The sequence below is a fragment of the Lytechinus variegatus genome, chromosome 1, assembly GCF_018143015.1.
Source record: "Lytechinus variegatus isolate NC3 chromosome 1, Lvar_3.0, whole genome shotgun sequence".
Classification (NCBI taxonomy): Eukaryota; Metazoa; Echinodermata; class Echinoidea; order Temnopleuroida; family Toxopneustidae; genus Lytechinus; species Lytechinus variegatus.
In genome coordinates this window covers 44,943,409-45,015,497 of record NC_054740.1, presented here as the reverse complement: position 1 = coordinate 45,015,497, position 72,089 = coordinate 44,943,409, and the positions used below count along the sequence as shown (strand labels likewise).

Sequence of the window (72,089 nt, the reverse complement as noted above, 5' to 3'; positions counted from 1 at the left end):
TGTGACACCACCATAACTTCGATGTAAATCTCATGTGCATGCATATTGTGTATGTAGTTAATTGTCGCCCATTTACCGGACATTTACCGGACTTTGAATCTTTACCCCAAGATAAATATTTCTTCCAACTCTTATGAGCGCGAACTAAAAACAGGGGAAGAAGTTTGATCCATAACGACTGAGTTTTCATGCATTTCTGGCTATCATATACAGTTACCAGGGCAATGCACACTATGACAAATGCGCACAAAAATGGTTCTTGCACATCTTTACCTCAAGGCAAATGTGTGAGCCAAATTTCATGAGAATTGGATCAAAACTGATCAAGTAGTTCAAATTGCAGGGCTTTAACCTAAATTTTGCCATATGATATTTTGTTACCATGGCAACACAATTTCTGAAACACACACAAAAATTTTCTTGTGCATCTATACTTTGATGCCAATGTGTGTGCCAAATCTCATGAGAATTGATTGAAAACTGATGAAGCAGTTTGAATTGTAAGTTTTTTTTCCCAATCACCATATGATATGTTGTTACCATGGCAACTATATTTCTGAAAGTCACACAAAAATGTGTCTTAGACATCTTCACCTCAATACCAATGTGTGTTCCATATTTCATGAGAATCGGATGAAAACAGAGGAAGTAGTTCTATCTACAAGATTTTTACCTTATTTTTGCAATGATACACTGTTACCATGGCAACGCAATATCCAACACATGCAAAAAAATGTCTTATACATCTTTAACCCAAGACCAAAATATGTACATACACACCAACATTCAACCCTCTCCACCGCTACCCTTCGGCTTGTTTAGCATCTGCATTCAGATATTTGGTGCATTGAGATGTGAGGACAAACAGAAAATCTGTTAAAAAGGGGTCTGACTTCAAGAACTAAACCTATGCAAAATAATACGCTGCTGTTGAGTTTTGCACTAGCGCTAGTCTATATATCAGACCAATCTAAACTCATAAATTCTGACATTTTCACCCATTTTTTCACTGTTCCTGTATATACATAAACAAAGATCTGGAGAAAAAAAAATAATGCTTTTGTCCACCGTGTCCACATAATTTCGCTAACAGACCAGACTAGCATGCATGGTGTCGCATGAAAGGAATTTGCACACGAAACGCAAATTTTATGCACAGCTCGTAACACAAAGCTTAGATATAATTGAAGAACATTTTTTCTACGATTGATTCCATTGAATACAATGTCAATCAATCGTAAATATCGACTGAAAAGTCGCAAATAAACCATCGATTCTACCATGTTTCAGTTTTTATAAAAATTCTATTCCAGAGAAATTCTCATAGTTAAGGGATTTTATATATGAAAAAATGCAAACCCCCTTTCCTTGAAATGTATAATTAGATGACAATAATGACAATATATGAAGCAGTCACATCTTTGACAATATTTTTGTTAGATTCAGGGATAGGAGGTCTTGTCCTGTTTTGTTTTTGTCTGTGTGTGTGCCTTTTTGTTTTTGTCTTTGTTTTGTTTCTTAGTATTCCTGTCTTGTCCAAATGATTGTCTGTTCACACACTCCTGAACTCAGGGGGGGGGGGGGATACAGCAGGGGCATGATATAATATTTTTGGTTAATTGACCCCACTAGTACTTTTGTTTTCATTGTACAAACCTTTTTAATTCACGATTTGAATTTCATTGATCAAATTGTAAGCAATAAAAGATTTAATTTCTTTAAACAGGGAAATACAAAATACAAAACTTGGTAATTCCGGCCCTGTTGCTGATCACTGTGTTTGGCAGTCATGTGAAGGATTAGCCAGCCTGTAAATGCTAGTGTTGAATCTCTAAACCCTCTTCCCACCGGTCTCAACACTCGAGGCACCTCAGCAACATCTCCCACATAGGAAGAGGTGAAAACCTAACCTAAACCTAACTTACCCAAAGGTTAAAATATTACCTGCCCAGGGTGTATTGCTCAAAATGCTCACTCCAACACAACTCAATTTCTAACCAATAATCTCACTCCCTGTTCCTATCGCCAAGCAACATAAAATAACTTGATTGCGTTCCTCTTTTGTGGGGGGGGGGTGGGCATAGAATTACTGTGAATTATTACCTAACGATGCATCGACCTCCTTTTGTGTCAGCTCTGTGCAGTGTAGCAGAAAGGAGGAGAATTGAGCTAAAAAGAATAGTGTGCAAGCTCCTAACAATGCTGGAGCCATTTTTTGCGTGCAAGCTCCTATACACTACAGCACCTGAGGAATGTAAGCAGCTGGTTAAGCATCATATGCAACAAAGGAGTAAGAGTAGGACAAAATAAATGTCTTCACTAGTCCTGAAAAAAAAATCATGTCCGAGGTGACAATATGCCAGATGAGTGCCCGCACATGCCCAGTAGAGCAAATTTGAGTCATTATTTCAGGACATATTGCATATTTTATTTTCGCATGCTTCCGAATTATGTACTACTATAGACGGGTCAATATACGACCAAAAATAGCCTGACCCGGAACAAATTGCAACAAGTGATTTTTCAACGGTATTTTGTACTATTTGACCTCAGGAATAACTAATACTAATACTAAAAATCGACCAAACTCCGCATCCGGGAAAGCGGCTATTTTCAAGATGGCGTCCAAGATGGCCGACATTCACTGAAAATGGATACAACTGACACATTATCCTCCCTAGAATCCTGTTTCGGTTCATATTCAATGGTCTGGGAGTAAAAAAAAAATGATTTAGGCTAGAATAAATCATAAGCCCTCCAGTGTACCAGGCAAATCCAAGATGGCGCCCAAAATGGCTGTCGTAGGCTGAAAATCCACAATTCATCAAAATTGTTTTTTAATCAATGGTTGTAAGGGTGAAATAGTACAATGAAACAAGTTACAAGGACAGCCAGTGGTCTGGTGTGTCCGAAAATCCACGATGGCTTCCAAAAATGGAGTTTAAAATGGCTGTTGATAACTAGCTCATTTCATATCCGCCTTGGGACTTACATGTAATGATTTTGGTGTCTTGACCATGATTTCAATGGTCAAATAAGACAATGGGACAAGTTACACGGACAGTCAGTGGTCTAGTATGTACAAAAATCCAAGATGGCTTCCAAAAATGGAGTCAAAAGTTGCTGTTGCTACTTAAAACACCGACATAGTTCGCTCAATGTCGGAAAATATGATTTTTGTGTCTATACCATGGTTAAATGGGTCAAATAATACATTGGGACAAGTTACAAGGAAAGTCAGTGGTCTGGTATGTACAAAAATACCTGATGGATTCCAAAAATTGATTCTGAAAGGGCTGCTAATACTTAAAACCATTGGAACAAGATAGCTTGTGTGAAAACAGAAAAATCAAAGAATAAGAACAAAGAAAGTTTGAGAAAAATCGGACAAATAATGAGAAAGTTATGAGCATTTGAATATTGCGATCACTAATGCTATGGAGAAAGCAAATTGGCAATGCGACAGAGATGTGTGATGTCACTTGTGAACAACTCTCCCATTACTTTAGTATATATTTCACTTGAATTGCCTCTTTTATCACATCTATCCATAGATCATAATGTTCTTTCTACATGAGGGCATGTAATACATATTTTTTAAGAATACATCATGGATAAAGAGTTTGTATCATCATAAGAAAAAGCAAAAAGAGACATTTAGAGGTTATTTTATAGTCCACCAAAGGGAAAGTTGTTCATCAGTGACATCACACATCCTTGTCGCACTGCCAATGGGAGGATCTTCATAGCATTAGTGATTGCAATATTCAAATGCTAATAACTTTCTCATTATTTGTCCGATTTTTCTCAAACTTTCTTTATACTTATTCTTTGATTTTTCTGTTTCTACACAAGCCTATTTATTCCAAAGGTTTCATTCCCCTTTAAAGCGGACAAAGCTCATTTTATTTTGGCCTGGGATATGTGATTTTGATGTCTAAACCACTTGTTTCAAGGGTCAAATAATATATTAGGATAAGTTACAAGGACAGTCAATGGTCTGGTATGTCCAAAAATCGAAGATGGCGTCCAAAAATTGATCTTAAAAAAAGGCTGCTGATGTGATTTCGGTGTCTAAACCACTTGTTTCAAGGATTAATTAATACATTTGGGCAAGTTAAAAGGACAGTCAGTGGCCTGGTCGGTCAAAAAAATCTAAGTTGGCTTCCTAAAATTGATTTAAATTGACTGCTGCTACTTAAAGTGGACAAAGCTTATTTCACAACGGCCTGGGAGATGTGATTTTGGTATCTTAACCACTGGTTTAAGGGCCAAAATGATACGTTAGGACAGGTTTTAAGGCCAGTCAGTGGTCTGGTATGACCAAAAATCCTATATGGCTTCCAAAACTTGATTCTAAAATGGCTGTTGATACTAAAAAGTGGCATATCTTATTTCAAGTCCACCTGTGAGATATGATTTCAGTGTCTAAACTATGGTTTCACGGGTCAAATTATACATTAGGACAAGTAAAATGGCACTCAGTGGTCTAGTATTTCCAAAATTACAAGATGGCTACCAAAAATGGAGTAAAAAAATGTCTGATGTTATTTATAAAAGGACATAGTTTGTTTAATATCTGTCTGGGGAATATGAGTTTGGTGTTAAAACCATGGTTTAAAAGGGTCAAGTAATACATAAGGGTAATTAAGTTACAAGACCAGTCAGTTGTCTGTATGTTAAAAAAAATCCAAGATTACTTCAGAAAAATGGGGTGTAAATTGACTGTTGCTACTTTAAAGTATGCATAGTTTATTATCAATACACCGTGGAGGTATGATTTTGCTGTCCATACTAGATTTTAAGGGGTCAAGTGATACACTGGGTTAAGTTGAAAGGACAGTCATGTGTCAGGTATGTCAAAATATCGAAGATGGCTTTAAAAATAGGGGTCTTAAATGACTGCTGTTATTTACAAATACACCTTGGGGATATTATTGGTGTCTACACTAGGGTTTAAAGGGTCAAACAAAACTTTGGGACTGGTTACCATGATATGCAAGCAGCTATCCATTTTACCTTAAAATCCAAGTTGGCTTCAAAAAAGGGTTCTGAAATGACTGCTGTTACAATATCTACTTGTTAGAAATAATATTGGTGCTTACACTTAAATGCATGGGTACAAGTTATCATATTGTTTCCTGAGTTGGCAACAGCACCCATTTTGTTAAAATTTTAGAAAACCATCATGGATTCCTTGACAAAATGGAATACTAACTGTCAGTATCAAACCTGGGTTTTTGCTTACCTAAAGATTTAGTCACCAATCACCCCAAATCACATAAACAACCTCACATACACCAAACATCTTTTTTAAAGTGAAGAGAGCTATGATGTAGCCAAAGTACACTTAAGTAATTGCACTGCACAATAATAATTCCGGTTTAAAGTTGTTTATTACACCTATATCATTTCGCTCCAAATGCGATTCATTTCAATGGAAATTTCAACAATGGATATAACATAATAATAAAGTTCACATGTAAATGATATTGATTTTTCAAAAGATAACAAAATAAATGTAGTTGGATTTCATCAATGCAGAATTTCAGATTTGGAATTGTTTAAAAAAGATCAGTAATGGATGGGAAAAAAATAATTTGTCCGGACAAAATTAAGGGTTTGACCATAACAGTGATGATGTTCATCATAATGTTAATGCTAAAATTGATAGGTATTAAAAAAATTACCCAGCTACGCTTTTAATATCTTGAGTGGCAAATCTATCCCTGACGCACGTTATGAATATTACTGACAATATCTCATGGGAGAATACATTGAAATTATTTCAAATGTTCGATAGACACTTAAATTCGTTCTTTTTATTTCAAAGTTTTTCACAAATGCATTGCTTTTAATGATTTTTTTTCTTTCAAGATTAAAAGGAAAGATTCCTCTTTGTGTAAATTTTGCAATAAATTCCCTGAAACATCGCTTCAAATATTTTGTGATTGTGAAAAGGCTTCACCCCTGTGGCAAGATTTGTTAAGTATCTTAATATAGAAGTTTAATTCCAAATTTACTTTACCTTATTTCAGAAAAAAATATATGGTGATCCGGATGATAAAGTTCATATCTTCCTTATTTTCATTATTGAAGCACTTCATTTTCATTTGTAAACTCAGGAAAGTTGATTCAAACTTTGGAGCATTTAGAACTTTAGTTAAGAAGCAGAAAGACACTGAATATTGTGTGGCCAAAAGAGACACAAACTCGCTGCTCATTTTAAGAAATGTAAGTGTAAATAATATTTTTTGTTATCTGTAGATGTATCATTGTAAGTATCCTGTTAACATGGTTAAGTGTGTATGAACATACGAATACTTATCATCGAAGTTGTGTTAAATATCACGTCTGCGTCATTGCATAAAACTTTCCGCTGGTTTCCTTTTTTTCTTTTTTTGTTATTTACATAGGCCTATTTTTTTCTAATGAAGTTATGATTACTTGTTAATAGTCTAATTATGTTAGATTTGTTATTTTTGTTTACACATGGATGTGTTAAAAACATATAAATACAGAAAAAGTTTTGCTTTTGAGGAACCTCTTGAATTTAATGTTTTATTTAATTTACAGTGTAAGTAGCACTTTTAATTTATCACAAGGAAAATGTTATTTTGTTGTTGTTGAATCGATGGCATGCATTGTGTATATGATTTGAAAGAAATCGTGTTTTATAGTGGTTAAGACTCTCGTCTTTCAATATGAGGGACGTGGGTTACTAACTACCAACCATGGCTTTTTCCCTAGAATTTACCCACATTGTGCTGCGCTCAACCCAGGTGAGATGAATCGGTACCCGGTAGGAAGGAATTCCTAAAAATGCCAGAGCGCCTGTAGGCAGCACGGCTCTCGCTGGGGGTAATGATAATGACAACATTGTTGTAATGCGCAGTTGAGTGTATACATTTAGAAATCGCGCTATATAAAGTGTACAATTATTATTTTCATTTATTAACCATAAAACATCTTTGCAATAATCGTAACTAAATAGGATAGGCTTTTACCTGTTTTGTAAAGGTCATGAAACACGATTTAATGATGGATCGAGCAAACAGGGTCAATCCTTGGCAACTGGAGCGAATAGATGAAAGCATTGGCGGCGGAAGCCCAAAATTTTAGGAGGGGACAACCAAAATTTTTTTGACATGCAAAAAAAAAAAAAAAAAGGTTCTCAACCCAAATATTTTAGGGGGGACGTAGGAAAATAAATTGACAAGCAAAAAAAAAAAAAAAAAAAAAAAAAAAAAAAAAAAAAAAACACGTCACGTCCCCCCTGTCCCCCCCGCTTCCGCCGCCTATGGATGAAAGAAGAGATAAATAATAAAAAAATATTCTATAACCTCTTATTCCCAAGTGCAAGATATTAATAGATATAACAGTCTCATGAATAAGATTGGATTCTATTCATTTCATTTTTATTGACAACTTTTTAATGAAATTGATATGCATATTTAATTACGTGACTATTTTGAAGTGATCTCTTTTCGATACCGTGTTGGGATCACACTGTCATGCTGTCATGACAGTTTCACTGAATTATATTTGCTCTTTGTATGTACTCAACGTATGATATATCTGGAATATAATATTTTGCTGCAGATTGCGCGATACTGTTGTAAATGTGGAGCGGGGGGGGGGGGGGGCTGACCATGTAGAAAACCACAATCAGATGGTCATTTTTTTATATTTTGAACACGTTTATTGAAGACAATGTGTGGGATAGGTGGCTGCAGGAAACCCCGGTATTCGACGCCTGTGCTCATAAATTAATAATATGATATTAATATCAACGATTATCGTTCCCTCATATCTGACCGTTCTTGCCGAGTCTATACATGATAATGATTGAAGTCTGTATACGTACACCATAAACTTCTTACTGGAGGTGTGTGGAGCCGTGATATGTGCAAACGCCGGGATATGTGCAAACAACGGTATATGTGCAAAATTTCGCCGGGATTTGTGCAAACAACGGAATTTGTGCAAACGCCACGCCGGGAAATGTGCAAATCTGTCAAAATTTATCAACGGCATCTGTGCAAACGTGACGACGGGATATGTGCAAATGAACAATTTTCACGGGAAAAGTGCAAACCTCCGGGATATGTGCAAATCACTGCATTTATCCATATAAAAGCTATTTCTAATGAAATGTTTCATAAAATTACTGTTAAAAAATAAGAAACATGCCTGCATAAGGGAGAAGCTATACAGTGACATCGGCAATGAAAAGCTATTCAGAGAGGCAGGGGGGGGGGGGAACTGTTGCATCCAAAGTCTTTTTTCCAGACCCGGTTGTTTAAAAATTATAATATATGTCCAAAGTCTTTTTTCTAGACCCGGTTGTTTAAAAAATTCTAATATAAGTCCAAAGTCTTTTTTCCAGACCCGATTGTTTAAAAAAGAATAATATAAGCCCAAAGTCTTTATTTGAGACCCGATTGTTTAAAAAATAATAATATAAGTCCAAAGTCTTTTCTCCAGACCCGGTTGTTTAGAAGATTATAATATAAATCCAAAGTCTTTATTCCAGACTCGGTTGTTTCAAATATTATAATATAGTCCAAAGTCTTTCCTCCAGACCCGGTTGTTTAAAAAATTATAAGGTAAATCCAAAGTCTTTATTCCTTACCCGGTTGTTTTAAAAAATTATAATATAAGTCCAAAGTCTTTTTTTTCCAGACCCCGTTATTTCAAATATTATGATATAAGTCCAAACTAAGATATGATAATAATGTTCCAGTGGAATAAACGTTGTTGTTGTTGTTGTTCGCTTGGGTTTTAAGGCGCGTGTCATTCAGATATGAGTATTTACGCCTATATCAATTTGTCGTTTTTGTGGTTATAAAATTTGACGCATAATGGATTAGCGCTGCTTTCAGTAAATTTGAATGAGATCGTGAAAGGCGGCTCATCACAAATCCTTGATTGTTTGAATAGTATTTTCTGGCCAACCCGGATCAGTAATTTGAACGGGCTTCTCAGCATGCGCGTGGTTGCTATTAAAAACAAGCACTGCCTAGGCCCCCCCAATACCCAATCAAGACAGTGTGATGCCTGTCAACAGACCTCTCCTTCCGAAGTTTGAAAAGAGAACAATAAAAGTGTGTAATATAAATGATGTATGGTATACCATAACCAATATAAGGACACAATTAATTAATGCAAACATAAGAATCAAGCTTAGTATTCTCTCCAGACCCAGTTAATTAAAACTGGTGGAATCAATGTCTTTGTTGTTGTTTTGAATTATACGGAATGTATTGTGAATATATTCGCCATGAGTAAATTGAGAATCAAGCATAGTCTTTTCTCCAGACCTGGTTATTTAAAAATAGAAACTGAAACCCTCTAGTAATGCCTTCATATAGCACAAAAGTCCAAAGTCTCGTTTCCAGACCCGGTAGTTTCAAGAAATTATAATATAAGTCCAAAAAAAAAATTCCAGACCCGGTTATTTCAAAAATTATAATATAAGTCCAAACTTAGATACCATAATGATATTCCAGTGGGGGAAAACAAACAAAATCGAGCTTAGCCTTTTCTCCAAACCCTGTTATTCAAAAATTGTAAATAACAAAACAACAACAACAACAAAAACTGTATAAAGACTCCATAATCTTATTAATGCTGGATAACATGGACATATAGCGTAGTCTTTCAGCCAGTCTCAGTCATTTGTTTTTCAAAATAACGCTAATAGTAAAATTAGAAATAACTCCAAATCTAAGACCAAGCAATCCTTGAACCTAAGAACCTGTTTTTAAAAAGAAGTTTAGAACGTTGTCTTTATTCCAGACCTAATCATTACAAAAATTACGAAAAAAAATCTTCTAACATATGACCCTATCATATTCTTTTGGAATAACACAAGTTTTAAAACGTTCTCTTTCCTCCAGACCAGGTTATATAAAAAATGAATTAAAAAAGAAAATCAAATCTAAAACCAATTTTCAAAAGTTACACCCACTAAAAAAATATGTCTTTACCCCACACCCAGTTTCTTTCTTTATATAATAATAGTTATATAATAATATTTCTCTTATAATAATACCCAGCTTTTAAATCTGGGTGCCCATGGTTTGATAGGAACACAAATACAAGGACACTAAGAAAAAGAAGAATATGCATCGAACCTAGAAGTAGAACTGATCGCTACAGGAACAGCCCAGTCCCCTTCTTTACGAGACTTTTAAACTCACATGGACTGTGAAGAACTATGTCTTTATACCTTTGTTGCTTTATTTGTAGCTTCTCTTAAACTGTAACTGACTTTTGAAATATTTTTCTAATTGTTAATTTCTGCAGTAATCATTCAACTTTCTCTTCCGAAAAATCACTGGCTAATGTTATAACCCACTTTACACCTACATTTTTGTTCAGATCATATTACTTCCACGTCCTCTTATTTTAATTTAAATTTCTTTTGAGATAATTCATTCATTACTCCGATTCCCTTAACTATTATTATTACCATCAACACAGTGTTTATTTAGAATCATTATCAAGCATGTCGAGAGCAATCCGAACCCAGATTACTGTATCATTTATAATATTTATACATGTTTTCCTCCTTCAGTTCCACCCAATTAATAGCTTTATTTTTTTTCTTTTCTACAAAGCAAGTAATTTCATATAATCCTCTCTTCAATCTACATGTATTGTTATTCATTCAAAATTGGTTAAATATATATTTATGTTAAAATGTGCATTATGTTAAAGGTATATACATCTAGTCTACTCCTAACCTTTCCCCATTCCTGTATTTGACATTACTTCTCCCTCTCTATGCTTTTCTTTTTGTATCCCCTTTCCAGTATTATACACTAGCATACTTTGTTATTTTTTTTACTGTTTCGCTTGTTTGTTTACTAAGATTTTACTATGTACAAATTCATGCAATTCAGCCTTTGGCTGCTAATTGAATTTTTATCACAATAAATACCATTTATCTATCTATCTATCTATAATACCCCTACAAAACATTGTAATTATGCATGGATATAGCAAACGTCCTTTCTCCAGACTTTGTTATTACTATTTTTTTAATAGTTTTTACCCATATTCTAAAACGAATACCCAATAATCTAACTACTGTGGAATAACATGGAGATCGATTGCAGACTTTTTTCCAGATACAATTATTTCATGAATAAAAAAACCAATAAAACCCAACCCCCAACAGCGAATCTCAGAACAAACAATCTTCCAAATTAAGTAGAAAAGCACACGTTTAGAGCGTTGTCTCTTTTACAGACCCAGTCATTAAGAAATTAATTTAAACAGTCTTAAAAACATTAGACTTTGTCATATTCTTATTCCTGTTGAATAACATGGATATTATGCTTAGACCTTCGTCTAGACCCAGTTATTTATAAGATAAAAAAATATTGAAAAAAACAAAGCTAAGACCAATTTTTTAAATTAAACCCAGTTAAAATGCTTGGGTTTAGAGAGTTGTCTTTACCCCACACCCAGTTCTCTTAAAAATACAAATTAAGCAAAAGATTAATCAGGAAAATTTAGACACCAGCCTCTCCCAAACTATAAAAAAAACCTGTGATAACGCATACCACAAAAACGACCAAATTATAAAAGGCGTAAATATTCAGATCTGAATGGTACGCGCCTTAAAAACCCAAAATAACAACAACGTTATTCTACATTAATGAGATTGTGGCGTCTTTGTTAATATTGTTTGTCTGTTTTTATTCTTTCTAATAATTTCCTATTTTGAAATAACATGGTCTAGAGCAAAGACTACACCATATTTAAAGACGTTTGTCCCCTGGAAAGATCAAACCTCAAGATGTTGATGGACCTGAATCCATCGACGGGACAGCCTAACCCCGTAACTCTGGTACGGGTGTGGGAGGGGGCTCCTCTTTCTTTGCCTGTCTCTCTTTCAGTCATTGAAAATCATTTCTTCCCTATCTTATCACTTCTTGATCACATAAATCCTTTCTCTCTGTCTCTCTCTTTACTTTACGGGTCAATATAACCCCAGAAAATATATCTTAGGCCTCTGAGATTATTGGTATTGAAACTAATAAAAAAAATGCTGAATATATTACAAATGGTGCTTGGTACACTGAAAATTTAAAGTACCGAAGAACTTGTTAAAACGTTATCCCCTATTGTTAGAATAATTTTCTTTTATATAATATCTCATAGATCGTCGATCAACAACCTTATCGTTTTGGGGAAGTAATCCTCACATTGTGTGCTGATATCTTATTCCTCAGCTTTTTGTTTTATATTTAAAGGTTTTGTTTTATTTTTTTCATAGAATAAAAAAAAATGAATATATAAGAAATAATAATGATAAAAAAGAAGTAATAAAAATAACACTAATTAAAATTGTTACCATAATTCTCATACAGTGGGTGGCAAAAATAGTCAATCATGACTTATTGCCAAATGAAAACATGGAATGGAATGGTTATCCCCTCTTGATCGAATGTTTTTCTTTTATATAATATATCATAGATCGTTGATCAACAACCTTATCGTTTTCGGGAAGTATTCCCCTATTGGTTACTGAATTCTTCTTTCTCAGTTTTTTTCATGTATTAAAAGTTCTGTTATTTGTGTGTTTTTTTTCATAAAAAAGAAGGAATATACAAGAAATTATTTTTTATGGTTTGCAGGGTCGTTCTTTTGTTGTTGTTATTGTTGTGTTTTTAATGATTTTTATAACTGGGTCTGACAAAAAGACTACGCTATATTTTCATATCTGAATGACATTCATATCTGAATGACACGCGCCTCAAAACCCAAGCTAACAACAACAACAACAATGTTATTTAGCATAAATAGCATCATGGGTCTTTGTTTTTTAGATTTATTGTAATTTTTGAAATAACCGTCTCTGGAAAAAAGACTGGACTTATATTATAATATTTGAATTAAGCGGGTATAGAAAAAAGATTTCGCATTTTTGTGCAATATAAATGCATTACTATAGAGTTTCAGCTTTTAGTTACCGGGTCTGGAGCAAAGACTATGCTTGATTCTCAATTTACTATTAGCGTCTGGAGAAAAGACAAAGCTCGATTTTCATTTTTATTCCACTGGAATATCATTATTGTATCTTAGTTTGGACTTAAGTTATAATTTTTTAAATATCCGGGTCTGGAAAAAAGACTTTGGAATTATATCATAATTCTTTAAACAACAAGGTATGGAAAAAAGACTTTGGATTTATATCATTATTTTTGAAACAACCGGGTCTGGAATAAAGACTTTGGATTTATATTATAATTTGTTAAATAACCGGGTCAGGAAAAGAGACTTTGCACTTGTGTGCTATATGAACGCATTACTATAGGATTTTAGTTGAGAACGGATTTGCCAAAAAGCCCTTCAAATTTATAACATTTGTGGGTAAAGTCATTATTACATTTGTGGGCGATCAAAAATTATTACATTTGTGGGTAAAGTGTTATTACATTTGTGGGTGCAACAGTCCCCCCTGCCTCTCTGAATAGCTTTTCATTGCCGATATCACTGTATAGCTTCTCCCTTGTGCAGGCATGTTTCTCATTTTTAACAGTAATTTTATGAAACATTTCATTAGAAATAGCCTTTATATGGATAAATGCAGTGATTTGCACATATCCCGGAGGTTTGCACTTTTCCCGTGAAAATTGTTCATTTGCACAAATCCCGTCGTCACGTTTGCACAGATGCCGTTGATAAATTTTGATAGATTTGCACATTTCCCGGCGTGGCGTTTGCACAAATTCCGTTGTTTGCACAAATCCCGGCGAAATTTTGCACATATACCGTTGTTTGCACATATCCCGGCGTTTGCACATATCACGGCTCCACAAGGTGCCTTTAGTCAATGTACAAGATTATACCAAAACTAAAATGAGAATAGGATTATTATCTTTATGTGGAGATTTGTGGCCCAGTGGATTAGTCTACGAACTTTGGAACAGAGGGTCGTGGGTTCGAATCCCAGCCATGGCGTAATTTCCTTCGGCTAAAAATTTATCCACATTGTGCTGCACTCGCCAGGTGAGGTGAATGGGTACCCGGTAGGAGTTTTCCGTGAACGCTTTGCCAGGAGTCCAGGCAGTTGATTAAAATGGCTTGTCATGTATATAAGAGTGTTAAATCATGGAATATTGTCATCATTTCAAATGCTGTATCTGAGCAATTTTATCAATTTTCAATGTATAATCTAAAGCCGTTGTTCTTTACCGTCCTTTTGCGACTCCCCTTGTCTACAATCATTGTTAGATGTTCAACCCACTTAACAAACGCTGATTGATTGATTGCATTTATTCTTTTTCTTTCATTCCAAAATTTAAGAAAAGTTAAAATGTATTGCCAAACACAAAAAAAAATATAAAGAAATGAAAAAAGGAACCCTCTGGAAATGGGTTCCCTGCAATAAATAGTTAAAGTATATTATGTACATGTATGATCGAAATTGAAATAATGCACTGAATCAGCTTTCTTATCCCTTGATCAGAAATTAATTTAGTATTTCTATGACAGCAATGTTTACTCTCTATTTCCTTATACAGAGAATAGAAAAACCTATCCCCGTTCAATCACAATATTTAAGAAAACCGTCAACAAGGTTATCGCTAAATCAACAGGATGATTGGAGTAGTAAAAAATTGTACACATTATATACAGTAATTTCAAAAATATAGAATCATGCAGTTTATATTTCCAAAGAATACCATACATGGAAGTGTTCAGTGATAACAAACTTTTGTTTCCTCATGAACTAGGTCCATATGTTATGTTGTCATTTCAAAAACTTAACCTTCGGTTAAGATTTGGTGTTGACGCCGCCGTTGAAAAAGCGGCGCCTACAATCTCACTCTGCTTCGCAGGTGATACATAAATGAAGAAAAACACAACTTTAAGAAATGAAAGCTGATTGAAAAGTACCCATGGGCCTTATGTGTCAATGGATTGACTTGTGCCGTATCACTCGGCTCGGGGTTCGACACACGAGCCGTGCTCAACACTGCAATTTTATGCTGCGTAAACGTGTCGAACACGGCTTTTTTGATCAGCCTAAATCGTAAATTTCAAACCGCGAGCCGAGTCAGACTTGCCTATTTTTCGTATTTAAACAGAAAGCCGTGTCTAACACGCATGGCCTAGAAAAATGAAAATGTACCGAATATTGTGTAGAAAGGGACCATGCATATTTGCTTATTAATTTTTTCCACAATATTGGCCAAAATGCGTGTTTATATAAAGGGGAAATTTCAACGTAACATTGAGTAAAACGTACAAAATATTAGATATCTTTTTTACCCAACAAACATACATGTTTCCACTTTACTCAATACTGGGTAAACTTTTTTGGAGTGTATCCGTATACATCTATTCTACTTTATTTTTCTGAAATTTTTTTTTACCCACCGCAGTTCTGCATGGAACAAAATATGTATATTCATAACATCGGTCTTTGGAATACGAGTACGCCTGCGCGTACATTACAAAATTAGTTCACTCAGTGGTGGTCCTACGTTAGTGTAAAGCGTTCACATTGCCATGAATGAATCAGCACCCTCAAATTACCGGTACCCTTACATTAGTTACATAGGCCTTACGGGCTTAGATCTATATCTAGATCCGATTCTTAAACACTGCCTTTAATGACAAGACAAAATGCTAGGCTATGGCTCTAGCCTAAGCTACCGCATTTACTCTATCTCATATCTGGACCTGCCTATGTCTGTGATGCCCGTGGCTGACTAATGTCACGGTTAACCTAAAGTTGGTTAATTCCGAACTTTATGCTTTCTTACGTTAGACCATGGCAATGAGCCATTGTCACCTTGGTCCAATAGTCTAGTCCGTATTTAGAACTAGTAACAAAATTACCGATTTGAAGCACGGGAAATTAAAAGCTTTAAGGCTATAAGACCTATGTAACTAATATAAGCGTACCGGTAATTTGAGGGTGCTGATTCGTTCGTGGCAACGTGAACGCTAACGACACTGCTGATCGAGGCACTGACAATTAATTTTGTAAAGTTGAAGTCCATGCGCATGCGTACTCTTATGCCGAAGACGCAAGTCATGAATATTCATTAATTTCGCGGCCGGGTAGAACTCACCTTTTCGTTTCAGTATAAACGCTATCACAGTTGCCCAGTTGCAGCGTTCGAACCTGCATGCTTGAGGATTCAACACTCGATTCTAGTCGTGTGTAAACACGGTATTTGCAAGCAAAGTTAAAGGTCAAGTCCACCTCAAAAAAATGTTGATTTGAATCAATAGAGAAAAATCAGACAAGCACAATGTTGAAGATTTCATAAAATCGGATGAAAAATAAGAAAGTTATGACATTTCAAAGTTTCGCTTATTTTCAACAAAATAGTTATATGAACGCAGTAGCGGACCGTGACCCGGAGGAGACAAAGCATTGGGGGGGGGGTACTGCAATGTCTTTGAACAATGCCGTGCCCCCCCCCCCACCCAATGCTTTGTCTCCTCCGGGTCACGGTCCGCCACTGTATGAACGAGCCAGTTACATCCAAATGAGAAAGACGATGATGTCATTCACTCACTATTTCTTTTGTTTTTTATTGTTTGAATTATACAATATTTCAATTTTTTAGAATTTCACAATTGGGACCACCTTGCCTGAAGCGCATGAATGGTATAATAATGGAATTCCATGTGTTCAGGGAGGAATGAAAATTTATTTTACATGACAATGACGATAAAATCAAAATATTTCATATTTCTTATAATAAAATACAAAAGAAATAGTGAGTGATGTCATCAGTTCCTCATTTGCATACCGACTGAGATGTGATTTTTTTTGTGAAATGAAGCGTAACTTTAAAATGCCATAACTTTCTTATTTTACATCCGATTTTGATGAAAATTTCGGTGTTATACTTGTTGAATTTTCCTTATTCAAATCGAGGTTTATTGGGGTGGACTTGTCCTTAAAATTAAATAAGAGGTTGGAATTAAATGGGGGTGTGTTACACCCACAAATGTAATAATCGCCCACAAATGTAATAACGCCCACAAATGTATTAACACTTTACCCACAAATGTAATAACGCCCACAAATGTAATAACACTTTACCTACAAATGTAATAATTTCACCCACAAATGTAATAATGCACTTTACCCACAAATGTAATAATTTTTGATCGCCCACAAATGTAATAATGACTTTACCCACAAATGTAATAAATTTGAAGGAATTTTTGGCAAATCCGTTCTAAGCTAAAATCGTATAGTAATGCGTTTATTTAGCACAAAAGTGCAAAGTCTCATTTCCTGACCCGGTTAATTAACAAATTATAATATAAGTCCAAAGTCTTTATTCCAAACCCGGTTTTTTCAAAAATTATAATATAAATCCAAAGTCTTTATTCCAGACCCGTTTGTTTCAAAAATAATAATATGAGCCCAAAGTCTTTATTCCAGACCTGGTTGTTTCGAAAATAATAATATGAGCCCAAAGTCTTTATTCCAGACCCGGTTGTTTCAAAAATTATAATATGAGCCCAAAGTCTTTATTCAAGACCCGGTTGTTTCAAAAATTATAATATAAATCCAAAGTCTTTTTCCAGACCCTGTTGTTTCAAAAATTATAATATAAATCAAAAGTCTTTATTCCAGACACGGTTGTTTAGAAAATAATAATATAAGTCCAAAGTCTTTATTCCAGACCCGGGTGTTTAAAAAATAATAATGCAAGTCCAAAGTCTTTTTCCAGACCCTGTTGTTTCAAAAATCATGATATGAATCCAAAATCTTTTTCCAGACCCGGTTATTTCAAAAATTATAATTTTAGTCCAAAATGAGATACATTAATGATATTCCAGTGGAATGAAAATGAGAATCGAGCTTAGTCTTTTCTCCAGACGCTAATGGTAAATTGAAAATCAAGCATAGTCTTTGCTCCAGACCCGGTAACTAAAAGCTGAAACTTTATAGAAATGTGTTTATATAGCACAAAAATGCGAAATCTTTTTTCCAGACCCGGTTAATTAAAAAATTATAATAAAAGTCCAAAGTCTTTTTTCCAGACGCATTTATTTCAAAAATTATAATAATTATAAAAAAACAAAGACCCACGATCCTATTTATGTTGAATAACATGGAAATGTAGCGTAGTCTTTCTGTCAGACCCAGTTATAAAAGTCATTAAAAACACAACAACAACAACAACAAAACAAAGACCCTGCAACCATTAAAGGTCAAGTCCTCTTCAGAAAAATGTTGATTTGAATCAATAGAAAAAAATCAGACAAGCACAATGCTGAAAATTTCATCAAAAATCGGATGTAAAATAAGAAAGTTATGACATTTCAGAATTTTGTTTATTTTTAACAAAATAATTATATGATTGAGCAAGCTACATCCAAATGAGAGAGTCGATGATGTCACTCACTCACTCTTTCTTTTGGTTTTCATTGTTTGAATTATACATTATTTCAATTTTTACGAATTTGACGATAAGGACATCCTTGCCTAAAGCACAAATGTTAAAATGATAAATTTCCACGTGTTGCAGGGAGGAATGAAACTTCATTTCACATGACAATGACAAGAAAATAAAAATATTTCATATTTCGTTTAAGAAAATACAAAAGACATAGTGAGTGAGTGATGTCATCAGTTCCCCATTTGCATACCGACCGAGATGTGCATATAACTGTTTTGTGAAATGAAGCGAAACATTAAAATGCCATAACTTTCTTATTTTACATCTGATTTTGATGAAATTTTCAGTGTTATGCTTGTTGAATTTTTCTCTTTTTATTCAAATCAAGTTTTTGTTGGGGTGGACTTGTCCTTTGAAAAAATAATTTATTGTATATTCCTTCCTTTTTTCTATGAAAAAACCTAAATAACAAAACATTAAAATAGATATGAAAAAAAACTGAGAAATAAGATATCAGTAAACAATAGGGGGATTACTTCCCAAAAACGATAAAGTTGTTGATTGACGATGTATGATATATTATATAAAAGAAAAACATTCTAACAAGAGGGGATAACCATTCCATTCCATGTTTTTATTTGGCAATAAGTCATGATTGACTATTTTTGCCACCCACTGTATGAGAAGTAGGGTAACAATTTTATTTAGTATTATTTTAATTACTTCTTTTTGTCTCACCTGCATAGCAGAGTGAGACTATAGGCGCTGCTTTTCCGACGGCGACGGCGGCGGCGGCGTCAACATCAAATTTTAACCTAAGGTGAAGTTTTTGAAATGACATCATAACTTAGAAAGTATAAAAACCTAGTTCATGAAACTTGGCCATAAGGTTAATCACGTATTAACATCCTATTAGAGTTTCATGTCACATGACCAAGGTCAAAGGTCATTTAGGGTCAATGAACTTAGACCATGTTGGGGAATCAACATCAAAATCTTAACCTGAGGTTAAGATTTTGAAATATCATCATAACTTAGAAAATATATAGACCTAGTTCATTAAACTTAGACAAAAGGTTAATCAAGTATCACCAAACATCCTGCATGAGTTTTGCGACACATGACCAAGGTCAAAGGTCATTTAGGGTCAATGAACTTTGGCCGATTTGGGGGTATCTGATGAATTGGCTCGGTGTAAAAATGGCAGAGGTAAAAAAAAAAAAAATGGCAGAGGTAAAAATGGCAGAGGTAAAAATGGCAGAGGTAATAATGGCAGAGGTAAAAATGGCAGAGGTAATAATGGCAGAGGTAAAAATGGCAGAGGTAAAAATGGCAAAGGTAAAAATGGCAGAGGTAAAAATGGCAAAGGTAAAAATGGCAGAGGTAAAAATGGCAGAGGTAATAATGGCAGAGGTAAAAATGGCAGAGGTAAAAATGGCAGAGGTCATAATAAAAAGAGTCTTCAACCCCCATGAAAAAAAAAAATCAAAAAGCCCCCGCATGTAAGCCCTACATAGATTAACTAAGAAAGGTTTTAAGAAAATGAAAATAATGGAAAGGGTGACATTCTTAAAATCATAGATAGATCGTCTGCACCAAATTGATAATCTTTTAGAATATCCTATTTTTCTGGACTCTCATGGCCTTCTCATGTCAAATCGCTGTATTAGTATTCAATTTGAAGCACACTCTTGATCGCAATTGAACTTAATTCATTGCAGGGGAAGTTTAAAAGTCATTGTAGAATAGCAGAAAAAAAAGATAATGGTGAGGGTTTTAGGAAATCAATCAAAGATTTAAAAAGCTATACTTTTATATTTCAATGGTGACGTCATTTGCGAGCAGCTTTCCCATATTTGGTGTATAGAAAATATTAATGAAATGTAATTTTCTAGAAAAATCCAAAAAAAAAAATTATCTTCAGTTTATATCAAGCGACAAATCATTTCACTGACGCTCCTGAAATATTTTTAAAGCAATTATCAACCATTTTTTAGTGCATAAAATGTCATGGGGCAGCTTCCCATATATGACGTCAAACCCTTTGGGAACCTGGCATCCACTTGGACTAGCTGCATTGAGGTATTGCTCTATAAAGACTGAACAATAATTGTATCATTTACATTTAACGTATCACATTAATCAGGGGCAGATCCAGGATTTTCCAAGGGGGGCACATTTTCCTGAAAAATGACATGCAAAAAAGTTTTCCGCCTACTAACTCGTAAACAAAATAAATAGCAAGCAGAAAAGGGTCTCGCTTTAAAAAGGGGCACACTTGAGTTAGCATATTTGCTAAGATTTTAATAATTACTTCTCAAGGGGGGGGGGCACGGGCCAGCTGTGCCCCATGGATCAGCCAGTGACATCACTCACTGGCGGATCTATTCATCATGATCCATCATGATATGGAAATTAAAAAAATACTTTTATTACAGAATGTTCAGTTATTTTTTTAAATCCAGTTTAAATTATGAAAGTAGTTCGACGTAGACCCGAACTTGTTCGTTTCAGAGGGTTAGTGGCTGCACACATTGGTGTTTACATTTAAAAATCGTTGGGTTTGTATGTAAAGCGTTGTTCTGCTTACGAGCTTAAGATCCTTTCATCATGCAGTCACTAATGAAATCATTTTGGCAAGAAAATGATTGAGTTTAGATCTTAAATGATGAATAAACAACATAATATTTAATCAGTTTTTATAGCCCATTTCGTCGACAAGAATCCGGTCATGGATGATAATCATAATGTAGCCTATCTTTATAATTTTTACCTCTGCCATTTTTACCTTTGCCATTTTTAACTCTGCCATTTTTACCTCTGCCATTTTACCTCTGCCATTTTTACCTCTGCCATTTTTACCTTTGCCATTTTTACCTCTGCCATTTTTACCTCTGCCATTTTTACCTCTGCCATTTTTACCTCTGCCATTTTTACCTCTGCCATTTTTACCTGGCACCGATGAATTACAATCAAAACTTAAAAAGCTTTTGGATCTGATTCATCAAACTTGGACATAATAGTAATCAAGTATCACTGAACATCCTGGGCAAGTTTCAGGTTACATGGTCAAGGTCAAAGGTCATTTAGGGTCAATGAACTTTGGCCGAATTGTTTTTTCTTTTTGTTGAATTACCATCATAACTTTGAAAGTATGTTGGTCTAGTTCATAAAACTTGGACATAAGAGTAATCAAGTATCACTGAACATTCTGTGTGCATTTTAAGTCACATTACCAAGGTCAAAGGTCAATGAACTTTGGCTATAATGGGGGTATCTGTTGAATTACCATCATAACTTTGCAAGTTTATCGATCTGACTTTTGAAACTTGGACATAAGAGTAATAAAGTATCACTGAATATCCTGTGCAAGTTTCAGGTCACATGATCAAGGTCAAAGGTCATTGGGGGTATTTGTTGAATTACCATCCTATCTCTGTAAGTGTATTGGTCTAGTTCATAAAACGTGAAAATAAGAGTAACCAAGTATCACTTAACATCTTGTGCGAGTTATAGTAGTTTTCAAAGTCAGCACTGCTGCTATGTTGAATCGCGTGATGCAGGTGAGACGGTCAGAGGCATTCCACTTGTTTATTATTATTTCTTGTATATTCATTCCTTTTTTTATGAAAAAAAAACACAAAACCTTTAAATACATATAAAACAAAAAACTGAGGAATCAGATATCAGCACACAATATGGGGATTACTTCCCGTAAACGATAAGGTTGTTGATCGACGATCTATGAGATATTATATAAAAGAAAATCATTCTAGCAAGAGGGGATAAAGTTTTAACAAGTTCTTCGGTACTTTAAATTTTCAGTACCAAGCACCATTTGTAATATATTCAGCATTTTTTTTTATTAGTTACAATTCCAATAATCTCAGTGGCCTAAGAAATATTTTCTGGGGATATATTGACCGGTAAAGTAAAGAGAGAGAGAGAGAGAGAGGATTTATGTGATCAAGAAGTGATAAGATAGGAAAAAAAACTGATTTGAAATGACTGAAAGAGAGACAGGCAAAGAAAGGAGAGCCCCCTCCCACACCTGTACCAGAGTTACGGAGTTAGGCTGTCCCGTCGGTGGATTCAGGTCCATCAACATCTTGAGGTTTCATCTTTCCAGGGGGCAAACGTGTGAGGGTGTGTGTGTGTTTGAGTTTTGTCAGACGTGTCTCAATCAGATATGATTATTTACGTCTGGGACCGACCTTTAACGTCACCATCCGAAAGACGTGACCAGGGCTCGAACCTCTACATCAATTTGTAACTTCCCCACATAGCTTGGATTACAGGCGCACGCCACAACGCCCAGTCTTTAAATATGGTGTAGTCTTTGCTCTAGACCCATGCAGTTATTTCAAAATAGGAAATTATTAGAAACGATAAAAACAGACAAACAATATTAACAAAGACGCCACAATATCATTGATGTAGAATAACGTTGTTGTTGTTATTATTTTGGGTTTTTAAGGCGCGTACCATTCAGATCTGAATATTTACACCTTTTATTAATTTGACGTTTTGTGGTATTCAATTCAATTCAATTTTATTTCACTTCCATCAAACAAAAACAAGTTGTATACCAACTTACGGTATGCCTTATCACAGGGTTTTATAGTTTGGGAGATGCTGGTGTCTAAGTTTTTAGATTAATCTTTTGCTTAATTTGTATTTTAAGAGACCTGGATGTGGGTAAAGACAACTCTCTAATCCCAAGCATTTTAACTGGGTTTGATTTTAAAGATTGGTCTTAGCTTTGATTTTTTTTCAATATTTGTTTATCTTATAAATAGCTGGGTCTAGACGAAGGTCTAAGCATAATAATAATGTTATTCAACAGGAATAAGAATATGACAAAGTCTTATGTTTTTAAGATTGTTTGAATAAATTTCTAAATTACTGGGTCTGGAATAGAGACAACGCTCTAAACGTGCTTTTGTACTTGGTCTTAATTTGGAGGATTGTTGGTTCTTAGATTCGTTGTTGGGGGTTGGGTTTTATTGTTTTTTATTCTTGAAATAATTGTGTCTGGAGGAAAGTCTACAATCGACCTCCATGTTATTCCACAGTAGTTAGATTATTGGGTATTTGTTTTAGACAATTTTATTTTTAAATAATAACCAAGTTGGAAAATGGGCGTTTTCTTTGCAGATGCATAATTACAATGTTTTGTATGGGTCTTAGTATTATTATACAAAAGAATCTGGGTTTGGGGTACAGACATATTTTTTACTGGGTGTAACTTTTGAAAACTGGTTTTAGACTTGATTTTCTTTTTTAATTCATTTCTTAAATAACCTGGTCTGGAGGAAAGAGAACGTTTTACAACTCATGTTATTCCAAGAAAATATGATAGGGTCTTATGTTAGAAAATTTTTTTTTCGTAATTTTTGTAATCATTAGGTCTGGGATAAAGACAACATTCTAGACCTCTTTTTAAAAACATGTTCTAAGGTTCAAGGATTGCTTGGTATTAGATTTGGAGTTATTTATATTTTTACTCTTAGCCTTATTTTGAAAAACAAATGAGTGGGTCTGGCTGAAAGACTACGCTATATGTCCATGTTATCCAGCATTAATAAGATTATGGGGTCTTTACACGGTTTTTGTTGTTGTTCCATTGTTATTTACAATTTTTGAAATAACTGGTTCTGGAAGAAAGACTTTGCACTTACATTATAATTTTTGAAACTACTGCGTCTGGAAAAAGACTGAACTTTTGTGTTATATGAAGGCATTACTATAGGGTTTTAGTTTTTAGTTTTAAATAACCGGGTCTGGAGAAAAGACTATGCTTGATTCTCAATTTACTCATAGCGCGTATATTCTCAATACGTTCAGTATAATTTAAAACAACAACAAAGACTTTGATTCCACCAGTTTTAATTAACTGGGTCTGGAGAGAAGACTAGGCTCGATTCTCATTTTTATTCCACTGGAACATCATTATCGTATCTTAGTTTGGACTTATATCATAATATTTGAAACAATCGGGTCTGTAATAAAGACTTTGGACTTATATTATTATTTTTTAAACAACCGGGTCTGGAATAAAGACTTTGGATTTATATTATAATTTTTGAAACAACAGGGTCTGGAATAAAGACTTTGGATTTATATTATAATTTTTGAAACAACCGGTTCTGGTGAAAAGACTTTGGACTTATATTATCATTTTTGAAACAATCGGGTCTGGAATAAAGACTTTAGGCTCATATGATTATTTTTTTAAACAACCGGGTCTGGAATAAAGACTTTGTACTCATATTATAATTTTTTAAACAACCGGGTCTTGAATAAAGACTTTGAGCTCATATTATTACTTTTTAAACAACCGGGTCTGGAATAAAGACTATGGATTTATATTAAATTTTTTAAACATCCAGGTCTGGAAAAAGACTTTGGATTTACATTATAATTTTTGAAACAACCGGGTCTTGAGAAAAGACTTTGGACTTATATTATCATTTTTTCAAACAATCGGGTCTGGAATAAAGACTTTGGACTTATATTATTATTTTTTTAAACAACCGGGTCTGGAATAAAGACTTTGGATTTATATTACAATTTTTGAAACAACAGGGTCTGGAAAAAGACTTTGGATTAATATTGTATTTTTTTAAACAACTGGGTCTGGAGAAAAGACTTTGGACTTATATTATCATTTTTGAAACAATCGGGTCTTGAAAAAGACTTTTGATTTATATTAAAATTTTTGAAACAACCGGGTCTGGTGAAAAAACTTTGGACTTAAATTATAATTTTTGAAACAACCGGTTCTGGTGAAAAGACTTTGGACTTATATTATAATTTTTGAAACAACCGGGTCTGGAATAAAGACTTTAGGCTCATATGATTATTTTTTTAAACAACCGGGTCTGGAATAAAGACTTTGTACTCATATTATTATTATTTAAACAACCGGGTCTGGAATAAAGACTTTGGATTTATATTATAATTTTTGAAACAACCGGTTCTGGTGAAAAGACTTTGGACTTATATTATCATTTTTGAAACAATCGGGTCTGGAATAAAGACTTTAGGCTCATATGATTATTTTTTTAAACAACCGGGTCTGTAATAAAGACTTTGGACTTATATTATTATTTTTTAAACAACCGGGTCTGGAATAAAGACTTTGGATTTATATTATAATTTTTGAAACAACAGGGTCTGGAATAAAGACTTTGGATTTATATTATAATTTTTGAAACAACCGGTTCTGGTGAAAAGACTTTGGACTTATATTATCATTTTTGAAACAATCGGGTCTGGAATAAAGACTTTAGGCTCATATGATTATTTTTTTAAACAACCGGGTCTGGAATAAAGACTTTGTACTAATATTATTATTTTTTAAACAACCGGGTCTGGAATAAAGACTTTGGATTTATATTATAATTTTTGAAACAACCGGTTCTGGTGAAAAGACTTTGGACTTATATTATCATTTTTGAAACAATCGGGTCTGGAATAAAGACTTTAGGCTCATATGATTATTTTTTTTAAACAACCGGGTCTGTAATAAAGACTTTGGACTTATATTATTATTTTTTAAACAACCGGGTCTGGAATAAAGACTTTGGATTTATATTATAATTTTTGAAACAACCCGGTCTGGAATAAAGACTTTTGATTTATATTATAATTTTTGAAACAACCGGTTCTGGTGAAAAGACTTTGGACTTATATTGTCATTTTTGAAACAATCGGGTCTGGAATAAAGACTTTAGACTCATATGATTATTTTTTTAAACAACCGGGTCTGGAATAAAGACTTTGTACTCATATTATAATTTTTTAAAGAACCGGATCTGGAATAAAGACTATGGATTTATATTAAATTTTTGAAACATCCAGGTCTGGAAAAAGACTTTGGATTTACATTATAATTTTTGAAACAACCGGGTCTGGAGAAAAGACTTTGGACTTATATTATCATTTTTTCAAACAATCGGGTCTGGAATAAAGACTTTGGACTTATATTATTATTTTTTTAAACAACCGGGTCTGGAATAAAGACTTTGGATTTATATTACAATTTTTGAAACAACAGGGTCTGGAAAAAGACTTTGGATTAATATTGTAATTTTTTAAACAACTGGGTCTGGAGAAAAGACTTTGGACTTATATTATCATTTTTGAAACAATCGGGTCTGGAATAAAGACTTTGGATTGATATCATAATTTTTGAAATAACAGGGTATTGAAAAAGACTTTGGATTTATATTACAATTTTTGAAACAACCGGGTCTGGTAAAAAAACTTTGGACTTAAATTATAATTTTTGAAACAACCGGGTCTGGAATAAAGACTTTGGGCTCATATTATTATTTTTGAAACAACCGGGTCTGGAATAAAGACTTTGTACTTTTATTATAATTTTTGAAACAACCGGGTCTGGAATAAAGACTTTGGGCTCATATTATTATTTTTTAAACAACCGGGTCTGGAGAAAAGACTTTGGACTTATATTATCATTTTTGAAACAATCGGGTCTGGAATAAAGACTTTGGACTTATATTATTATTGTTTAAACAACCTGGTCTGGAATAAAGACTTTGTACTTATATTATAATATTTGGCGCAAATATTCACTACTGAATGACACGCGCCGTATAAGCTAAAACAACAACAACAATATTTGAAACAACCGGGTCTGGAATAAAGACTTTGGATTTATATTATAATTTGTCAATTAACCGGGTCAGGAAAAGAGACTTTGCACTTTTGTGCTATATGAACGCATTACTATACGATTTTAGTTCAGAACGGATTTTCCAAAAATCCCTTCAAATTTATTACATTTGTGGGTAAAGTCATTATTACATTTGTGGGCGATCAAAAATTATTACATTTGTGGGTAAAGAGCATTATTACATTTGTGGGTGAAATTATTACATTTGTGGGTAAAGTGTTATTACATTTGTGGGCTTATTACATTTGTGGGTAAAGTGTCATTACATTTGTGGGCGTTATTACATTTGTGGGCGTTATTACATTTGTGGGTGCAACAGGGTGAAGGTAAGAATGAGAATTAACGACATGGAAATGCATGAAGGGGTAACCGGAAATGAAGTAACAAAAACCATAGCAAGTTAACTTACAAGCTTTCACAACACCACTACATGAGATCTGTCATCTTTCAGAAATACAGAGCTTCCAACAAGTATATCAATTTGTCTTACAAATATGTATATAATCATATTAGATCATAGTCGTAACTTCCGTTAATTCATAGCCGATATTTTTTTTTACTGCACATCCATTTACATACTCTTGCAACTTAGGGGATTTACCAAAACTGATGATAGGTTTCATTTTAATTTTTCATTACCAGCTTTGAACAGGGCCCTGGAAACGATTGTTTAATAGGGTCTGGGGTTTGGTTCAGGGGATTGTAGTCAGAAAAAAAAATGTCAAGCAAAGAAGAAAGAAAAAAAGGAAATAAAATAGTACAAATCAAGAGGTCATTGCTCCCAAATCTCAGTCATTTAGGACCACTTCTTTATCTTTATGAGTTTGTGTTTTTTATTCATGTATTTATTTATTCATTTATTTTTTTTTTATTTATCTAATTGTTTATTAAATCATTCATTTATGTATGTATTTATTTTGATTTGATTTATTGTTTCACATTCCACAAAAACATACATCTTGAACACAATTATGAATACATGATGACAAAAAATACATAGTTGTAGTATTTAACAAGAAAATACAATTACGTGAAATATGAGGAACCTATTAAAAAGCAAAGCTTGTAAACATATAGGTTCCCAGAAGAAAATGATAAAGGATTAAAAACTCCTAACGCAATGAAGCGACATTAATAAAATGAAAATACTCAATACATTATAAAGAGATCTACAAGATAGTCACTCGAGCAAGGCGCTTAACCGCTAGCATACGACTGTAAAAGAAATGTTTTCAGCCTACATTTAAAAGAATATAGAGAGGGCGCCTGAATTATATGAGTGTTTAAATTATTCCAAAAGGAAGGCCCTGTAAAAGCAAATGATTTAAGGGCAAGAACAGTGCGCACTGGGGAAATGTGGAAATTGTGTACTTGTCGAGTTGGGTAAGAATGGATTTCTTGATTTTGAACAAGCAAATCAGAGAATACACTTGGTAATTCCTGTTTATTTAGCTGATACATAAATATACCAACAAAATAATAATATAAATCGGTTACTTTCAATAACTTGTTTGAATAAAATAGCGGATTAGTATGGCCAGAAAGTCAGAAGAAGAAATTATCCTCACGGCTCTTTTTTGAATTTTAAGTATGGATTCAAGTTTTGTCTTAGAGGCATTTCCCCAGGCTAAAATTCCATTATTCAGATATGGTAACAATAAAGTGGAATACAATAGTTTCAAAATGTGATGCGGAAAATGAGGCTTAAGTTTATTTATGACTCCAACATTTCTTGAGAGCAATTTACGAAGGTGATCAATGTGAACTTTCCATGATAATTTACAATCAATAAAGATACCAAGAAATTTTGTTGATTCAATTTGTTCTAAAACATTACCATTCATATAAACAAGACCTGGCAATGTGTGTAATGAGTTGCTAAAAACCATATAATGTGTCTTTTTAAAATTTAGGGATAACTTATTAGCTTGTATCCAATCACACACAGAGCATAATTCAACATTTAGTCTTTCAAGAAGGATTTGAGGATTGCTGTGTGTAAAAAATAAGCTCGTGTCATCTGCGAAAAGAAGAAATGATAATAAAGAGGATGAGTTTTGGAAATCATTGATGTATAAAATAAATAGCAATGGACCCAAAAGGGAACCCTGAGGCACGCCACATGAAATTTGCTGTATCTGAGAATCGGAGTTATTAATGACCACAAATTGAGTTCTGTTTATAAGGTAACTTCTGAACCACTCCAAGGCCTTTCCACGAATCCCATAATGAGAAAGCTTGTATAAAAGTATTTCATGGTTGATCGTGTCAAAGGCCTTGGAGAAGTCCAGAAAAATACCAGCAACATGAGATTTGTTATCAATTGCCTTGGTAACTTTATCGATTAATAACATTATTGCATGAACTGTTGAATGCTTTTTACGAAAGCCAAATTGTGAATTAATAAAAATATTACAATTCATAAGAAATTTTATTGTACGAGAATATACTGTTTTTTCTAAAATCTTGGAGATTAATTATTATTATTAATTCATCTGTATTCATTTATTTATTTATTCATTTATTTATTCATTCATTTATTTATTTATATATTGATTTATTTATATATAGGCCCTATATTGATTTATCTATTTATTTTGCTTCTCAACCTGATGTCCAGTGGTGCTACCTATGCCCAGTCTTTAATATACACAGCAACCCTGCTCACAGGACCATGACTAAGAAGTGTCAATCTCCAAGAGAAATAGATCTTTTAGGCTACGGTCAGCACCTATCAAGTCTTATCAATTCTGATTAGCTCATAAATCAAAGACAATGATGTTTTCAAGACGCCCGGTGATGTATTTCAGAAGTAATTACAGTTGAAAGGCGTTGTTACAACACAAACGCATAATGTCGCAAATTGCGACATTATTTTATATGACAAGAGCGTCCAACGCATAATATCGCAGTCAACGCATAATGTCGTACTTTTTCAATCGCATAACGTGACATGTCGCAGCAAATTGTCAACTCATAATGTCGCAGCGGTATTTTCTGCAGGACTCGAGTTACAGTTAAGATATAAAATATGCTTTCACTAAATATTTTGAGACACGAGAAAGAGAATTAAGTGATTTGGAAATCAGGATTACTCTTTGTATGAATATCTATCGGTTTATTGCCATTTCGTCTACTGCCCTTTTCCCCACTATCGCATGGTCTGATATTATTTCGTCTACATTAGTTAGTCAACCATCAACATAGTCCAATTACCATTTCGTCTAATTACCATCTCGTCTGAAAGCCAGTTGGTCTAATAGCCGTTTTGTTTATTATCATTTAGTCTAATTGTATTTTTTTCAATTGGTCCAATATCCACTTTGTCCGATATTATTACCTTTTGGTCTAATAGCCAATTGGTCTAATAACCACTTGGTCTACTCTCATTTCGTCAATGTTCCATTTGGTCTAAATCAAGTGGGTTCACTATCACTTTGTCTAAACCCATTTAGACCAACAATCCTTTGGTATCGTTTCCATGGGTCCAATTACCTATAGGTCCAATCACCATCTCGTCTAATCATCATTTCGTCCATTAGGCATATTCATTTCATCTTAATGGTCTGGTACTAGACGTCCATGGAGACTATCATTGCCGACTTGTTGCAGTACTACTCCTGATTTGTGGTTCAGATCAGCTTCCGAGCGCAAAAAAACCCTTTACCTTCCGCCGACAGGGCATAGGCGGATCCAGGGAAAGGCCCACCCCCCCATAAAAAAAAGGGGGAACGAAAGAAAAGGGAAAAGAAGGGGAAAGAGAGGAGGGAAAACAAAAGGTGACAGAAGAGTGAATGAAATAGGGTGAGGTCAGAGGCGTCGATTATGGGGGGGGGCAGGGGGCGATCGCCCCACCAATGAAAATATTGGGGGGGAGGGCAAACATATCATTTTGCCCCCCCCCCCCAATAATTCCGCATGTGCTAAAAATAAAATAAGATTGTAATGTTACACAGAAATCAGCAAGCGAGATTGAGATACACAACTCGTTCTTCGTCTAAAATCGTGCTCAAAATGTCCACTTTTCAGATTGGAATATAAAAAAATTCAGCTTGCGCTTCGCGCTCGCATCATTTCTGTAACAAAAACCCATACTTTCCATGATTAAATAGGTGAATATGGTCCCGTTTTCAGTTCTAAACCTCAAAACAACTCCCACTTCGATTTGCAATAATCTTTTGTTGGATATATATATCTTGTTCTTTATCAAAAGTCCATTAAACTCAATTTTTTTTCAGATCGAAATATCAAAATTTTCAGCTCGCGCTTTGCGCTCCCATTAATCTGCTGGTGAGATATGTATATATACATAAATATATATATATATATACATATATATATATATATATATATATATATATGTATATATATATATATAAATGTGTGTGTATATATATGTACACACACACATATATATATATATATAGGCATATGTGTGTGTGTGAGTTTGTTTGTTTTGTGTCATCGAGCGCCTTTGGAAAATTGATCCATGATTTTGCCCCCCCCCCCATCTGAAAAATGGATCGACGCCCCTGGGTGAGGTGAAGACTTGGAAAATAAAAAAACAAATCTTTTATGTCTCAAAAGAGGCGCGATAGCACAGTAGGAATTAGAGCGGGGTTTTCTGATTCCGGTAACCCGGTCCCTTGGAGAGGACCTTAAGCCGTCGGCCCTCTGGTCTCTTGCTTACAAGCATTCATGCTTTCTTAGCAACTAGGTGAAAAAACACCATGTACTATATAGGCTAAAATTTTTGCTCGCGCTTCGCGCTCTCATCCACATCCACTCCAGAATTTTCATGCATAGTGCTTGAAAAAGTGCTTAAATTTATTCCTTTTTGGACTGGAATATGAAGTATTCATCTCCACAGGCTTTTGAAAATCCTCATATTTTTTTTTAAATGGGGATGGAAATATAGTCACTCTAACTGTACTCAAATATCGAGGGGCGCACGGATGAAGATTCGAAGCCGTGCGCGAAAATAACTTTAAAAATTTCACCAGAATATTGAAAACAAGTCACTATGCAAACTTTACATATTAGACCAAGAGGCATGTATACGAAATGAATGTTAGACTATCTGGAAACTAGACCAAGTGGAAATTGGCGGAAGTGGAAATTAGACCAAGTGAAAATTAGCCGAAATGGAAATGAGACCAACTGCACATTAGACCAACTGAATAATAGACCAAGTGAGGATTAGACCAACTGCATTATAGACCAAATGAAAGATGGACCAAGTGAGGATTAGACCAACTAGTATTAGAACAACCGACCTAGAGACGAACTGGTATTAGACCAAATGCAATTAGACCAAGTGAAAATGAAATACATTGGAAGAAATGGTAATTATACCAAATGAAAATTAGACCAAGTGACGATTAGTCTAACTGGCGCATAAACGAAGTGACTATTAGATCAAGTGGCCATTAGACCAATTGGCTATTAGACCAAGTGGTCATTAGACCAATTGGCTATTAGACCAAGTGGTCATTAGACTAATTGGCTATTAGATCAAGTGGTCATGAGACCAAAAGAGAATAGGACTAAGTGGATTTAGCCCGAATGTTGCTAGCCAATCTGATGATTAGACCTAGTGATAATAGACCATCAGTCAGTAAACCGAAGAAAATACCGGTGATTGGACCCATGGCAATGATACCAAATCATTGTTAGCCGAAATGGGTTTCGACAAAGTGATTGTCAACCAAATTAAGTTAGACCAAATGGAACATTGACGAAATGAGAGTAGACCAAGTGGTTATTAGACCAATTGGCTATTAGGCCGAAAGGTAATATACGTAAAGATATTGGACAAAGTGGATATTGGACCAATTGAAAAAATACAATTAGACTAAATGATAATTGACAAAGCGGCTAGTAGACCAGCTGGCTATTAGGCGAGATGGTAATTAGACGAAAAGATTATTGGACTTTGTTGATAGTTGACTAACTAATGGTAGACGAAATTATATCAGAGTCTGATATCATAATCAGACCATAAGATAGTGGAGAAAAAGGCAGTAGACGAAATGGAAAAACCGATAAATATCAATACAAAGAGTAATCCTGATTTCCAAATCACTTAATTCTCTTTCTCGTGTTTAAAAATACTTAGTGAAAGCATATTTTACATCTTATCTGTAGCTCGAGTCCTGAAGAAAATATCTCTGCGACATTATGTGCTGCGACATGTAACATTATGCGTTGACAATTTGCTGCGACATTATGCGTTGCGACATGTGACGTGATGCGTTAGAAAAACTACGACATCGGACGCTCTTGGCATAATGTCACAATCTGCGACATTCTGCGTTGCTGAACATTATGCGTTGGTGCGACATTCCCGACCTTTCGTTTGAGGACGCGAACGCTAATTTACAACGGTCGTTGACTTTGGAAGGGACTTTTTGGGCCCGTCATCATGGTCGTAAAACTCAGTCCTGCAATGCAAATTGTGTGACATGAGATTTTTTTTTCGTTTCGCATCTGCGACGGAAACATTCAATATGCGTTTCGTGTGCAAAATTCTGGTTGCTACTATGGTAACAGCGATTTATCCGATTGAGGACGACTTTCCAAAGCCACATTTGACTCCTCCTAGAGCTCGAGAGGCCGCCCGGGGGGCCCACTTCTATTGATTAGTGGATACCAGTAGCGACCACCCGTAAAAGGGGACAGAGTGGGCAGGTACGTTACGTATATAGGCCTATGTAACTTTATAAGGGTGTCAAAACGATGTTTAAAATGCTGAAATAAGGGATATAATACTTGTAGGGTTTCACAAGCCAAATACTTGTTAAGAGATGCATTTTCATAATCTGAAAAAGAATTGCTTCCCTTGTTTAGCATGTTTAGGGTACTTTTCGAAACCCCATGGTCGTGCCTGGTATCCACTCATCAATGGAAGTGGTCCCCCCCGGAATTTGAATCTAATCCCCATTTCTTGGGAATGTAAAACATAATGCCCCTCACATCGTGTGCGAGAGGCATATCGTTTGTGTATAAGGAGTTAACTAAAGAAACAAAGAAACAAAAGAAACAAAAGGAAACGAGTTCAAAGGTATCGCACATGATGTGTACATATCAACGCATGCGAAATGTTCGGCTGGAGAGGTTGATCTTATCCATGAAATCAATTGCCAGTGATCCACCAATAATCCACATTAAATGTAATATCGATTCGATGGACTGTAATGATCTATATTTAAGCCTTCATTCAGTAAGTTTTTCCTCACTCAATATGTTCTCGATTTGTTTGAAAAACCAATTTCTTCTCCATGTCATAAATCTATTTTAGGTCCTGCATTTTGAATATCTCCAGCCATCAGTCGTAATATACATGTATGTATGCGGTACGGGTGTCGCGGAAAGGGATTTTGCACACGAAAAGCAGATTTGTAGGGCCTGTAACCCCCCTGTTACACAAAGCTTAGCATTGATCGTAGAGCAGTTTTCTACGTTTCATTCTATTGACTGTAATGCACAATCAATCTTAAAAATCAAGTGTATGATTAAGCGTTAACTTTTGTGTTAGGGGACCCTAATACTAGCGTCCGTGATGATTGCGAAAGGTCCCAATTATCGGTTTAACAGGCGTGACCAGTATAATTCATTCTCTCATTATTCGTTAACTTATAAGTAATGTATTCCAACGAATGCCTTGCGTATTGCTGGCATATACAATTTATGCCCTACGATAGCCTAACTTGCGCATTTCGCGCGGCAGCGTATCGCTGACGAACACGTGTCGTAGCCTATAAAAAGTCTGCCGCTCGACTATTCAAATCATAACCGCACGATACATCACCGTATCAACACCACCGCCATGCCGAAGAAAACTCCTGTGAACCCCACCTTTATATACCAATTCCTATAAACGTTGTCAATACGCCATTATACGGTAGCTGTAAGTTATAAACACGTTCAGTAAGTTTTGTGGTCGTCCGGAACACGTCTTCATACGTCAATATACGTTGGAGTTAAGTTACACATACGTTCAAAGCACGTTACTCATAGATTAGAAGTAAGTTTTAGGGTACGCTGGACTTTATCTCGACGTACATCGACTTATGAGTAACTTACGAGTAACGTGTGTCAACGTGTATCAACGATCGCGTAACTTGCCCACAACTTATGGCCCGCGTATGCGGGACGTATGAGCCATACGCTGGCATACGTCGAAAAATGTTGCGCTTGCACAAAATTTTTCGACGACCTCGCCGTATGACGACGATTACCAGCGTGTTTTAGCGTACTCTTAACGTATGCAAAACTTACCCGTAACGTATTCGATGTACGCCAGCGTATTCACCAAATTCCCCATACGTCGGGCATACGCTGTCTAAAACGCCAAGGTGTGACAGCGCCTTTAAATCCAATGGACGTCTATGATACTTCATTCAAATAATTGTTTGGAAATCAAGATTATGTTTCTCCTAATTCATCCCTTCAATCATTCAAAGGAATTTACACGCTACATTTCATTTCTCTATAATGTATATAGGATAAAATATCTAAATACATGGAAAGAAAGTCGAGAACGCGTTTTCACCAAAAAACAAGCCGCCATTACCTACGTCAATGTTGGTTACGAACCAAATCGTCGAGTTATCTGGAAGAAACTGTTAGGTTTTCTTTACAGCCCAAAGCGAAACAAACTAAATGACGTAAGCACAAGCAAAATATGGGCCAAGAGTTAAACATAAAAAAAATCAGCAGTAGATATTCATTGTACACCCTCAATCAGCGTATAGGGAATCGTTACTGCTTTCACGAAATGTATCATGCAGCTGCATGGGCACATAACGGTTAGCTGAAATTTGCATGATTGTTTCTTAGGTAAACTTTCTTGATTCAGTAGTAACTAATTGGCCGGGTTAAAAACCGGGTGATTATTGTCTGAGCTGCTAAGTCTTTTTCAAAAAAAATACGAGAAGATTTTTCCCTATATTTTATTCAAAGTTTTGAGACAAATTATATGTTGAATTTCAGACAATTGGTTTAACAAAAATTATATTATTTCACATTGGTGCAAGTGATGGGGTTTATTTTCTTCTTCTCCTTCTCCTCCTCCTTCTTCTTCTTCTTCTCCTCCTCCTTTTCTCTCTTTTCCATTCCTCCGTTCATGCTCGTACAGGTTCCATCTCTATCTGTTTAAACTTTCACATTGGTATGATTGCGGGCTGCTTTTGAATAGTGTCTAATCAAACACACACACACACCCTCACAACCCTCCTCCTCACTCGCTGTCTTTCTCTGTCCACTCTCACTTTCTATACTTTTATATTTTCTGAAACTTTAAATCCCACACCTTCAGAGAAAGAGGAAATAATAATTTCCCTCCCTCACCTATATAGTGCAAAATCTGCAAAATCTGCCACAATCGATTTTTCAAAATGACTTGATACTCATTGATGTGTGATAATGTCTATAGTCAGTACGTTGAGTTGTCACGCATCGCTGTCAATATTGCGCTCCCATTGGCCTACATGAAATCGAATTGGGTATTAATTTAATATTGTATATCCGAACCAGTGTGTCAATGTCACGTATATATGTAATATCTATATAGATTGGACAATACCAAGAGATAATCCGCTCTTCCATTAACATTAGTCAGACCAAATGGGACTACAGCAAGTGTCGGGGGCATAATATCGTGAATGCTTCATACACGCCTTGTCTGTTAAATTTTTGAACATGTTAGTATCCTTTTTTCAGAACAACACAAGTTACGAGTGCTCTAAACCTGTTTCTATCGTAATAAAGTTTCATGGTTGGTCATCAGAACTTGAAATGGATTCCCAATTATGTTTGAGTGATGTCAAGGGATCACACCCGACAAGCAATCATCGCTGATGTCATTCGTACTGGAAAGAACACAGAGGCCCACAATGGATGTATCACATTGTGAATAATACACTATGTGAGCACACTGTTATCAAAATGCATGACAGTGTGTTCTTTCCAGCAGGGAGCACAATGACTGTATTAGAATGTGATTACGATGATGCATGATTCTCCATCTGCGAAGAATGGAACACAACTAATAATAACTATATTAATAATAGCAATGATAACAATAACAATTTAATAACGGTATATTTACCCAGGGAAGCAACTTCAGTTCGGGCAACTTTTCTCTCAGCGAGCCCTGCTGATTTGATATCACTTTATTGAAATCACAATAAAGGAAAGAAATTTACAAAGTCAACACAAAATATAATGAAAATTAAGATAGGCCTAGGTCATGACGCTTAACTGTCGATGCAGGCAGAGGTTCGATGTAACAGGTAAATAACATATACATATAACATATCTTTAAAAAGAATGAGTATGTGAAATAATAATAACAAAGTTGGAGTAAATATTATAAGAAAAAGAAGAGAAAAGGAATTTTCCATACATACACTAAGTTTACAAATATTAGGTTGGGGGCTAATCTCCAAAGCGTAGGTAAATATCGGGAATACTTCCGACCACAATCAGGACAATATTAAATCTACCATAAAAAATTATGGATAATGAATGTCATCAATGTCAATATAATAATATAATTCAACATGTACACTATACAGTGCGTCTAAAAAAAAAATTACAATTTGAAAAAGCCCTGGGAATTAAAAAATATACACCATGAAGGTAATTTTTTCACATGTTATCTTGGCTTTGGGTCTCATCTATCAAATGAAAGTAAAAGTTTTGACAGAATATTACACTTGAGAGAGCACTGTTCATTTTTGTAAAGCTCGCAGAAATCTGTTTGCGCAGAAATACTTGTTTTCACGCTGTGTCAAGGGGAAAGGGCGAAATCAAACTTACCCTGCGAAACATTTCTCTCACATTTCCCTTGAACTTTTGGTCAATTGAAATAAGATAGATACATTCAAGCATTTTTTAACAATTTTCCCACCAAAATTGAAATTTCAACACTTAGTAAGCACAACCTTTACCCCTCTTGTGCCAGCTGGATCTTAGGACATAACTGAATCTCAACAAAAATTTATATTAGACATCTCCAGCATTTTTTGACTAAGTTTTTATTTTTTAAAGTGGGTTCACATGTCATTTTTTATCAATACTTGTTTCTCCACACTTCCCAAGCTTGACAATGGTTAACAAAATGAAAGTCAAGCCTAAGCCGTTTCATGTAAATCACAGCTCAGTGTAAAGCAAATATCGTCACGATGGCCTCGATGTGTTGGGGAACGGGGTGGGGCGCAATGAACTCTTTGAAGGGTTTTGGGCAAGGAAACAGGTTAAAAAAGTTTAAAGATATCTTCAAATCAATTTTACAAGCTAAATTTAACGTGTCCTTGATTATTAAGGTCTACCTTTATTCACGTAACTATTTTAAAGTTCTGTGCAAATCATTTTTCTCTAACTTTTCAAAAGTAAGTGGTGCTCACTCAAGCGGAAATATTTTTCAGAAGTTATATCCTAAATTGCTTAAATGGATCTGTACCAATGTTAAATGTGGAAAAATGATCGGGATATTACAAATGTATAAATTTACAAGATGTTTTGTAAGTGTAAACTTTTTTTTGATACGCACTGTAGACTTAGAAAGAGGAATTGGAAAGCAATAGAAAAGAAAGAAAGAAAAAGAAAGAGGACAACCATGTTTCGATCTCTTGGACAATCGCCAGTCAGCATATCGAGTGCATCATAGCGTTGAGACTTTGCTTGTCAATCTATCTAATGACATCTTGAAAGACATGGATAACGGAAAAATTACTGTTCTCTTACTTCTTGACTTATCTTCAGCGTTTAACACTGTCAGACATACAATCATGCAAGATGGGATAGCTCTAGAGTGGTTTAAGTCATAATTATCTGAAAGGTTTCAAGTAGTCTGTATTAACAATTCAAAGAGTGATCCTGCTCAATTAGATCACGGTGCACCGCAGGGATCAGTCGGAGGCCCGACCCTTATTTCATTGTACTTGGGTGGTCTTAAACATATTTTAAGAAACCATTGTTTTAAATACATGTATCATTGTTATGCAGACGATATTCAACTGTACACATCATTCCTACCTAACCAGACCAATGCCATTGATGCTGTAAAAATCTTGAGGCTTGTGTTCACGATATCAATAGGTGGATGGGTGGCAATTTTTTTTTTATTAAATGAAGATAAATCTGAGCTGCAGTTTATTGGCTCTAAAGCTGCATTAGATAAGATAAGACTTCCCTCTTTGAGAAATGGTAATGTTAATGTTATGCCATCCAAATCATGCAGGAATCTTGGAGTTTTGTTTGACTCAACAATGTCTATGTCTGCCAGGGTGACCAGATTTCACAAATTGAAATATGGGACAATCGACAAAAAAAATCATTGAGAAGAGAGAAAGAAAAAAAGGAAGGGGAAATAAAGGGAAAAGTAAAAAAGAATAAAAGAAAGTAAGAATAAAAGAAGGATGAAAGAAAGGCTACACAGTGTTAGACTTGTGAAAAAAATATAAAGAATTGGAAGGGACGGTGAACGAAAGAATGAAGGAAAGAAAGAAAAGACGAAAGAAAAGAGATGAATTGAGAAGAAAGAAAAACAAAATGAAGGGGAAAGAAAAACAGATAGAAAAAATAAAAATAAAAGAAAGTTAGAATGAAAGAAGACGAAAGAAAGGCTACACAGTATTAGACTTGTGAAAAAATATAAATAACTGGGAGGGTGAACGAAAGAATGAAGGAAAGAAAAGAGATTAATTGAGAAGAAAGAATATAAAATGAAGGGGAAGTTAGAATAAAAGAAGGATGAAAGAAAGAATAAACGAGAGAAAAAAGGTTTAAGGCATTCTTTGAATTGAATATAAAGGAGAGAAAGACAAAAAAGAGAGAAAAAGGAGAGGAAAAAATAATGAAGGAAACAAAAATGTTTCCTTCTAATTCTTTGAAAGAAAAAGAGAGAACAGGAAGGAAGGAAAAGAAAGAATTAGAAGGGAAAATATAATAGAATAAAAGAAAGGGGAAAGAGAGAAAGAATGAAGAGAGGAGAGAATAAAAAATAATGGGAAGAGAGGAAGAACGAAAAGAAAAAGGAGAGGAAGGGAGAAGTAAAAGAAAGTTTGAGGAAAGAAAGAATGAAGGAAATTTTAGAAGGTAGGTAAGCGCTAGAAAGAAGAAAAGAAAGAAAAATGACAGGGAGGGAGAGAGAGAGAGAAAGGATCAGGTAAGAAATATAGAAAATAAAGATAGATGGAACAAAAAATGGAAGCAGGAAGGATAGAAGGATGAAGAAAGAAGGATAGAAAAAACGATAAAGCAAAAGGAAAAATTTCAAACTTCAAGGAAATAAAAACAATCCAGTCATCTAACAAAAATCATGATATTTGGTGATTTTTAAATATATCTTTAAAATTAAAAAAACTAGAACTGTTTTAGAAATGAATAAAATTTCAAAGTGAATCATTGTCAACTCAAAACTTAGGTGAAACATCGCGGCATCATAAACACAACAAGACTTAAAAAGAAAGCTGGAACAATAAGATCTAGTTACATCTCCAATCAGTACTCTGAGAATCCATATTAATTATTTCCGCCGATTTTGTGACTATTTTGGTGGAAAACTGTTCATCATGTCATTGTTTGCACAATTGAGAATCTCCTCCGATCCTACATGTCTAGCTAGTAGCCTGCCGTGCACACACAGGCATGCAGGAGGCCAGTTGGTTTTATATTGGGTTAGCAAAAAAATCATCGCGGATCTTGCAAGTTTAGTTATCGATTTTATTATTGTCTCTGCTTCGTCATCCGTTGGTTATTTGATGAAAATTCGTCACTTTTAAATGTATTAGCTACATTTTGTTCAATATTCTGAAATACGGGACAAATAGACGTCCCGGGAAGGGTTTGTCGGGACGCCGGGACAAAGGAGTAAAATACGGGACGATGCCGGGAAATACGGGACGTCTGGTCACCCTGAAATTGTCTGCCCAGATCACAGCCGTGTGTAAATCAGTCAGATATCAATTGCGTAATTTAGGCATCATTCGCAAGTATTTAACCCGCTCCTCTACAGAAAAGATTATACATGCTATGAAATCATCTCGACTTGATTCTGCAGCCCCTCTTGTTACCCTTACGCTCTACTCACATAACTCCAGTTCTGTCCTCACTGCATTGGTTACCCATCGAGTACCGTATTGTATTTAAGTTATTATTGTTAGTTTTTCACTGTATCCATGGATCTGCCCCAGAATATGTTAATTTGTTGATGCCATACATTCCTCCTCGTCGTTTACGATCTTCCGATTATAAATTGCTTACAGTTCATAAATCCAAGTAATCATGGGGATCGGTCATTTGCACATGCTGTTCCATCCTTGTGGAATCAGTTGCCATATTCCATTCGTAGTATTTCAAATATCGATAATTTCAAAATTACTCTAAAAACCCATTTGTTTAAAATTGCCTTCCAGTAGTTTCCTTTCATTGTCATGACTGTCATTCTCTTATCTTTGTCCCTTCCTGTACCGTGTAATTTTCCTTATTCCCTTATAGCAGCGCCTTGAGCACACAATCAATGTGGATTTGGCGCTTTAGAAATACTCTATTATCATTATTATGTTTTGTCTGCAATGATTATCGTCACACTACAAGCGTTTCTGAATTAATCAGATCACTTAAATGGCCTTCTCTTTGACAACGAAGAAAGGACAGCAGACTAACTTTATTGTACAAAGCTCACCATAAGGAAGCTGTTGTAAACATCCCTGAATATGTGGTGGAAGCGCCAAGATCAGTAAGAACCAATACCAGCCGATTTGTACCACTTCAATGTAGAACAAAAGCCTATCTCAATAGTTTTCTATCAAATACAATAAAAGACTGGAATAATCTCCCACCAGGGATGAAAAAAACCTTAATTCCACACAGTCCTTCAAATCATGACTCGAAAGGTGTCATTCACAAGAGTAAATTGTACATTACACGGAAGCGACATCACACCTAGACGATAGTGCTTCTAAGCGATGTCTGGATTACCCCTTTCTGAGATTCTGAGAAGAGATGGAATGACAAGAGAAAAGAGGGGGTAAATGGGTTCCTGTACCGTTTGTCTTTATCCAGTAGATCCTGAATCAGCAATGTTCACAGCTGTGGAAAGAGCAGAACAGTAGAAGTATGTTTTAGAATCCTCTATCTCCCCCCCCCCCCCCAGCCTTTGGCACGACGAGAAGCGATGAAAAACGAGTCAGTGGCAAATATGAAAATCCTGCCCAAAAAGCAATGTCCATTTCAAAAAGTTCCTCCAAATAGCTAACTCCAAAAAGTAGAAGAAAAACAAAATGTAACGTCAAAATAAACGGAAACACGAACACCAGCAGGAACAGAAACGCGTAAAACAGAAACTCCAAGAACACATAAAGGACGTCATAGCACGTTAGAGAGACATCTCGTAGTCCGAGTGCCATGCAGGTCTACTGGCCCGACGGAGAGATCGCCTTGGCGAAGGAGCTGGCGTGCTGCCGTACTTCAATCACCACGCCGGTCTTGTCCCATTTCAGAGGATGTGGCCCTGTTTGGTTTTGAACGCGGACGTGGTTGCCAAAAACAAGTGAAAGAAGCCGTTTGGTGTGTTCCTTCCAGCGTTCTGCTCCCTTCATGTGACGGTTGCGAAGGGCCTCTTCCCTTGCCTGTAGGGTCTCACACCAGGTGTTGTGTGGCTTGTATCTGCCAGGGGCAATAGGAATGAAGTCCTTGATTAGGTGGCCAAAGAAACACATGGCCGGGGAGAGCTTCGTGTCCCTGTCCGGGTTGTTGCGATACTGAAGTATTGCCAGTTGAAAGTGATCTGTATCAAGGGAACTAGTAGTGCCCGTGTTGCTCATGATGAGGCGCTTGATGGTCTTCACAGCAACCTCAGCTCGACAGTTGCTGTGTGGAAATGCAACAGAGGCAAGACGATGATGGATGCCCCAATCCGAAAGGAAACGACGCGAAGCGTCAGGGCCACCATCAGAAGCCAGCTCGTCGGGGATGCCGAAGGTGGCGAAAACATGACGGAGACATGTGATGACTCCACTCGCCCCCTGTGCAGACCGCTCGACGATTGGCCAGTTCGAGTAAATGTCCACTATGACCAAATAGTTGCATCCTTTGTTATGAAAATAGTCTGCACAGATACACTGAAAGGGGAAGGCCGGCGAGATCAGGGGAGCCGGTGGTGCACTGGGATTGGATGGGGCTATCCGGTTACACTGAGTGCATCCTGCACGTAGGGCTTTGATCGCGGGGGTGGTGCCAGGCCAGGAGACAAAAGCTTCAGCACGAGCAGTCATCGAGGTAACCCCTTGGTGAGCAGCATGCAGGTGGGTCAAGATCTCATCCCGGAGGGAAGGAGGAATGAGTACACGATCATTGAAGAGGATAACTCCATCAACCAAAGAAATTCCATCACGAAACTGGAAATATTCACGCAGTGGGTGAGGAAATGCATGGCGATGTTCAGGCAAGCCAGACTCGACGAGTTCAAGGAGGGTCTGCATGTTGTCATCACTCGCTGTCGCAGAACGTACTCTGTCCCATGTAACCGATTTGAGGTGAATAGAGCCCAAGGCACACATGGCGGAGGATAGTGTGCAGACTTCAACAGAATCAGTGATAGGGTCCGAGGTCCGAAGGCCCCCCATTAGCGATGGTGAGTGCAGGAATGACAGGGGCACGACATCAACCATGGCTACGTCATCTGGGGGGTGCAATTTCTCTGCCTTGCCTGTAGGGTGGCGAGAGAAGCAATCTGTAGCTCGGTGACGGACGCCAGGGACATGGAACATTGTGAACTTGTACCACAGTGTCTTCTCTTTAGATTACGCAGGTGGGGATTAGGGATCCCCTCCAAGGCCCTGTCGCCGAAAATCTTGAGTAGTGGCTTGTGGTCCACGGCAATGATGAGATCCTCGCATCCCAAGACAAAGTATCGTGCCTTGTCAAGGGCGTCCGCTACTGCTAGTGCCTCGCCTTCCACTGGGGCGTAGCGGGAATCAGCAGCATGAGTAAACCGACTCCCTACAAGTGTTACCTTCCAACCTGTGTCACAGCAGAAGGGGATAGTACCATCGCAGGTGCAGTGTTTCTGCAGAAGCCAAAAGCCAATGCCATCCTTAGACAAGTCCGTAGCCAAGCAGGTCGGCTTGCTGGGGTCGAATATCCTGATGCCATCTTCAATCTCGCCGGCAATAACAGCCTTGGATTCGTCCAAGGCACGCTGGAGGGCAGTATTCCACACGAATGGCGTACTGGGCTTGAGGAGCTGACGAAATGGTAACATCTTCTCTGTCATGCTGAAGGCATACGATACTTGATTGACAAGCCCAAACCATGACCGCACATCAGTGATATTAGACGGTGCTGGGAAATCAAGGATCGCCTTCAGGTATTTCTGGCATGCCCGCACACTGTCAGTAGTGATTTCGAATCCTGCGAATTCAACAACATCCGCGCCAAGTGTAAATTTGTTAGGGTTGAGGATGATTCCTTTCCTACCACAGATGTCTAGCCACTCGACTGCTTGGAAGAAACTGTCAGCTAATTTGTCTGCCCAGAGTAAGACGTCATCAACACACTTTGTCTTGCACGGGATGGCTGATATAATCTCGTCGTATCGCCTGGTGATCACCATCACCAGTAGCCGTCACCATCACCATTCCAAGCATCACAGACAGTCTTCTTCTTGCCATGTAAAACTGACCTCGCTTGGAGAAAAGGGGATTGAGTGTGGTGTGTCTCGCGGGTTGCATGAGCATTGAGGGCCTGGAAGTCGACAGTCCTTCTTGGTTTGCCATTCTTCTTGGCACACACAACCATCCTATGGCACCAAGTGACAGGCTCTCCAACAGGTACAGGTTCAAGCACACCCAACTGAACATCATGATCCAACCCAGCCTTGACTGCATCCCGCCAGTGGAGTGGTACAGGTACAGGTGTTTGATGTGCAATAGGCTCTGCATCTGGGTCCACCATCAGTTTAAGGGGAGGGCCATCCACCAGGGGCAGTGGTTGGTGTTCGCAAGTGTTGAACGTACTACCCTTGAAATAATCAAGGAGGTATTGCTGAAGCTTGGCACGGTTGTCCTCAGTTGCCGGGAAAGGTAGCGAGGTGGGAGGCGGTGGGGGCATTCTACGTTGAGGGCAGTGACAGGCACGTCCCGTATGAGGCCCCTCAAGGACTGCAGCCGTGTCCGGTAGGGGCGGGTCTCGTGTCGCATCAAGTTGTGGGAAACTATCTGAGATGATTCCAAGGCCAACACAGGCTTCTCGGCTGAGGAAGAGCTGATCACAACTGTCCGTGACGTAGGTAAGCTGTCTCGTGTGGACGGTACAGCCTCGGGCACTCGTGCCAGACAGACGCAAAGGGATACCCCAAGAATCCTGACGCCCCTTTAGTGGCAGTTCGCACCTTCATACTGACAGGGATGAGGTCCCGTTGATGTAATCAAAGGCGGCGAACTATCTTCATGCCGGCCAAGCAGCTCTGGCACCCGGTGTCAGCCATAGCAGGGGTAGATTGAGGCATCGTAGGGGAGGAGAGCCGAAATCCAAGAGCTTCGTAGTCATCAGGGACAACCAGAGCAGTCACATCTACAAAGGGTTGCAGGGAAGACTTCCTTCTGATCCATGCTTGGTTAAGGCTGTCATAAACGTGATGATCAAGGGGAATGCCATGGCCTCCGCAGGAGTAATCATAGCCATGAACAGAGCAAAAGGAATCAAATAGAGCATTCTCCTGTCCCTCAGGGGTCACCGGAGGGAGACATTTAGGTTTGTCCCTGCTTCGGCAGACGTTTTCCATGTGGTGGAATCTATCACAGTGCCTGCATTTGTGTCCATAGGCATCACATTGTGTCTTACGGACGCGAGCAGGGGCTCCCCGTCAATGTCCCTTCTTGCCATAGTAGTTACACAAGTCTTGGCCTTCCTTGAGGTGCATTTGCTTGGTTTTACTATATGAGCTGCTAGCGGAGTTCACGACGTGAGAGTCCAGGAGGGATGAAGCAGAACGCTTGCCGGCCTCCTACGCCTCGATGAACTGGAAGACGTCCTCTAAGTCCATGGTCTGGTTCTTGTCCCCAAGAGGTCGAGCTGAATCTCGGGTCAGCGATCCCCCTGGTAAGGGCATCCCGCAGTATCTCATCAGTGTAGTTTACATCCATAGAGCAACCAGGGCACTTAATGATGAACTTACAGATCCCTGCTTGACCACGTAACCGGGCCCCGAAGCTGCGGACTGTCTCATCCCGGTCCTGACGCATGTTATGTAGCGCCACTCGAGCCACCATGGTGTTTTCCTCACGCACAGCAAGCCTCCTGATGGCCGCCAGCACCTCTGCTTCAGACTTGGTGGTGAGGCTGACACCAGAGGATCTTGTAAGGTCCTTGCGAAGAGGCTCATCCTAGCATTCAAGGAGTTGCACGACCTTTTCTTTGCCAGAAATCTTTGTAGCCTCCACATAATCAGACCATCGAGAGGTGAAGTAAGCCCAGTCTTCGCTAGTACCGGCTGCAACTATGGTGGGCCTCTTGACCTTCTCTATCTTGGCAGCAGACCCCGTCCCAGCAGAGGCATGAATTGTGGAGTGGGTCGTGAGCAGGGCAGCAACAATAGTCGCAGCCTGGAATTGGGCAGGATACGACAGGCATGGTGGTAGTTAGGCAGGCTTGAACAGAAAAGCTGTGAACATAAATGGGTTCCTGTACCGTTTGTCTTTATCCAGTAGATGCTGAATCAGCAATGTTCACAGCTGTGGAAATACCAGAACAGTAGAAGTATGTTTTAGAATCATCTAGGGTTATAAAAAAAGAGAGAGGGGGACGAGAGAGGGAGAGAGGAGAGTGAGGGGGAGAGATCGGAAATAGTGAACAATATGAGTTATTGCTCAAAAAGATTGTAGTCGCCCCAGATGGATTCATCCTTTGCACAGTATATTGAGAAAGATGAAACAACCGCCATTTTACTCAAATTATCTCTAATCAAAGAATATTTTGTACTTCTGGCTTCAAGAAAAGAAAGATTTGATTCGTTTGGTGTGTTTTGTTTTGTTTTTTAAAGAAAACCAATTTGAACCCTTGAACCAATTTCAATGGCTAGGAAATCTACTCAGTAGCCATTATTCTCAATGTCGGTAATCAAGGCAGTGTACTTTTCTGTTTTGTATTGGTGCGCTCTGTCAATTGCAAGTTCAAAAGGAACTCTTAGTTCTAAAATTAATAAGCAATCTTATGATATACGTTCATTTAAGATACAAAGATCTGGTCTTAAATTCAGTTGGGTGCATGACATAGGGATGGTCGAGGCCGGGGAATAACCATTCATGTTCGGGATGTCGTGAAAGATTTGCAGTTCGGGTTATCGATTGTGTTTTCTGTAGCAAAACGTACAAAGTATTTCAAAATATTGTTATGGCGTCATGTATAGCTATGTATTATTACCCGGCTAAGCTAGGCTACCTATTCAGGTGCACACAGCTTTTTGAGGAATAACTTCCTGCCGGTACCAATTTACCTCACCTGAGTCGAGTGCAACACACTGTGGATGAATTCCCTGCTGAAGGAAATTACGTCATGGCTGGGATTTAATCCCACGACCCTCTGTTTCAAAGTCCGGAGACTAATCTACTGGGCCACGACGCTCCACCATTTAATCATTCGTCAAGAATGTAATAAATATTGTTTGTGATTTTTATAATATAAAATACTTTATCCATGTGAATGCAGTTTTGATCAAATGTTAAAAAAATAAAGTAAGGGGAATTCAAAACCTTTGTTAATATATGGGTCAGGCGAATATAAGGTAATAAATTGAAAGGCACAAGAAGGGAATCGAATTCCCTTTGCAATCATGATATATTTCACACTAAAGAAATATGGCTCTCCAAGACCAGGGATCAATGCTTTTTTTTTCTTTGGTTATGATTTGCTCTGTTTTTTACCCATTACCATGGCAACATATTTGAAATTATGCTCTGGGAGGAGGGACAAAAATCATTCGAAATCATATTATTGGCATGGACGATAAATATCTCCCGCCAATAATAATCGAATTCGCATGTTGTGTGAGAGCCCCAGGGGGCCGTTGCAGAAAAAGTTGCGTTTAAACGCAAGCCAAAAAATCAATCGAAAATCCTACATGCACACTGTTGACAGGCTGAAAATCAAGATATGCATGATTTTAAGACTTGCAATTGTTTGCAACTCTTTCTGGAACGGGCCCCTTATTGTGTTAAATTCACTTTGGTTTCTAGAAAATAAGAATGCACATTAAAAAGTCAAGTGAAATCACATATTCCATTCGATAAAACATGGTCATAAAATACCATAAAACAATCATGATTAACAGTCAGGGAAACTCCCGGTTTTCAGAGATCGTTTGAAATGTCCCTTTTTCGAGATAGTTGCGTTCACCGAAGCGTGAATCACCGCTGAAAACCTTCGCCCTGTGTAGTCTTTCTCGACTGTTTTCAGACCCTTATGTATGTGTGCGAAACACTCGGTAAGAGCGGTGAAAATGTGTACGCGTGTATACAACTGTGCATTGTTGTTATCTGTAAAACATGTGCCTCTCTCTCTCCCCCTCTCTCTTTCTCTCTCTCTCATTCATTGTCAAGCATTTAATTTGATTTTCGTTCATCACTTACCCTTAATCCGGACGTTAAATGTGCCGTAATTAGACCATATTTTTGGATCCACCGTCATGTATATCCGTAATATCCAACTTTCATGTTAATTCCTGAGCATTCATCTTCAGCTTATGATCTGCTGCACAATCCATGATCAATACATTATAATATTATTTCCACTAGTGCCGGCGGAAGTCATGGAAATTATCAAGTCGATATGCAATTTCAAAACATGACAAATACAGGTCTGTACGTCGTATTAAACATGCAATCATTGGCTGGTTGACGAAGCCAACGAATTGGAAAAAAGTATACTGTATTCACCTTCAAAACAAACATACTGCAAAGTATTGGGGCTAGCGGTCACCAAATAAAGTGCATTATAAAAGTCTGCCTGTCAGCTCGATCCATGTCCAAACTTCCCCCAAACGTCCAGCCCAGATTAGTTAAAAGCAATATCATGATGTCATGTCATGTCATTATGATCATGACCATTCTCCATTCGACATGATCCATGCTAGCAGTGAACAGGACTGTGAGCAATGGTTTAGATTATGAACATTATCGAAAACTGCATGTCCATTTTCCATTTAGCCCATGATAGCACCATAGAGCTATAGCACTAACCGCCGGAGAGCTGGTTTAGAGGTTACATATATACTGTACCATGGGAACGAATATATTTTCCAAGTCTTTCTTATCAGATATTATGTAATGCCATACCCAAAATAACTTTCAACATGCATTGTCATGGAAGGTCCATGCATGGTAGTACCATAGCTCTATGCACACTTTGTACACGCAGTACACACACACATCACACGTTCGGCTACAACATGCAGCGGAGTATCGCGGCACAAAGGCTGAACGCAGAGACTAACGTCCTCTTACGAGAACTTTTACTTGCATTTTTTCATCATAAATGTGTCTTCTTTCTTCAATAGCATCTAAGCACCACGGTGGCGAATTCTCTTTTTTCGAATAAAGATGAGAAATTTAGTTTTCTTTAACATATTTGAAAATAAAAATCCGCCACCATGGTGCTTTTTTATATGAATTTTTTAGTGAGGGTATGTCAGAAAACCCCATTCACTTTGTACAGGAGAGCTATTCGGTGAGATCCTAAAAGATTACGTCATGCGACCAGAAATCCCTGTTATTCGAGATTCTGTCGCTCTCGCAAAAGCGGGAGTTTCCTTGACTGATTAAAGGTCAAGTCTACCCAAGGAAAATGTTGATTTGAATTGATATAGAAAAATTGTAAACGCATAACGCTGACTATTTCATCAAAATCGGATGTAAAATAAGAAACTAATGACATTTAAAGTTTCGCTTATTTTTCACAAAAACCTGATATGCACAACTCAGTGCTATGCAAATGAGACAGTCGATGATAATCCTCTCTCACAAAAATCACTGAAAAGACTGGTAAAATTAACGTGGCACACCTCACGTGCTTAGTTGCAGGGAAGGGTAAATATCTAAAAGATAATGTCATGTATGAGAAAATAAACGTTTATTCTAATTCATCCTAGAGTTATTTCTTTCTACATCCATCTGTTTCTGACAGACGGATGGAAAACTTCTGGAAAGAATTCATTAAAAATAAACAGGAGAAAATTACGAGAAAAGAAATGATGGTCATGAAATACATTTGTGATATTCCTCGTGTAATTGGAAGCTTGGTATATATATTGAATTTGTCCTTAAAGTCTTCTATATTCCCTGATGCTTGGAAAATAGCCAGAGTCCAACCGATTCCAAAAGGAGGAAACTCAGCCACACTGAAAAGCTACAGGCCTGTGTCTATACTGCCGACTTTATCTAAAATAATCGAGAGGGCAGTGTACTTAAAACGTATTTGATTATATATCTCAGAAAGACTACTTAAATAAGAATCAGTTTGGGTTTCGCCCTAAGCACTCATGCGAAACAGCTTTATTATGCATGGTGAATCAATGGTCAGAGAATGTACTGGTCGATAAAGGATACCTGAATTGTATAGCTTTTGTAGACCTCCGACGTGCGTTTGATACAGTTAACCACTCCCTACTATTAGATAAATTACATCATTGTAGATTCGACCAAATGTCATCAAATGGTTTGATTCATACTTGAAAAACCGCCAACAATATGCATCATTAGGAAAAGAAAAATCTACTCTAAGAATTACAATGGTGTGCCACAGGATTCGATCTTAGCCCCGATACTTTTCACTTTATTCATTAATGATCTTCCTAACGCTATACCAAATGGCACCACTAATTTGTATGCTGACGATACTACTATTTCTGTTGGGGGTCGAAACAAGAGGTTGAGCTCAAACTATCAAAAGCTCTTAGGGAATTGGACTCTTGGCTCAACAAAAGCAAGTTGATTTTGAAAAGTGACAAGACCGAAACTATGCTACTAGGATCAAAACAAAAGTTAAGATCACTAGACAGCAATATGCTATCGATAGTGTTAAATGGAAGTCAACGGGAATGTGTAAGTAAATATAAATGTTTAGGATTATTATACAGATAACAATCTCGACTTTAAAAAAACATGTCGAGAGTATAGTTTTAAAAGTGAAACAATAACTAGGAATTATTCGTCGCTGTAAACAGTATTTTGATAAAGCACAAAATGAGCTATATTGGGCTTTTGTAATGCCTCATATAATGCACTGATGTACCGTCTGGTTGGGAAGATCTGAAATCAATCACAGGAAGTTAGAGAAATTACATAAGAGGGCAGCATACATGGTGTCTAATTCCTCTTGGGAAACTCCGTCTGAACATTTTTTTTTAATATAATCTTGGCCAAAAATACACAATGTGTTTTTTTAGAGCATCTTGCTTAATGGTTCATAAATGTTTACACGAAGCTCATCCTCACGTGCTTTGTGATAAGTTTATTTATAAAGAAGAAGTATCATCTCGAACAACAAGGAGCACAAATAAGATGATAATCAGGGTGCCATATGCTCGTACAACCTTTTACCAGCAATCATTTTTTGACACAGGCCCATTGCATTGGAATGAATTACCAGAACACCTCTGATTCATAGAAGACATTAAACAGTTTAAACGGGAAATGGCAAAATGGGAAAAAAAACATTTGATATGCATAGGGACAATATAATGGTGGAATCTATTTTATTCTTTGTCCTCATTTTGTACATATCTTATCTTTTCATGTGTATATATAATGTTCTTTTACTTTTAGATAACATCTGTAGAGTTTCATATTTCATCTATTTTGTTATTTTCCATAAGTTAATTATGATTATTTCATGATCTAATTTGTGAATATTAGTATTTATGCTCTATTCTTTGTTTATATCCGAATGTGTCACCACGTTTTATATTTGTGTTTTTTAACGAAGAGCCCCAACGAAATCCAGCTTGTGGCTGATTGGGCTACCCTTTTTCAAATATCTGAAATAAATAAATGAATAAATAAATATACGGTTATCAATACTTCATTAATCATGATCAATGGTCTTTTTCTCCCTCGTTATTATACAATATGATTCATGACAAGTAATATAATGTTCCAACGTAAACTATTCGTCGAGATAACACAGGCCACCCCTATCACCTGAAATATTGGGTGATATACCCAGTGGCGTACCTAGGATTTTTCACAGGGGGGCAAATTCGTGCGCCCAAAAATTAAAAAAGGTCTTTAACCACAAATATAGGATTTCGTACCAGAAAAAATAAATTAACAAGTAAAAAAAAAATATAATGATAAAATGGTCTTCAAGCTCGTCAGGAGACTACCCCCGTTGGTACGCTAGTGGATATACCCCCATCCCCATGTGATCAACTACAATGTATAGAATGAAGGCGAGAGAACGGCGAGAACATTTTAGTATAGCGGGTGACGCGGGGATAATGATGACATATTTACCCATCTGTTTTATTTTCCACAATCACACGTTTATCTCAGGCGCGTAGCCAGGGGGGGCGGTGGGGCGGTCGCCCCCCCCCAAAACGTCCCCAAAAAGAAAAAAAAAGAAGGAAAAAAGAGAGGAGAAAAGGGAAGGGAGGAAAGGGAAGAAAGGAAGGTAGCTTTGTGTTGTTTTTTTCTTTTTATTCTTTATTTTTTTCTCAAAAGAGAAACTCCTTCACTCTTCTTGCTCTAAATTTATAAATGAATTTTGCTTCCGCGCTGCGCGCGGTTAGATGACAATATTGAAGTTCTCCATTGTTTCCCCCACCTTTTCTCTAACCCTGTTTTTCCACCTCAGCTATGTGCTTCTTGCCAGTTAAAGTTAAAATTGTATACATTAGGGCATGAATTTGAGTAAGGTTAGGCCGAAGTAAATATATGAAGTTATCTTTTTTTTTCAATTGATCGCGCAACTTCTGGGCTGGTCGGCTCCGGGCGGGTAAAATCTTTATATCAGTTTCTGCCGTCACCTCCATAAAGTCAACTTCTCCCGCTTTTCAGCTCATTACTAAACAACCATAATTTGTGGGCAAATAGGTTCCTAATTTAAAAAGAGGAAGGGTATGAAATTCGTGTCGTATTAAATAAAAAGTACAATATTTTTTTATCAAATTGTATTAAACTTCATGTCATTTCCCTGTATACATTCATCTCCTGTCCTGTTTTGCGCCCTCAGTTTGAAATTTTGAATGACACTTAAGTTTCTTTATATTCAAAATGAAGCGCTTCAGGATAAGTCAAAAAAATTAGGCATCCTTTTTTTTATAAAGATAGATAGTTTCAATAAATCGCAGAAGTTTCAACTATTTTTGCGCACTATTTTCCTTGTAATGAAGTTCAATAATCTTAGAAAATCAATTGAATTAGAGCCGATTGGGTATTCATCTACATTTGATGAAACGTCCGCCCTTTGAAATTTCAGAGTTTCATTGCTCTGCGCGGGAGTAATATCTTCCTCTACCAATCTTATCCTCTGTTTTGCGAGTTAAAAATATGCACTGTTGCTAAAATGTTTTTAATCAAATCTGATCTTTCCAAAGAAAGTATTCAATATATCTTTGAGAAAACCCTTTTCTCGGGACCCTTTTTATGGCAAGAAAAATTGATAAAACGCTTTAGCTTCCGCGCTTCGCGCGGAGTTATTATCATTTTAATTTCCTCCATTGTACATGTATATACCTCTGTTGTGCATTCAAAATCATTTGTAAACAAGGTTCAAAATCGCAATATAGTCAACCAAATTGGAAGTACTTGAAACAAGAGAAACGGCTCCTTTTAATTTTAATTTATGAAACACTAAAAGCTTCGCGCTTCGCGCGGGAGGGGAAACTCCCCCTCCCTGCACCCACCCCCTAGGGAGCGCGCTTTGCGCGCTCTGTAAGTGTTGGCACGCTTCGCGTGCATTTACCGCCCCCTCCAAAATGAAATCCTGGCTACGCGGTTGGTTTATCTGCTGCTTAATGAATCGGGATAGGCGTCCCAAACCTATTAACATTAATGATGTTGTGGATTGGATTACAATGTGGGCGAAACAGTTTGGAAAAGCCCTAGGAAGGGTAATTCAATTACTAACAAAGATGGATGAACTTTCAGCATTAATAAACATTGACCTTTTCTCTTTTTTGCCGGACGAGGAATTTGGTAGATTTTTAATATGTTTATCTTTAGCCAAATATTACAAAAAAGCCGTTAAAAAAACTTTGTTTAATTTGTTCGGGGAAAAGGTATTTTCGATCGTATATTGACCCGTTTATTTCCTTTTCCCCGTTTTTTTTTTTTTTTGACCAGCCGATGGGGAGGGGCACTCAGTATATAATGCGTGGTGGGTATACGAGGGGAGGGGATCCACATTTTCCACATTTTTACACTAAAATTTCCGTTCCAAGGCATAGCATTTTTATCTTATTGAGAAAAGAACAAAGAAAACCACTCCAAAGCATAGCATTTTCTTCTTATCTAGAAAAAAGAAGAAAGAAATCCGTTCCAAAGCTTCGCATATTTTTCGTTACGCCGTTCCGGCCACATTACGCCGTTCCGGGTTGTGTGGTCCAGTGGTTTGAGTATTGGACTCATAATCGCAAGGTTGTGAGTTCGAATCCCAACTCTGCCATCGTCTCCACTTTGATAAAAAGGCCCAAGAGTGATATCTGTCGTCTATTATGTCAACCACTATGGCTGATTAACCTAGACGTAAAATGTTTCCAAGGTAATTGGTTATATACCAGCTTGGCGTTTACCAGCAAAAAATGCTGTCCTGCCGAGTTCCTACGGGAGTTACCACAAACAGAAACAGATATTGATTCGCTACAATGACCTTCATCTTGGATGAAAAATGGCCGCAGAGCGCTGTTCGACCATCGCCTCTGCACGAGCGCATCCGGCGCCCGCGCGTCCGGGCTAGCTACATGCACGTATGCCTGTTCCATAGTGATGCAGAAACGCACTCACACGCAGGCGACCCGTTCAGAGGACCCTCCTTTTTACAATAAGCCCGCTCCAGAGCCCCCGTTTTTTGTCTCTCCCGCGGACCACTTTTTTGGTTGAGTACCCCCCCCCCCCCCAGTATTTACGCAACTGCGTGTAGATGCGGATTCTTACGTCATCTTGCGCATAATTTTACGAATTGATGCGCTACTTGTTCTTTCGACTAGCGTAATCTTCTGGATACTTTAGAACAATTGCGAATATTTACGGACAGGTGCGGAAGGTTACTGATTACTGATTGTTCCGCATCATTATGAACATTAAGGCTCAGAACGTCCCCTGACCAAATAGTGTACATGAGAAAATAACTGTAAGCGTCCAAAGTAATGACCTTTTATACGTCAGATTTTAATAAAATTCTGAACGAACTACCAACAAGGCAGACATTATTTCCAATTCAAATTTTAAGAAATGGCAAAAATACAATCCAAATCGAGATATGTAAAACAAATTTGTTCAAGGAATGAAGGCCCGACCCTGCACCAAATCCAAAGATGGTATCACTCAAAGCTATCATGTATGTGCCTACATCGGTGAGTCACAGGAATATGGGGGGGGGGGAATTCATTGAAACACACCCACCACCAGTCCTGTGACATCACCGATCTTCTTTCTTATTTTCAATAGGAGGATCTACATTGCATTTCCCTTGATCTGTGGATTTTTTTCTTTATGAATTCGACTGGTTTTGTTCTCCTTTAACTAATGCCACAATCAGTGCACGTAGTATCTTATCGAGAAGAGAATACACATCTAGATCTTGCCAAGAGAGAGTCGTCAATCTTCGGTCACAATGCTCCACTCTTTGTCTCAACTCTCTGAAACCCCTCCAAGGAAAAGACGGAAAAACCTTGACTGGTCTATTGTGAGAAATTGGGCCATTTTGCCTCCAACTTGATTGGAAATAAAAGATATAATATCACATTAAGAAATGAGATGAGGCGAATGGAGGTTTATACGTACAGTATGTCATGAATACCGAGGGATGCCTAGAAGGGATGTGTACGTGTTTGCAACGATTGTCTATTGATTAATGTGACATAAAAAACATTATTGCTACCCTTCTAATCCTATATATTATAGGTTTTCCGGTCCAACTTCATCAGAGTTGCGTTTGAATTAATGAAAGGACGTTCAAATTCGAAATATGTCGTCCACCCTCTGCACACAAGGTTAATTTTCATTTATTTAGCATTCAAGTCCATTCTATACACAACAAAAAAGTAAGTCCCCCCTAAATCAAATTGTTGTAACTTTTTAACGGAATTATTTTGAGGTATGATATTTTGTAGGTGGTTGTCTTCATTCATCAAGCAACTCCTGGGGAAATATGAGATTGATCGGTTGAGTCATGCATGATTAATCAAAGATTGAATTAAAAATGACCATTTTTGAAAGTCACAAGAGTCGTGTTTCAGATTGTGCAAATACAATGTTGGACAAAAGTTGTTTTTTAGGTGAATTTTATGGTGTTATACTGTTTTACTACCTATCATTTAGCCACTCCACACACAATTTTGATATTGTATGTTCATGGTTGAGTGAGCAAATTGTATTGCAGGGGCCGCGGAAGCGGGGGGAGGGGGTTCAGCCCCCCCCCCCACTTTTTTTCAAAAAGCATGTACAAAAATGTAAAAATGACCATACGATTTTGATTTTTTGCATGGTCAGCCCCCACCCTCCCACTTTTGGCTCAGCTCCCCCCCCCTACTTTGAAAACCGTTCCGCGGCCCCTGTATTGTGACGTATCATCATAGGAGGTTATGGTAGTATCCTTTACAACTTGTTAGATCATGTTAAAATTTGAAAATGTTGGTGGCTCTCCCGATTATAGGCCCCTCCCCCAATTTAAAATTCTGGGTCCACCACTAATTTGCCCATAAATTAAACTGATAATGAGAAATTGTTACGAAAAAATACATTTATGCCGTATAAAGAGTATTCATTTCTAAGGTTTCGAATGTGCTCGCTCAACCATGAAAATGTGTTAAGTTCGGAAAGTGTGTGGTGATAGAAATGTTGGATGATAAAAAAAAACATTTGAAACCGAATTTGCCCTCAATATTCACTTTATTACCCTTTAAAATGAGTCTGTGACATTGAAAATACCAATTTCCCCACTTTAATGCGTGCTCACTCATCCATGAATATACATATCGATTTCATTTTTGCACAGAATTCTGCCCATAGGTTGATAAACATTACTGCCAAATGACATTGCTAAAGACAGCCTCGAAAAAAAGTTCCACCATATTGTATGTGGGGTTACTTATTCTTAAACATATGCACCCATAATGTACACAAGTCTATGAGAGAGAAAGTCAACATTTGTAGAAATCTGAAATGAGAGTTTGTTTCATGGACGGTTTTTGCTACTTCTGCCAACAGTTATTTCATGAAACTTCGCACATGACTTCAGAGTAAGACTATCTAAACGGCGCGCACACCAAAATAACCATTCAACACGGCACAGAGTGGGGCCAAGGCTTTGAACTTTCTTCTCATTTGCATAATTTTCGAATATTGTGTGCTCACTGATGCATTTAACATCAGGATTTTCATAAAAATCAAATCAAATGAACTATGCAAGGAGGTTTTAAACAGATATCCATAGTTACGAATTGCATTTTTTCCAATAACGTAAAAAAAAGCATCACATTCAACATGTTCATTTAAGCGTGAATGTTTAATTAAACGCCTTTGAATCATTGAAGCATGTTAAATGGTCGTGAACATAACGAAAAAGTTGAGAAAAGATCATTTTCAGTTACCAAATGAAACAATACTTGCCTATGATATTTGAAAATCGAATTTTTTGTTTTTAAATAATGGTCATTGAACCGTGAAATGATGAATATTGTTGAAGATACGCTTCCCAAAAATAACCATCATCATATTCTTTCATTACTGATATAAATGTGTAAAAAATCAAAATATTGCAAATTTGGACTTGTGTTTATTCAACCGTGAAATTTAGCCAAAAAAGTTGTATCGTACTTTAGAAAGTACCTTATACAAGCCTTCGGACTATTTTTCATGATAAGAATGTGGAATTAGTTCCAGTAAAATGGAATCAAAGTCATGATATTTGGCTTGTGACTTTTGAAAAGTGACATTTTTGCCTTCTGACGGTGCTCACTGAAGCATGACGCAAAATAAGTCCACAGCATTTACTCAGAGGGTAGCTTATAAAATTACCTACACGCTCATGTAAAAATATAGTAAAAACTCGCATTGGTTCGGAAATTATTAATGTTTGTTTAAGGGGGGACTTACTTTTTTGTTGTGAATTTTGAAAAAAAAAATCAATTTAGAGAGAAATTCTTTCAAATTAATGGCCCAAAGGTGTCATTTAATTTCGTGACGACGAAGTGATCGCTTACTTTCACCTAAAATGCCATTTTCAATTTCATTTATCAGCACACATATTTGCACTTTAAACGTCCATATTCAGATAACATCTTTCTGTGCTCGTTTTATTGTATTACGTTATACAATTAAAAAAAAACTTTACCCTACATCTTTCTTTTTTTTCTGATCTATTCAGTTAGAATCAGTTTATTCCATTATGATTTATAAAGACGTAATTCACAACAATTATCATGCTTATAGGATATGGTTATAAACGCTTATTCTTTTATTGATTGATGAGTGGGTGCAGGGGCTTTTCCAAAAAGGGGGCACATTTTCCCGAGCAAAAAAGGGAAAGGTTTTTAACCAAAGAACAAGGGTATTTCGTCCACGAAAAACATCTAATTGTGCCTCTCAAGGGGGGGGGGGCGACCCGACAGTGCCCCCCTGGATCTGCCAGTGAGTGGGTTGATGACCTATGCCAATAATAGGTATTTTTTCTTCATCATCTTGTTCTTTTTTAATTTACCGTATTTTATATCGTTTTGGGGAAGGGTTATACATGGTATTGACCACAGTCTATAGTTAGGAAAGTGGAGCAAACACGACTTGTTGTTCCAATGATGGTTTTGTCAGATGGATGATACTTTTCAGTAAAACTGCAAACATCCAATTTAGAACTAAATCCCATTTCCATAATTACTCGAAAGAAGTAAAAAAAAAAAACAACGACGAAAAACACTGTCCATTTCCTACAAGTGATTGCATATTAATGATTTTGAATTCCTAAACGTTCGCAAGGAAAGTACCGGTGCGAATTTGAAACCACTTATTTTGAGCTATTTTAATTTGATCGTTCTTTATATATACATTTTTTAATGGGATAACCATGAAATCGCGTGCCAATAGAATTAAATAGAATGAAATATTTGGCTATTTGAATGCTGATCTCATAGGCCATTCAAATTAGTTGCAAATTGAAGTATTACATCATTAAATCGGTTGAAATTTTGACGAAATTGGACGGGGGGAAACCTAAATTAGACGAAATAAAGCCCAGTACCACCGCACAGAAACAAGTCAGTCACACCTTCATGATTATGAAGTCAATATATATAACGTGTTGTTGTGACAACAGGCATCGCTGCGACATTACCAGTTATAACCTTTACCGCTCACAACGTTTCTCAGCGGCTTGTACATAATAAGAGTGTAATTTTCTATTTCATCAGTACTTGTGAACCTAACGTGAGAGGGTAGTATACCAGAGCCGTAATTATATAATGATTAAGTCTATGGGAAGGACGATATGATATGATTTATTCAGTCAAACCAAATTGATTTCACATGATAAAAAATATTCATAAAGACATGCCTAGAACTGTTTCAATTGAATAATGCAAATCTTAAAATTGGGCCTTTTCACTCGTAAAGCTAATCTTTCATCATGTTTATCACGAGACCTTTATAGATTCTGTGATATGTTGAAAAAGTGAATATGACATGGTCATTACATGTGAAATGGCATCCGCATTCAAATCTCTATTTCATTTTGATGAGCATTGTTAAAGCCATCAAGAGCAAAAGGGGGACTCTCTGTAAAGATATCTTGCCCGGGAAGTGAAGGAATGTGTTATTTAATTGGAAAACTAAGAAATGACTATTTCGTTGATATTGTTTTCAATCTTATTGGCAATGTCAGAATTACAATGGATGGACTGTGATGTTGACATTAACTAGCATCAAACACTCTCAGTCAGAGGCGTACAAGATGGGGGGGAGGGGAGGACTTGGAGGCGCTTGCCCCTCCCCCACCCCCCCCCCCCCAAAAAAAAAGAAATCACGACCAAGAAAAAACAAAGAGAAAGGAAAGGAAATAGATAGGGGTGAAATATGATATAATTTCATGAAATTCAATATGATAACAACAATGATAATATATTCTATATAGCGCTTTTCCCCATAATGACCCAAAGCACTTTACATCATATTATTACCCCAGTCATCGGACTCTTTCATGCCCGCATACAATGAATGCCCTTTTCCACTCCGTGGGAGCATTCAAAGAAGAGTTCCAAAACTCAATTGCTAGGTATAGTACATAGACTATCACATCACATCCTACCGGGTACCCATTTAGCACCTGGGTTGAGAGTGGCAAAGTTTCTGTTTCTGTTGTTTCTGTTTGTGGTAACTCCCGCAGGAACTCGATCGGCAGGACAGTGTCAAGATATGACTGTATTTATTGTATGTATCATGTGATAATGAGTTTATAATTATTGTGTGATTATAACTGTGTATTATTTATAAGACTGTTCATATTATGTGGTATATGAAATGTTATTATTGCAAATGTATGTCATTGCAGTTACATAGGAATTAAGGTTAAATTCTGTTATCATCTGTGTTATTGTATGTTCTATAATGTATTAGTAAACATTCCAATGTTATGAATGAAATTCATAAGAAGTAAATAGAAAGCTTCCGGTGGAAGGTTTTCCCAGTAATTATGACGATGGTCAAACGTCATACAGGTACCACTTGTGAGTCAGGTTTTCTTAGCATTTATCCCTGAATAGGAAGCCTTATGACCATAAAAGGAGAAAGGCCCAACATCAATGGGGTAAAACGTAAACACTGACCGTTAGACGAGTCAGACACTTTCCCAGAAGAATCAGAGTTCTGTTTCTGACCATTTCCGGTGGCAGAGAGAAATAGCTCTTAACCAATCAAATGCAAGGGACAGAATGAGTGACCCAGCATTAGCCAATGATATTTAGAGGGGCGTATACTTCAGAAATCTTTCCAAGAATATCAGAGTTCCAAACTCTTGACCATTAGGTCTATGGGATAAAATTATTATAAATTTAGCTAAAATTTGATTCTAAATCAGAAGTTGCTGTAATTCAACAGAAATACTACTTGTTAGAGATACTGCACAAAAGTATTACAAGTTTTCATCAGAATACTATATCCAGCTCTCGGTGAATACAACAAGGTGTTGTTAAGGACAACCTGATAGTCCGGGTCTTGGGATTCCACATTGGCAAAATGGGAATCGTTATAAATCAGTAAACACCAACGAGAAGTTGTGAGTACACATTATTTTAATACTATAATATTGTTAAAGTTATGCATTGTTATTGTATAATGTAAAAGATATAATATCATTCTGAGTTTACTGTACTGAATATTGTTGTGATACCTTTCCATGTTACTACATGTGTATTACATACCTATGTTTAATTATTGTGTAAAGAATATTGTGTTAGTATCATTTACAATGTTGATTGATAATTATCATCATCGACTGTAAGAAAGTGATGGATGTGAGGAAACATACTTTTGGAAAAAATAAATATATTCTAACTAAGATGTTTAACCTGTCAAGAAGATTTAACTTGATATATCTATAAATGTTTGGGGTTTTGAACAAATCCCTAGAAGTGGGTTATATTTATATCTAATTTGACAGGGTGTTTAGATTTATGATCTGTAACTGGAGTTAAAGAGACGGGGACGGAATCATTGGTCTAGGTCTATATCCAGGAGACAGGAGCTGACGTCAGACAGATAGTCATCGTCAGGGAACTCAAGTGTGAAACCAAGAATCAAAGAAGAAGAATAAGCTAAGCATCGTCATTATCATTGAATTGTAGAAACTGTTAATATTTCATATGTTTATACTTCGTTCATAATCTGTAACCCTTGTTAGAATAGTTTGTTGTAATAAAGGTTTTCATAAACCTAATTACTGGTGTGAATTGGTATTCTGTTTAACATTCGAACACATGACTCTCTCTTTTCAAGGCGAGAGTCAGAACCAATACTAAATATATTCTTTGAAACGCAGCGCTGGTAACAGCTGCACAGCTAAAGCCAGGGTAATTATGCTGCATATAACTGTAGAGCGCTTAGAGACTTCAGACAAAGTAAGTATTAAGCGCTTTATAAGCAAGTATTATTATTATTATTATTATTATTATAATTATTACTATTTTGTCAAACTCTTATGTCTTACTCTATCACAAAATTTGATTTTTGTAATAAAATGCTGAAATTTTTTATCACTCGCCACTTTTTGTTTTTAAATTTTGCCAGATAGTCCCTCAAAATGTTAGGTTCATTACGCCACTGCTCTCATTTACGGCATATTTTAGTAACATGGCGTCGTTACCAAAATGAGCTGGTACTGGTAGTACATGACTGGGTCTATACCCTTAAAACACGATATGCCTGCACATTTTGAACAGCAGCCATATTTGGATAACAAACTTTATGTTGGGGGGCTTCAATCGATGGTGATCACGGGGAAAAAACGGACAAGATAAGTTTTCGAATGTGATTGGTGATGTGTTGTCGATGTTAAAAATATTGTATTGTATTTTGTAAATCGAACTTCTAAATCATAAAAGCTTGGTACTCAGATTGGCTTTGAAGTAAATGCATGCAACACATGTTTTTCCAACGTATCGGTTACTTCGTGGTGATGGCACAGACTCTAAATTAGAGAAGATTGTAATTTCATTACAAAGTATAAACATGTATAACGCTGATGTCATAGCTAGGCATGTCTACTGCATCTACTCTGACATTCTAGTTGGTGTAGAATAAACACTCGATTAGTTTGTTACAGGCATGATATAGGCAGTGTTAGTGTGTGTAACTAGCCTCTAGAAGGGATGGGGCAATATACCGTTCTTGAGATTTTTATATTTTTGTATTACTATTATCATTATAATCATCATCACCTTTATTATTATTATCATTATTATTATTATTATTACATGTTTCCCGTCCAATTTCATATAGGAGTCACTTAAATTTATTAATGTGCATTTAAATTCACGCGTTATCATTTTCTCAGAAATATCGGTCATTCAAATGTTTAAATCAGACAATGGGATTCATTTAAAGACACTAGAATTCGTTTATAATAATTTCTATAAATGTATGGTCAATGATTTTCCAAGGGGAGCATTTGTAAGGAAAATTTTGACATACTGAAAAATTCATTTTCATTACAAATTCTCATTTGTTCAAGGAAAAAAATCCCCGATCGCCTATGCATGACACATTATATTAAAAAAAATATAATTTGTGCCTCTCGAAAGTGGAACCGCCACTGACATGTTCCTTTCATACATATTTTCAACTTTATTCAATTCATGTGTGATCTTCTGTATGTCAAACATGACGGAAGGGATGGCTCCATAGCATCAACCGGTACCTTTATTCTAGAAAAAAATAGTCTCTAATAATAGTCTCTAATATATACATTTCATAATATTATTTCGAATATCAGTTAGAGGAAAAGTATGTCTGTACATGAAATGCAATTGATTTGGAACTTAACATCTTAAATTAAATGTACTACTTTAAATTATGGTTACCTACACGTGATTTCATTTGACTAAACAGCTGCCACGCCATGCAACATCTGATTATGAATGCCCATTTCTGAGATTGCATGCGCTTTTATAAAAATTCTAGTGATTCACTTGAAGAATGTTTTGCAGAGATAATGAACCTACATGCGGAAAAAAATTGTTGTGGTTGCAAATTAATGCATGCTGTTTATCTAAATTCTATTGACTTGTTAAATAATTATATCGCGCGGATAATACATGCAAGAGACATTTGCTGAAATACAATGACAAATTGCCTATAATGGTTACAGCGAAATCAAATGATCATAACATTAAATTTAATGATTTTAGTTTAAAATTAATTAAAATAATCATTATCATTATAATTGTTATTAATATTATTATCATTATCATTATACAATGTGCCTTCCTTTGTGAGCTGAGCATATGCGTTAAATTTTACATTTGATTGTATTTTGGAGGGAAAATACGTTTTGATTTGCTTTTAAGTGTGTTAAGTTTTGAAACAGAAACTCTTGGTTTCTATCCATTCCTCTTTCTACCTTTAGCACGGAAATAAAGTAACTCGTAGAGAATGATTGACCTGTATCACAGACAGGATCTCTTGTGCAATTTATTATTCCCTATAGGATCATATGGGGTATCCTTGATCGAAATGTATCCCATAATCCCTCTACCATCTTCCATTATTCCTTTTCCCGTTGACACTTTTTCAGGTTGTGTCATATGATATTACTATAATTAGCACACCTCCGTTATCATTCCAATTACTCTCCATTCCATCTCTGTATCTTCCTTTCTTGCTATATATTTATTTATCTATCTATAGATCTATCTATCTATCATGTCTACCTTACTTGTCATCTCTCTCTGTTACACACACTCACTTTCCGTCTCTATTCTTTCGCTCTTTATTTTCCTTTTTTTTCACCCCCCCCCCCCTTCACTCACTGAATAGGCTCACTTAATTATTCCCCCTCTCCCACTCCCTCTTCTCACATGCAGTCACTCGCTGAATCTCATATCTAGCTCACTTACCCAAACACCCTCTTTCACTATACATGTACACCTACACACACACGTAGCGTCTCTCTCTTATTTTCATTACATCATTTTTCTCTCTGTCTTCCATAAATACCTCAATATACCTGGAATTAAAACGAGTCGAAAGCCGGTACGCTTTAAAACCGATGTATTGATGTATTGTTACATTCTTTTTAACCATCTCCTTTTTCTCTTATCTTCTTTCTCTCTCCTCCCTCTCTCTCTCTTTCTCTCCCTCTCTCTTCCTTTTGCTCTTCTATCTATCTTTCTCTACCTCACTTTCTCACTTTTCTTTCTGCATGATCTGCTTTCAGATGATTAGGATGTGTGTTTGTATGGTGTGTTCGGCGTGTGTGTGTGAGAGTGTTGAATGATGGCAAGCCAATTTGTTTATCTTTTTTTTCTCCCCCCCCCCCTCCTTTTGTATATTATGTATTGAATTGTATCAATTTTAATGTGTTGTATATATGTTGGGCCCCAATTCACAAGCACTGCTTCTTAAAAGGGTCCAAACCTTTCATTTAATTGTTTTACATCGTATTTTTCTTTGTTTTTATGATTGGTTGAATAAATAAACTGAAACTGAACTTTCTTTTATTCGACAAACCTTTTTATCTATCTATCTATCATGTCTACCTTACTTGCCATCTCTCTCTGTTACACACACTCACTTTCCGTCTCTATTCTTTCGCTCTTTATCTTCCTTTCTTTTCACCCCCCCCCCCCCTCCCTTCTCCCCCCCCCCCCCTTCACTCACTGAATAGGCTCACTTAATTATTCCCCTTCTCCCACTCCCTCTTCTCACATGCAATCTCTCGCTGAATCTCATATCTAGCTCACTTACCCAAACACCCTCTTTCACTATACATGTACACCTATATACACACACACGCAGCGTCCCTCTCTTATTTTCGTTACATCAGTCTTCCATAAATACCTCAATAGATCTGGAATTAAAACGAGTCGAACGCCGGTACGCTTTAAAACCGATGTATTGATGTAATGTTGCATTCTTTTTAACCATCTCCTTTTTCTCTTCTTATCCTCTTTCTCTCTCCTCCCTCTCTCTCTTTCCCCTCCCTCTCTCTTCCTTTTCCTTTTCTCTTTCTATCTATCTTTCTCTACCTCACTTTCTCACTTTTCTTTCTGCATGATCTGCTTTCAGATAATTAGGATGTGTGTTTGTATGGTGTGTTCGGCGTGTGTGTGAGAGAGTGTTGAATGATGGCCAGCCAATTTGTTTATCTTTTTTTCTCCCCCCCCCTTTTGTATATTATGTAATGTATTGTATCAATTTTAATGTGTTGTATATATGTTGGGCCCCAATTCACAAGCACTGCTTCCTAAAGGGGTCCAAACCTTTCATTTAATTGTTTTACAATGTATTTTTCTTTGTTTTTATGATTGGTTGAATGAGTAAACTGAACTTTCTTTTATTCGACAAACCTTTTTATCTATCTATCTATCATGTCTACCTTACTTGCCATCTCTCTCTGTTACACACACTCACTTTCCGTCTCTATTCTTTCGCTCTTTATCTTCCTTTCTTTTCACCCCCCTCCCTTCTCCCCCCCCCCCTTCACTCACTGAATAGGCTCACTTAATTATTCCCCCTCTCCCACTCCCTCTTCTCACATGCAATCTCTCGCTGAATCTCATATCTAGCTCACTTACCCAAACACCCTCTTTCACTATACATGTACACCCTATATACACACACACGCAGCGTCTCTCTCTTATTTTCGTTACATCATTTTTTCTCTCTGTCTTCCATAAATACCTCAATAGATCTGGAATTAAAACGAGTCGAACGCCGGTACGCTTTAAAACCGATGTATTGATGTATTGTTGCATTCTTTTTAACCATCTCCTTTTTCTCTTGTTATCCTCTTTCTCTCTCCTCCCTCTCTCTCTTTCCCTCCCTCTCTCTTCCTTTTCCTTTTCTCTTTCTATCTATCTTTCCCTACCTCACTTTCTCACTTTTCTTTCTGCATGATCTGCTTTCAGATGATTAGGATGTGTGTTTGTATGGTGTGTTCGGTGTGTGTGTGTGAGAGAGTGTTGAATGATGGCCAGCCAATTTGTTTATCTTTTTTCTCCCCCCCCCCCTTTTTGTATATATGTAATGTATTGTATCAATTTTAATGTGTTGTATATATGTTGGGCCCCAATTCACAAGCACTGCTTCCTAAAGGGGTCCAAACCTTTCATTTAATTGTTTTACAATGTATTTTTCTTTGTTTTTATGATTGGTTGAATGAGTAAACTGAACTTTCTTTTATTCGACAAACCTTTTTAGCACGGGAGAATTCAACGTTTATTCTAGGACATCGTAATTCGTTACACGTTTCAATTATTAGGTTCTTTTGTAGTGAAAAATTAATCATTTAATCGCCAATCTTGTCTGTCGTCTCCTATTACACGCATCGCAAAATAACAACCGAGAACTGACCAATAAATATGCAATCAAGTAAAAAGTCCAAATATTCCACATCGATTATGTATCAGGAGTGGATTGGCTTCACTTTTCAGAGCAATATTATTATTAAATTGTAAGTGTTGATTTGTAATCTAAACTTCTTATTCTTTGGAGCTAACCTTTCTGTTGTTACGTATGACATTTTAAAGCAGTTTTAGCAGTTTATTAGTTAGGATATTGCAAACATGTCAAGTATCACTATCGATTGAGGAAGAGAAGTTGTTTGATTTCTAAAAACAAAATATTATGGATATTACTCCGTCAAGTATAAGCCGAATGATATAAAGTGAGTTCAAAAAAGAATCCGTAATTCAGTGTAATTTCTTTGCCATTACATTCATAAATTTGCTTGATGAGTTGTACATCAACCAAGGAAAAGATCATGCTCAACGCCTCAACGTTCATAAAACACGCATGACTGAGTAGTTAAAAACAAAGGAAAATGACTCTACTAAATTTTCATTTGCGCGAGCAAATAACGAGTTTAAATGAGGTCTTCTGGCTTTTACTGCCATCTTTTCAGATAAGAAAGTTCATGACTTTAATATCCATATTTTCCTCTTCTATATGTGACCTTATGCATAAAATGTGAATGAAGCATGGTCAGAAAAAAGTAACATGACAGCTTGCTTGATTTCTATTCGACGTGTGTTGAATAAGAGCACTTCGTTTTCCCAACAAAGCATCAGACAATCGGCTAATGGTGAATGCTGTTCTGAGCGGGAAAGTAAAGCCCCTTTTACACCTTCACGGATGCAACACGGATCATCACGGATCTCAGTCCGTGATGATCCGGGGTGCCAAATCTGTATTTTCCTAGCATTCCCGGAGTGAGTAAGGAGTTAACTGGTTATTAACACGGATATGTACGGAAAAGTACGGAGTCTACAAGGATAGGCGAGGTAGCAATAGGGATCCTGTTTGATATGCTCCCGGAATACCCGCATGATCACGGATGTTACTGGGTCTTTACACGGACCTTACTACTTCTTGTCGCCGGCATCTTGCTAGAATGAAGTTTCGTCCCTTTTTGCAGCTTCTGGAGCATGCTCGTGCTTGGTTATGAATACGGACTATTGTTCATGTACGCAAACAATACAAACATTTGACCCCGGATAAAGCCGGTATCAACAAGGGTCACCCGGTTCTTACAAGGAGCCTCCCGGATGCATTCGGTAGCTACACGGATGTACAAGGAGGCTACAAGGATGAACACGGATGATTATCAGTCCGTGTACTCTGGGATGAAAAATTGAACATGTTCAATTTTTCTCCCGGATATGCCGGCACATCAAGGATGGCGCCGGATGAGTAGCCGGAGTGTACACGGTCGTCCCGGACTGTACAGGGATGACCCCGGATTGACAATCCGGGATGATCCGTGTTGCTTCCGTGAAGGTGTAAAAGGGGCTTAAGCCCTATTTTTTTTCATTGAATCAATGTTACAATGGTAGTAATTTTGACATATTTCATCTCAAACTTCTTTGTCGATTTATTCGTCACTACATTTCAAAGGGGTGACGGAACATGTTAGAAGGGGGCGGAGCATAGGAGAAAAGGAGTACATTACTTTTTACAAGTGTAAAGGAGAGGGTCCTTTTTGGCTCGGAAGGTTAGTTTTGTGTGTGTCACCCCCAAACCCCCCACCCCACTCAGCATTCCAATGCCCCTGCCTTGTCGTTTAAGCAAGTTCCAAGTTAGAAAGAATCCAAACATGACATTAAAGCAAACTCACCACGCATTAAGCGTTTGCCTGCTGCTTTATTTTGGGAAATGCTCTTTTTCAGTGATCTGTCAAATAGGTAGAATTCAAGCACGTTTTCGTGTCACTTTTCTCAAACATACATCATAAAAAAGGCTATGAACTTTATTTTCAGAATTGACGCAGTAAAAACCAGAAAAACTCACTTAATATCGTAATTTGCTCGTCTAAATGGATATTTGTTAACGCCACTTTGCATTGTTATAGCTCAGTCATGCGTGTATTACATCTTGAGAGGACCTCTAAATGAAAGGGGGAAGCATATATTTTAATTGATGTACATGTATATCTCATGAAGAATATTTATATGACTACGATGACCAAAAATACAGTATATAGATTACATTTTTTTCTAGGACACTGTACAATGGAGTCGTCGAAACAATATGTTAAGAATAAAATCAAATGGTGTCCTTTAAAGGTCAAGTCGACCTCAGAAAAATGTTGATGGGAATCAATAGAGAAAAATTAGACAAGCATGATGCTGAAAATTTCATCAAAATCGGATGTAAAATAAGAAAGTTATGACATTTTAAAGTTTTGCTTATTTTTCACAAAATAGTTATATGCACAATTTAGTCACATGCAAATGAGAGAATCGATGATGGCCCTCACTCACTATTTCTTTTGTTTTTTAATGTTTCAATCATACAATATTTCAATTCTTACAGATATGACAATGAAGACCAATTGACTGAGCCATAGAATGTTAATCATAGTAATTCAACATGTTCAGGGCAAAATAATAACTTTGTTTCACAGGACAATGGGGAGAAAATTAGAATATATCATATTTCATACTATAAAATACAAAAGAAATAGTGAGTGTGTGATGTCATAAGTTCCCTCATTTGCATACCGACCAGGATGTGAATATACCTAGTGAAATTAAGTGAAAATTGAAAATGTCATAACTTTATTTTCCATCTGATTTTGATGAAATTTTCAGTATTGTGCTTGTAGGATTTTCCTCTTTTTATTCAAATCCATTTATGATTGGGGTGGACTTGTCCTTTAAAGGCCTGGTCACACCGCCCGAGCGTTGTTGGAGCGGTCATGGAGCGGAGAGAAAAAAATAATCACCGCTCGCTACGATCACCATTTTCGATTTAGATTGTTTTTATTTTGTTTTGCTAGGGCGGTGTGACCAGGCCTAACAACAATCGACGTTACATTTTTTTCGATTTACTCTGTTGTGGTCCACAGCCTACAATACAGAACATGACCCGTAGAGATTGAACTTGACACCAAATTGTGTTAAGATGACAACCAAGGAATGAATGTATTACAAGTGTAAAATACCTGACACCGGTTAATACCACAATTTTTTTTGGTGTAAGGAATGTTGGGGATGATGCCTACGACCAATGTCAATTATACGTGTAGAAACAAAGATATAAGTAAGGTGCAGAAAATGATAGTTTCGTGTCAACAAACTCTTAAGTGAATTCAACAAATGAGGCAATTTTATGAAATTATGAAATTTATTAATAGCAACAGATTCCACGATTTAGACTATCTGGAAATTGATAATAGTGGAAGAAGATGAATAGATGAACCTGGTATACTTAGTATATTAAGTTTTTCGTTTACACTAAATTGTGTTACTTTGAAGAATCACCTCATAGAGATTGAGAAAAATGTATCAAACAACATTGGTATTAAATAAACGTTTTTGTCAGTTGACTGGAATATACCCGAATTCATTAATTCCCATATTAGAGATATGGGAACACTCGATTTTAAAAGGCTGCATCTCAAATAGATACATAACTTGGATAAAGTTAACAAAGATCAACGAACGATGGATTAAGGTAATTAAAGATAATCAATTGCAAATGACATTCTTATTCATTTGAGGACGAAAGTAGAGTATTGGACCATGTAAGGGTTTACCGAAGGAACGCACTCTCAACACTATTCCAAATTGTCTTCATTTGGGCAATGGATAATTGTATCATAAAGTAATCATTCATTGGAAGTAGAGGATTCTTGACTGGGTGTCGTTGTCTATACCAGTAAAACTTATCTGTGATATTTATTTGGGTTTTCTCAAGGAGAACGCCGATGTAGACATCTTCCCAAGGCACTGGAGGGGGCACTTCCTTGGACGCTTGGAAAATTTGAGGTACGACATCTATTGAAAAAACGTACCCATAACCCTGTGGGTATGTTGGATACCTGGTCTTGGGGTACAAAGAAAGTGGTGTGTAGAACTTCTTTAACGTACCATGATTTGGGTTTCTGATTGGAGAAGCACCGTATGTTGGCTCTCCTAGTACGAATCGATTCTCTGGGTAAACATGTGACAAATCTTCAACAAGGGTAAAGATATCAATCATGATATCATCATCGGTTACCAGCACGAAGTGGCTATTATTGCAGAACGTCATAGTCCATTTGAGTCCCATCATGTCCTTAATGGTAAGATTATAGTAAGAGTCTTGGAAGTTTTCTTGGATGATGTCCCCGTTAATGTTCGCTTCCTTGTTGATATCCATTTGGTCTGCTTCACCATGTGCTGGAAATCCAAGAAGGAATACAACTTTGATCGAAATGTTGTGTTTTAGGGTTCCTTGGATGTAAGTTTCTCTGATGGTTTCTCTCAACTCGTAATTATTAGGTGCCGACTTAACCAGAACAAGCAATGTGAACCCTTCTATCACAAAGCTATTGGAGTTACATTTATCCTGAGGATTATTCAGATATTTGTATGAGTGTAAATCAATCTTCGACTCCCAATGTGTCCTTTGGAGCCAAGTACGAGTTTCTGTCTGTGGTTCCTCTTGAAGTTCCTCCTGATGTTCCGTTTCATTCGGTTCGGTGCTTTGAGTTGAGTTGTTGAAAAGTGGCAGACGATCTGTGAGATTATCAGTTGCCATTGTCTCATTCCAAATTGATCTGTATACAGGCTG

The 72,089-nt window shown here is 36.7% G+C and overlaps 2 protein-coding genes across 2 annotated transcripts in view; both read right to left on the bottom strand.

Annotated features, from left to right (window-relative positions):
- Positions 1–42,527: 42,527 nt before the first annotated feature.
- LOC121430714 (uncharacterized protein K02A2.6-like) lies at positions 42,528–43,784 on the bottom strand. The gene has a single exon (XM_041628077.1). The coding sequence runs from the start codon at positions 43,782–43,784 to the stop codon at positions 42,528–42,530; it is 1,257 nt and encodes a 418-aa protein (XP_041484011.1).
- Positions 43,785–70,260: 26,476 nt separating this feature from the next.
- LOC121415052 (beta-1,3-galactosyltransferase 5-like) overlaps positions 70,261–72,089 on the bottom strand; it is a 2,292-nt gene continuing 463 nt past the window's right edge. The window contains exon 1 of the mRNA XM_041608131.1: positions 70,261–72,089. This exon is cut by the window's right edge and continues 463 nt beyond it. Coding sequence (XP_041464065.1) covers positions 71,067–72,089 — 1,023 coding nt within the window. The 3' untranslated portion in view covers positions 70,261–71,066.

What these genes read in the sequence shown, in the direction of transcription:
- LOC121430714 (XM_041628077.1), bottom strand. Translation starts at nt 43,784, where the DNA reads ATGGTTGATGTCGTGCCCCTGTCATTCCTGCACTCACCATCGCTAATG.